The following is a 72,089-nucleotide window of genomic DNA, read 5'->3' on the forward strand; positions in this document are numbered from 1 at the left end:
AAGGTCCAAGCCCAAGCCTGCGACACCAGGAAAGCCTGGCTGGGAGTGCGTGCCCTCACGCCACGCCAGAGCTGGGAAGCCTGAAGAAAAACCTGCTCTCAGTGGGGCACGGGAGAGCGGCGCCATTCTGGATCTTGGGAGGGCACTGGTGAGACCCGCTAAGTTCACCAAGAGGAGAGAAAGGCCACACTAATAGCCCCTCAGGCTGCTGCAGCTAGGGAGACCAGAAGAAAAGGTTTGACCAGATGGAAACCACCAAGAGGAGTAGGTGGAAGTAGAGAACACCAAGATACCTGCAGGAGACTGCACCACTGAATCAAACAGGCATCTTACCACAGAAGTTCACACCATAAACCCAGGAACCCAGATCACTTTAAGAAGCTGAAGCCAACAAGAAGAGCAACACAAACAATGGGAAGACAAAGAAACAATCCCCAAATGAAAGAAAAGGAGGAAGTCTCAGAAAGAACCTTAGATGAAATAGAGGCAAACCAACTATCAGATATTGAATTCAAAGCACTTGTTATCAGGAAATTCAAAGAGCTTAAAATGAGCTACCAGAAACTACAGGGGAGCTACAGTGAGCTCTCTGCAAACTACACCAACATGAAAAAGGAAATGGAAAACCTTAATAAAGGCCAAGAGGAAATGAAGAATACAATTTCTGAACTGAAGAACACAGTAGAAGGTATGAAGAATAGAATCGATACGGTGGAAGATCGCGTAAGTGAGATAGAAGACAGGATAGAAAGAATGTCCCAGACAGACCAAATAATGGAAAAGAGAATCAGAAAAAATGAGGAGAATTTAAGAGAAATGCAAGACAACATGAAACGTAATAATATCCGAATAATAGGAATACCAGAAGGAGAGGAAGAAGAACAAGGGATAGAAAACCTACTCGAAAGAGTAATAATGGAAAATTTTCCTAAGTTGAGGAGAGAGAAAGTCACACGGATTCAGGAATCTCAGAGAGTCCCAATCAGGTGGAACCCAAAGAGGCCTACTGCAAGACACATCATCATTAAAATGGCAAACCTTCAACACAAAGAGAAAACCCTGAAGGCAGCAAGGGAGAAAAAGGAAGTAACATACAAGGGGGTCCCAATAAGGTTGGCTACTGACTTCTCAATGGAAACATTCCAAGCAAGAAGAGAATGGCAAGAAATATTCCAACTAATGAGAAACAGAGGCCTACAACCAAGGCTATTGTACCCAGCAAAGCTCTCAATCAAGATAGAAGGCCAAATAAAGAGCTTCCAAGACAAAAGAAGTCTGAAAGAACCAAACCAGTTCTACAAGAATTACTAAAAGGGCTGCTTTAGGAAAGGAAGGAAAAGAGAGAGATAGAGAGGAACACAGGTACACAAATGGCAATGAATAAGTACCTTTCAATAATAACCTTAAATGTAAATAGATTAAATGCACCAATTAAAAGACATAGAATAGCTGAATGGATAAGAAACCACGACCCACACATATGCTGCCTAAGAGAGTCCCACCTCAGGTCAAAGGACCACCACAGACTAAAAGTGAAAGGATGGAACCAAATTTTCCAAGAAAATGGACAAGAAAAAAAAGCTGGGGTAGCAATTCTCATATCAGACAAAATAGACTTCAAAAGAAGGGCCATAAAGAGAGACCCAGAAGGTCACTTCATGATACTCAAGGGGAGAATCCACAAAGAAGACATTAACATCGTAAATATGTATGCAACCAACATAGGAGCACCCAAATATATAAAGAAAATTCTGGAGGACCTCAAGAAAGAAATTGACAGCAACACAATTATAGTAGGGGATTTTAACACCCCACTGTCTAAAATGGACAAATCTTCCAAACAAAATATCAACAAAGATATTGCAGCATTAAATGACACCCTAAACGAAATGGACCTAATTGATATATATAGAGCCCTCCATCCCAAAGAAGCTAAATACACTTTCTTTTCAAATGAACATGAAACATTTTCAAAGATAGATCACATGATAGGACACAATATGAGTCTCAATAAATTCAGGAAAATAGAAATCATACCAAGCATTTTCTCTGATCACAAGGGACTGAAATTGGAAACCAACCCCAATGAAAAAAACCCAAAACACCCCAAATCATGGAGACTGAATGGTAGGCTATTAAACAACGAATGGGTCAAGATTGAAATTAGGGAAGAAATCAAAAAGCTTCTGGAAACAAATGAAAATGAACTCACAACAACCCAAAACCTATGGGACACAGTGAAGGCAGTCCTGAGAGGGAAGTTCATAGCAATACAGGCCTACCTAAAGAAGATAGAAACATTTCAAACAAACAACCTAACCCGATGCCTCCAAGAACTCGAGGAAGAACAACAAAGACAGCCCAGAGCAAGTAAAAGGAAGAAAATAACCAAGATAAGAGCAGAATTAAATGACATAGACACTAAAAGCACAATTCTAAGGATCAATGAATCCAGGAGTTGCTTTTTTGAAAAGATAAACAAAATAGACAAACCTTTAAGTAGGCTCATCAAGAAAAGAAGAGAGAGGACCGAAATAAACACAATCAGAAATGAAAGAGGAGAGATTAAAACTGATACCACAGAAATAGAAAGGATTGTAAGAAATTACTATGCAGAACTGTATGCCAAGAAATTTGAAAACCTAGATGAAATGGACAAATTTCTAGAAAAATATAATCTTCCGAAACTCAATGAAAAAGAAGCAGAAAACCTGAACAGGCCAATAATAGCAAATGAAATTGAAGCAGTAATCAAAAAACTCCCATCACACAAAAGCCCTGGACCAGATGGTTTCACAGGAGAATTCTACAAAGCCTTTAAGGAAGAGCTAACCCCTATTCTTCACAGACTGTTCCAAAATCGCCAAAAAGAGGAAAAACTCCCCAACTCTTTTTATGAAGCCAGCATCACCCTAATTCCAAAGCCAGATAGAGACACAACAAAGAAAGAAAATTACAGACCAATATCGCTGATGAACATAGACGCCAAAATCCTCAATAAAATATTAGCAAATCGCATCCAACAATACATCAAAAAGATCATACACCACGACCAAGTGGGATTCATTCCAGGCATGTAAGGATGGTTCAATATATGCAAATCAATAAAGGTAATAAACCATATACACAAAAGCAAAGACAAATATCACATGGTCATATCAATAGATGCAGAAAAAGCTTTTGATAAGGTTCAACACCCATTTATGATAAAGGTACTCAGAAAAGTGGGAATAGAGGGAGCATTCCTCAACATAATAAAGGCCATATATGAAAGACCTACAGCCAACATCATACTCAATGGGCAAAAACTAAAAGCTTTTCCACTAAGATCAGGAACAACACAAGGTTGCCCACTATCACCACTTCTATTCAATATAGTATTAGAAGTTCTAGCCACAGCGATCAGGCAAGAAAAGGAAATAAAAGGCATTCAAATCGGAAAGGAGGAAACAAAACTGTCATTGTTTGCAGGTGACATGATAGTGTACATGGAAAATCCTATAGCCTCTACCAAAAAACTGCTCGAACTAATCAATGAATTTGGCAAAACAGCGGGATACAAAGTCAATATCCAGAAATCAAAGGCATTTTTGTATACCAACAATGAAGCAGCAGAAGCGAAATCAAGAAAAAAATTCCATTCGATACAGCAAAAACAAAAATAAAATATCTGGGAATAAACCTAACCAACGAGGTAAAAGACCTATATGCAGAAAACTACACAACACTGAAGAAAGAAATCAAGGAAGACACAAATAAATCAAAACATATACCATGTTCATGGATTGGAGGAATTAACATCATCAAAATGTCCATATTACCCAAAGCAATTACAGATTCAATGCAATACCTATTAAAGTACCAATGGCATATTTCACAGACATAGAACAAACACTTCAAAAATTTATATGGAACCATAAAAGACCCCCGAATAGCAGCTGCAATTTTGAGAAAGAAGAACAAAGTAGGAGGAATCACAATACCTGATATCAAACTGTATTACAAGGCCACTGTAGTCAAAACAGCCTGGTACTGGCACAAAAATAGGCACATAGACAAATGGATTTGAACAGAGAGCCCGGAAATAAACCCAAATCTCTATAGTCAATTAATATTTGACAAAGGGGGCAATAACATAAAATGGAGTAAAGACAGCCTTTTCAACAAATGGTGTTGGGAGAACTGGACAGCTACATGCAAAAAAAATGAAACTTGAGCACCAACTTACACCATAAACCAAAATAAATTCAAGATGGATAAAAGACTTAAATATAAGCCGTGAAACCATTAAAGCCCTAGAGGAGAGCATTGGCAATAAAATCTCAGATATTCCATGCAGCAATCTTTTTACTGATACGTCCCCTCAAGCAAGGGATATAAAGGAAAGAATAAACAAATGGGATCTCATCAAAATTAAAAGCTTCTGCATGGCTAAGGAAAACAGTATCAAGATACAAAGAGAAGCAACTGTTTGGGAAAATATATTTGCCAATGATACCTCAGACAAAGGTTTAATCTCCAAAATATACAAAGAACTCACTCGACTCCACTCAAATAAGACAAGCAACCCGATTAAAAAATGGGCAGCGGACTTGAACAGACATTTCTCCAAGGAGGACATACAGAGGATCCAGAGACACATGAAAAGATGCTCGATATCGAAACTATCAGAGAGATGCAAATTAAAACCACAGTGAGATACCACTTAACAATAGTCAGAATTGCTATCATAAACAAAGAAACAAACAACAAGTGCTGGAGAGGTTGTGGGGAAAGGGGACCCTAGTTCACTGTTGGTGGGATTGCAGACTGGTACAACCACTATGGAAAACAGTATGGAATTTTCTAAGAAAACTAAAAATGGATGTGCCTTTTGACCCAGCAATTCCACTCTTAGGAGTATATCCTAAGAATTCTGAAACACCAATCCAAAAGAACCTATGCACCCCAATGTTCATAGCAGCACAATTCACAATAGCCAAGAGTTGGAAGCAACTTAGATGCCCATCGGTCAATGACTGGATCAAAAAACTATGGTACATTTACACAATGGAATTCTATGCTGCAGAAAGGAAGAAAGAACTACTACCCTTTGCAACATCATGGATGGAACTGGAAAGCATTATGCTGAGTGAAATAAGGCAGGCAGTGAAAGACAAATACCATATGATATCACCGTTAACAGGGATCTAAACAAAACAAACAAGCAAGCAAAATATGACCAAAGACACTGAAATAGGGAACAGGCTGACAGGGTCCAGAGAGGAGAGGGGAGAGAATCATAGGGGAAAAGGGGATGGACTCACATGAACAAGTATAAAGGACACATGGACAATAACTAAGGGTGGGGGGTGGAAATAGGAGGGAGGTGGGGAGCATGGGGCAGGGGGCGGGCAGGATTGGGAATATAAGACAGAAAGCTGTACTTGAACAAGCATTAAATTTAAAAAATTATTTAAAAAAAATAAATAGGAAACCTATTTGAAAAAATGACAGAAATCTTCTCTAACTTGGTGAAGAAAATAGACATACAAGTCTAGGAAGTCCAGAGAATTCCAAACAAGGTGAACCCAAAGAGGCCCACATGAAGGCACAGCAGAATTAAAATGCAAAAGTTTAAAGACAAAGAGGGAATCTTAAAAGCAGCAATAGAAAAGCAGTTACCTACAAGGAGACTTCCATAAGACTGTCAGCTTATTTCTCCACAGAAACTTTGCAGACCAGAGGGACTGGCAAGAAATATTCAAAGAAAAGAAAATCAAAGACCAACAACCAAGATTATTTTACCCAGCAAAGATATAATTTAAAATCCAAGGACAGATAACGAGCTTCCCAGACAAGGAGTTCACTACCACCACCAAACTAATATTATATGTAATGTTGAAAGATCTTCTTTAAAAAGTAGAAAAAAATAAAAATATGAACAGTAAAATGCAATAGATACATATCTAATAACAAGTGAATCTAAAATAAAAACAAAATAAAACAAGCAGAACAGAAACAAACTCATAGATATAGAGAACATTTTGATGGTTGCCATATGGAAGGGTATTTGGGAAGATGGGTAAAAAATGTGAAGAGATTAAGAAGTACAAATTGGTTGTTACAGAATAGTCACGAGAATGTAAATTAAATATAACATGAAATATAGTCAATAATATTCTAATAAGTATGTATGATGTCAGATGGGCATGAGTTCTATTAAGATGATCACTTAGTAAGTTATGTAATGTCTAATCACTACAGTGTGCACCTGAAACATAAAAATGTATGTCAACTCCAACTAAAAAGTGATTTAAAATGGAAGAATAAATGAATGAAATAAAATGGAATAAATAAAATCTCATTACTTGCATCAATTATTTTTCCTATCTTCTCTCTCCTTCATGAATAAGATACCACCAACTGTGAGTCTGATCCACATAACACAATTATCCAGCTTTCTGGGAACAATTGCTCTAAATATGATTTTCAGTCATTTATGCAGTTTTTCATAATCTGCAATTAGTGTTGTTAAAGGCAGTGGGAAAGTGAAATATTAACACAATTTTACTTTAAATCAATACTTCTCACACTTTAATGTTTGTATGGAGCATCGAGGGATCTTGTTATAATGCAGGTACCAATTCAGTGGGTGTTCTGGTTATCTGTTGCCTCACAGCAGACCACCCCAAACTTAGTGGCCTAAGACAATAATTAAATAATTAATCATCTATTTTGCTCACAAACCTGCAGTTTTGGCAGGGCTTGGTTGGATGCTTAGGTGAGAAAGTTGGATACAGTGGGTGACTTAATGACTGGGAGCAGAAGTCATCTAAAGCCTCACTCACAGTCCGCTGACTGTGGACTGAAACCCCAGGTGGGACTCTTGACCACAACCCCACATGTATGTTTTCCTTGAGGATGTTGAGTTTCATTATATCATGGCATCAGGTTTTTACCAGGTGTCCCAACAAAGCAAGTTGGAAGCACATAGCATTTCTATGACCTAGGTTCTGATGTTACATACCATCACTTCTGCCATACTCTATCAGTCAAGACAGTCATAAAGAACTTCCTAGGATTACAGGGAAGAGACATGGCCCCCATCCCTTCATGGGAGGAGGCTACTTCACAGCATGTGAGATGGAACATATTGTAGTGGCTGTATTTGGAAAATATCACCTGCACAGTAAGGCTGAATCTATTTTTAATTTCCAGGCAATACCTAAGCTGCTGATGCTAAGGTCTACACCACTTAATTAATCCAAATTTCATAGATTGTTTAGAAGCAGGCAGAAAGTACATACATGTATATATGAATATTATGGATATTCTTGAAAGATGTCATGTACTTTTTATTTTGCAGTTTCATTTTTTTCTACACCATCCCTTTAGCCTAGTTTCAATTACTCTTCTTTATTCATAATAACCCAAAGAAAGAAGACTTACTTCATAAAGCTTTAGTTAGATAGATCTGTTCCTCAGCTATTGAATTTTATACCACATATCTTCATAAGGAGTACTTGAATTTTATTATAGTACATTTCATTCAATGTTTAGGGAAATATATTTATCACTGAAAGTCACAATCTGTGAAATACACTAAGACACATCATACTTAAGTTATCCAAGATTAAAGATAAGGAGAGAATCTTAAAAGTAGCAAGAGGAAAGGAGACAGTTACCTACAAAGGAGTTCCTGTCAGACTGTCAAGTGATTTCTCGAAAACAAACCTTGCAGGCAAGAAGGGGCTGGAAAGTAGTATTTGAGGTCATGAAAGGCAAGGACCTACATCTGAGATTACTCTGTCCAGCAAAGCTATCATTTAGAATGGAAGGGCAGATAAATGCTCCCAGATAAGGTCGAGTTAAAGGAGTTCATCATCACCCAACCCTTATTATATGAAATGTTAGAGATTTATCTAAGAAAGATTAAAAAATATAAACAGCAAAAAACTATCACCTGAACCTTAAAAAAAAAAAAGCAAAAACAAAAACCAAGCAAACAAGTAAGACAGGAACAGAATCACAGAAATGGAGATCACATGGAGGGTTATTGGTGAGGAGGGGAAGGAGAAGAATGGGGGGAAAAGGTACAGGGAATAAGCGTAATTGGTAGGCACAAAATAGACAGGAGGAGGTTAATAGTATAGGAAATGGAGAAGTCAAAGAATTTATATGTACAGCCTGTGGACATGAACTAAAGGGGGTGTGGAATGCTGGAGGAGTGGAGGGGCGCAGGGCAGGGGGGGAATAAAGGGTAGACACAATGGGACAACTGTAATAATCAAGCATAATCAATAAAATATACTTAAAAAAACCCCGAGGATATTAGCAGTTCTTGGAGACATTTTTTACCTCCACAGTCCCACTTTCTTCATTTTTTCCTTTTTTCCTGTGTTTGTTTTGATCCTTTTCACTTTGAAGAATTTCTCTAATGCCTGTTTGTACATATGGAGACACAAAGAAGCTGACTGGTAGCAATTGGTTCCTGTGAGGATTTGTTCATGGTGGCATTTCCCAAGTTGTACTGCTTCCTTGGGGAACCCTGTGTCACCTAGCAGTCTTCACAGAAGAATCTTCTAACCTCCTGGCTGGTTGCCACCACTCAGGTAGCCAAGTGAGGGGACAGGACAGATTCTGATTATAAACTTTCATGTTACCCTCTGTATCAGTCAAGCTTCAGGGAATAAGTATACATGGATATAGAGACTTTTAAAAAATACTCCAAGGCTAAGGAAGAGTACTAAAGGGAGACACAAACTTCTAAGAGGATCTCCCAGCCCATGTCTGGGACTCAGATCTTGTTGGCAAAGGTATGGCTGCAGCCATTGCATAAATTTGCTAAGTTGACTAAATTACAGCTGAACCAGTCCCCAGGTAAGCAGGAGGTGTCTCTCTGGGGTGACTTCAGCCTGAGCCTGGCCACAGAAAACCATGACTGGGACTGGGAAGACACTGCACTGTGATACAAGTGGGCCAAGGCTGGCAAATCCCCCCAGAAGACAGATGAGCAGAAAGCACCTCTTCCTAAGGCTGGAGGGCAGGCCTGTTCCGGGAAAGGACTTTGGGAGCCTACCTGCCAGCCAGGAAGATAGTCACAGGGCCTTGGTTGTGAGCTCAGTATGGGACTATGTACATTGGGGTTGTGTGTCACTGGATGTCCCCTGTCCCAACCACACACTATTGATAACTGGATGGTAATACTGAGAAGCAAAATGAAGCATACCAGAGGTAAGAAAGGAGAAAAGAAATGCTTAAAATCTAGCTCATTATAATAGTGTACACGCAATTTTATTAGTTTGCTAAGGCTGCCATAATGAAGTACTACAGCCTGGATGACATAATAGGAATTTATGGGCTCACAGTTTTGGAGGCTGGAAGTCCAAAATCAGGGTGTTGTCAGGGTTGGTTCCTTCCGAGGGCTGTGAGGATTGGGCCTCATGACCATCTGCCTCTTCACATCCTCGCTCTGTGTCTCTGTGCTTGAATCTTATTTTTGAGGATCAGTTATACTGGTTTAGGCCCACCTTGATGACCTTCAACTTGATTCTCTCTGAAAAGATCCTATCTCCACACATCGTTCTTGGGTTAGGACTTTAACATATAAAGTTTGGAGGGGCACAACTCAATCCATTATAGCAATGAAGAGTGGATTTGGAGCTGAGGCAATGAATTGGTAACTGGCACACTCATTGTTTTCAATATTGTCCCACCCTCACTGTTCTCGTGTTTTCTAGCCTACGGACCCTCTATCTTACCCATTCTAGATAAAAAGACATACGTTTATGCTGAGATGTTTGAGAAGCAACTGCTAGGCTGTAGTATTGAAGAGGTTGCCTGGGGGTTAAAGTGAGCATCCTAAATAGATTGTCAAATAATCCTCTTTTCAGCCCCTTTCACTCAAACTTTGAAGGTATCTGACATCACATTCATGAACACTAGGGAATTCTAAGGAGGCATTTTGGGTTGCTTCTTGACACTCCCTGCTGTTGACCTTAGGAATCAGATTTCTGGGGTCTGATGTTTTGCTCTCATTTCTCCAAGATGTTATTACTGTTGACTTTATGCTTTATATATTATTAAATAAACCCTTTATTAAATTGTAAAGGTAATTCAGAGACTACCCCTTATGCTTTTTACCATTTCTCCTAATGTTAACATATCACCACTGGCCCTTTGTCAAAACCAAGAAATTCACTGGTATATTACTATTAACAGACTTCACTACTTTCCCACTGTCTTAGTGTTGCAGGATTCCACATTGCATTTACCTCTAGTTTGTGACTGTATTTGCTCATTTTTCACAACCTAACACTGAGAGATTACTGGTCAGGCACTTGTACAATGTTCCTCTATTTGGTTTGCCTGTTTTCTTCATGCTTAGTCTAGGATTATGGGTTATGGGGAAGAATACAGTGGTGAAATGTCCTCATCACATATTTGAGGAACAAGATATCCATAAGTATCACTGGTGATGTTAACCTTGATCACTTGGTTAGATACGAAGTTTGGTGCTGGCTCTCTTCTGTAAGGAAAGGCCGACAATCGATAAGGCTGTTATAGATTTGCTGATGGCAACGCAGGTAAAATTATACCCCACACTATTATCTTAATGGCTAACAGAACACAATATTTCAGAGAAACATAGCTAGGCAGCCAACAATGGTATTATTGAGCATTTATCACATCAATGATGGAAGACAAAGATCATCAGTTGCCCTAATTTTTCAAAAAGTTTTATTTTTAGACAGGGGAAGAAACATCAATGTGAGAAACATTGATGAGTTGCCTCTCTTATGCACCCTGCAGCCCAGGCAGGCATGTGCCCTTACCAAGAATCGAACTGGCCACCTCTTGCTTTGCATGACTATGCCCAACTGAGCCACACTGGTCAGGGCCAGCTGCCCTAATTTAAAGTCATGACTCCTTGCCCAGTAAGCCAAACCAGTTTTCTAGCCCAGAACAGTGAAGAGGCTGGGTCCCCAGGAGGAAGTTCTTTGCAACACAGAAAATAGACTATAACATCCCTTCAGTTCTGCCCCCAAAGTAATCATGGACTTTTACTCAGGTAACCAAACATTTAAGGGAAATACCCAGATACTTGAGGGCCACTGGATGGCGAGGGGGTCAAAGTCGACATCAATATCTAGAGATCTGGAGTGTCATCATGGTAGCAATGGGGGGGGGGGGTACAATAAAAAAAGAAGTGCTGACCAAGTTATACATGTATATGCTTACATGAGAAGTGTGGACTCACCTGGTGGTCATTTGTCTCCTTATGTATAACTAGACTGACACACTTAGTAACTGCCATGACTTCTCATATGAATCTTTAGCCTGTGGGACACAGGCTGTCAAGAGGCGATAGAGAAGCCTCTGCAGCTGCTGTGTGGCCCCCTTCTCATGCTGCCAGCCAAGAGTAAATGTGCTTATCAGACTACAAGAGAGCCAAATGCAGGTCAAAGTCAAAGATAGCAGTCAACACATATGTACAATAGTGCAGACATCTGGTCATCCCACAGAACGTCACACTGACACCGTTAAATGTACAGCTGGATGAGCCGCAAGTGGCTGGCACACCAGAGGCCCTAGTAATGTAGAGGGTGGGGGATAAGCCTGGAGACTCTGAACTCCAGAAAAGAAAATTACTTGCGGGACCACAGAGCACACCTAAAACCAAATTAACAAAAACCAAGCAAACAAACAAGGGACAAAATGCATAGCTAACTGGTCACCGTTGGAAGATAGTGAAGCAATTCATTTTGAAATTCACAAATGGAAAAAAATCAAGCATCTATCTTATCTATAAGATAAGCTATAAGCTATACCACTAAGCTATAAGATAAGCTATAAACTATACCACTAAGTAGCCAAATAGTGAATGAGGGCAAGTTTCTCTACTGCAGCTAACAATGAAAGAATGATAGAATTGGAATACTGCCATTCTTTAACCTTTCATAAACTGATGAATTAGGCTTTCTACAACCATGTTGGCTAAATCCAATGAGACAATTAGACATTATGTGCCACATAACAGAAGACCACCACCACCTGTAAGACAATACTAGCGTGCCCCACCCAAATGAAATCAAACAAAAATATGAATCTGATTAAATCTGTGAATCCAGAAACAAAAAGTCACAGGAAACACCGTAAGGGCAAAGTATGTTGAATGGTATCAAATGAATGCAATCAGGAAAAGCTGGGAAACTGTAGGACAACTAACCTTATTCTCTCTTCAGATTAATTGCAGGGAAAAAAGTAAAAAATAGAGAGAACTCTACTGTAATATATAGATTTTAAGTGGATCATGATTCAAACAAATTGTTTGCGAATAAAAGCATATGGTATCTAAAATCACTTCAAAATAATATGGAGGTGTGTGCACAAGAATGGGTTATAAGGGAAACAAGATTAGTCATGACCTGACAATTGTTGAAACTGAATGACAGGTACTTGGAACTTCATTATTTATTGTAGGCTTTCATGTATGATTAAATTTTTCCATAATAATTTTCAAATATAAAAAATAAAAAAAAACAATTATCACTAGATTTAGGAATTCATTCTTTAAGCTTTCTCCACCTAGACCTGAATGATCATTGAGAAAGTAATGAAAAACAAACTTTAACACTTAAGTTAATTAATCAGGCTTAGATGAAAAAAAAAGGTATATTACACAAAAGTGAAGTAACGTAGGAAGACTGATAATTCATTTCTAGTTCTCAACCCTTCGGCCTACATATTTAAATACCAAATGTCCAAAGAATATGCAATACATTAGGGAAAAAATATATACATGGATGACGTATTAGTCATTATTTTGTCAAAACAAAAGGCCACTGAGTATAAAAGTCAACCTAATATTTATCAATTAAGTTTTTAAAGTCATTACATTTCAAAAAAATTCCTCTTTATTGAACATAAAATACATTTACAGCATGCAGGTTACAGTAAAAATTAAAATTATATGTTGTCTCCCCAAACCAATGTATTTCCAAGAACTGAAAATAAATCAACATAATCCACAGGTAGACTCATACTCTACTATCACCTCATGTCAAACTAAGTTACGCACACTAGTTTTCTTAAGTTAGGCAAATAATTTAATTGATCACCATGAATAAATATTACTTTTATTTTACTGAGTTTATCTTCTGACCTGTTTATCAATACCATTCAGAGAAACATTAATATATTCAGTCAAAAAAAGGATACTGCAAATTGAAATGTGTCGATGTTCTAGATGATCAGAAATTTTGATTTGTAAGAGTTAATGCTATGTTTAATAACCCATAGCAAAAAGAGTTCACTGAAAACAAATTTATGAAATTCTCTGTACACTTTATGAAAGTTTGAAATTATAAATAGAAAAAAACACTGAGATATTTTTTAAAAGCTAACATTGTATATACCCTGAACTACATGCTAGTTACAATTCATTGTTACACAGCACCAATACCAATACCCATGAACATCTAAGAAACAACCATACTCAAGACATGAGGGGAAAAAAAATTCTGCTTCATTTATAGATATTGCCAAAGAAGCAAGTTTTCATTTGAAAACAAAATATAAATGTCTATGTGAATGCAGCCAAACATTTCTCATTTTAGAAAAGTACCATCATAAATAATAAGCTGTAGTACTTTTAAAAAATTAAGTTAACTGCATTACTTCAATCTTGCTGTACACGAAGGTTTCATCTAAATTTTTGCAGTACTTATTTTGATCAATCCTAAAGGCAACACAATCATTTTAAAGGTTGTAGACTACAACAGTAAAGATTTTTGACTGTTAAAAAAATAAAGTAATTCATCTTTTAAATCAAAAATTATATAAAAGTGGAAATTACAATAGTTAAGGACATAGAAAAATAAGCCAATGATAATCTGAGTCTTCTGACAATGGCTCCAAATTTATTACAAATATCTGTATATAAAACTTCTTTAAAAAGTTAATTCTGCCAGTCAGATCCTAACACAGATCTTCTGAAATTTTTCTACTAACTGAATACCCTTATATCCCCACATTCTCTGCAAATTTATGACATGGTTGCAGTCATCACCCCATTAACAAAGCATATTGAAATCACTTCCCCTATTACTTTTATAGCTTTGTAAAGCAAACTGTTGACTTAGTTCAATCATCTGAAGAAAGAAGAGGCAAAAACAGGTACACTTAGTACTAACTATAAAATTAAAGGTTATAACCAACAAAATAACTTATTTGTAGATTATTAGTAACTTGCAAACAATTAACTATTTCTAGGCAAAACAATAAATTATAGTGTATGACTTAGTGTTGCAGGTTAAAAATACCTCAAGAATTTTATACCAAATTTTACCTAACATATATATAAATTCATCATATACTAGTCCAGTTCTTCCACATTTTTTTGTTTCCATGGGCTATAAATTTAAATCAACCAATACAGTACTAACAATATAAAATTATGTTTAATCCTATATTTTAATTCATTATATTAAATAGACAAATTATATGTGTTCGGTTCTTATAATAATTAGCAGGCAGACCAGAATGAAGCAGGGTATTTTCATTCCACCAAGCTATGTTGATTATAGAAGTGAGAAAAAGGGAAGTCCAATTCTTTTCCAACTGTTAATCTGAGATTTGTTTTTGATACTGTAAAATACATCTATTCAAGAAAATCAAGCAATAGGCATTTCGTAAGATAACAATTAAGTAGCCATGCTCAATCTCAAGTGCCTACTTAGGCAGTTTTAAGATTTCAGTGCTCAAATTGTAGTTTTTCAGAAGCAAACAATAAAGATATAAATAATTTTGACTCTGAAATCATTTCAAGGGATGTTATAGCACTGACCTGATATACTTTATGAGCATGTAGTGTGTAAGTGGTAAAATTTAAGACACATAACCTAAATGTTTCATTTCCTCTAAAATAAGGTAGCTACTTTAAGAAAAATAAGCAGTAGCAGCTAGGTAATTTAAGATTAAAAAATAAACACATACAAACGAACAAGTACAAAAAATACAATCCTATATTGTACAGTTAGCTTGGCACAATGAAGACTAAATTAAGACACAAAAGACAAACTGTGTAATAAATAGGACCACAGTTGTAAACTCATTTTCCTCTCCTATGACGCCAAAATTGCACTCTAGTTGTGTTGGGAAGCAGCAGAATTTACAAGAAAGTGGGCAGGAAACAGCTGAACAGGCCAGATATAATTTATAGATTTTAAAAAGTTGTAGATCTACAATTCCCAGGAGTAAAGGTTAGTCACTGAATGACTCTGCTTGATATTATACACTCTTCATACTTCAATTATTGTCAGCATCTGAAAATGGGAGAAGGCATAGAGAAAATATTTTTTATTTGCATAAAACCTGTATTTGAGATAATCATGAAAGGAATAAAGTAAATAAATACACCAATATTTTTAAAACATTTTGGCCAACAGCTTTGACCTCTTCTGCTAAAATTAATTAAATGTAAACATTAAATTATTTTATTTTTCCTCCTTTAATTTACCTCCTAAATAGAGCTATTAATGAGCAGTACAATGTTCAAAAAGAGGTCAGTCCTTCATTTGTTTCTATTCTTCCTTAGAGAGCCTATGAGTAAGCTGATGTATGAATTATATATTTTTTAAAAGATTTTATTTATTTATTTTTAGAGAGGGAAAGGGAGGGAGAGAGGTAAACATCAATGTGTGGTTGCCTCTCGAGCACCCCCAACTGGGGACGCGACTCACAACCCAGGCATGTGCCCTGACTGGGAGTCAAACCTGAGACACTTTGGTTAGCAGGCTAGCACTCAACTTGCTAAGCCACACCAGCCAAGGCCAATGTACAAATTATATATTTTTTAAAAAGAAGATTGAAAGCAGTAGACAGTGTCAGTAACATTCTTAAAGCCTTAGCTTTAAGGTCCTTAAAGGACCTTAATGGTCCTTAGACCATTAACTAGCAGTGTTATATACATGTTAGCTATAAAAAAAGGAGGAAAAGGAGGGGGAGGGATAAAGATACATAAGAGATATATATGGTAAGAAACTGACAGGAAAATAAACTACTAATAAACAATTTTAGTAGTTGTTACCTGGCAGATTCCTTGTATTAAACTACTTACCTATGTGTTTAGAAAAACTCAAATTTCAAAGCACCATGTTGCCATGTACAATGTGCACTTTTTTTGCCCACATTTTTGAGGAAAAAATCAGTATGTACATTATACAGGGGTAGTACCTGAAATACTTTATATCTGTTCTTGTGTTTTGTCATTATTTGTTACAAATCATGTATTTGTTATACAATATAACATCTTATACCACAGTATCTTCAAAGATAAATTCTAAAAGTCCTTTATAACACAGCCCCCCCCCAAGTATCTATGTAAATAAATAGAAAGCTGAATTAAAAAATTAAAATAAAGGATTTTTTTCCTGTAAGTTTGGGCCAAAAAACGTGGGCATGCATTATACACTGGAGTACATTTCCCATGGCAAAACACAGTATTACGTAAGCTAGAAGACCGGCATGTACAGCTGGGTACTAAAGGTATCAGTATTATTAATATATTTCCATTGTTCCCAAGAATAAACCCAGTGTTTTGTAATGTTTTTCTTGATAAATAAAAGATGAATTTCAAAATTTCTCTACAAGGCTTTAAAATTTTCATTAATATATCACTTAAGTAGATCATATGCTCCTCAATGATGGTTTAAGACTGACTGACAGATAGATGTAAGAGTTAAAAAAATAGTAACTACTATCTCTGGACCAGCAATGAGACAAATCTGTAAATCTGTAAGTCAGGGACACTGACCTCTTTGCCCTTAGATGGTCAAACAAAAAATGACAACAGCCAACACAATAATAGTTGTCTGCTGTGAGTGAATCAAAATTATACCTATTTTTTGTGTGTGAGATTGGCAAAAAGTAGTTTTTTGTGTGTTGCAGAATTTTAGTGATTAGTTTATGTGTGCCATGAGATTTAAAAAGTTGAAAATTGCTGCTTTACACAATCCAGTGCTATAGAACTTTAAAAACAGAGAAATTCAAATATAGGTTGGTATTAGATAATTAAAAATATTTTCAGTAGTTAGTTGTTTAACAATATTTTGCTGATCTTATTGTGACTATAAAGAAAAATGTTATGTTTTAGAGACATTCAACAAGTTATGAATGCATAATTTATTTTTACACTAAAGAATTTTTTAAAAGTCAAAATAAGAAAAAAATTAAAAAGGTAACCTGCTAAAATTCATGAAAGCCAGGATTCCAACTCAGAACTTCAAAGTCTGTGTGCTCTTTTTACTTTATCACTATCTTTGAAATCCTATGCTATATATATAGACAAAAAATACTAAATTGTTTGTAATGTAAATTGCCCAGAATATTGCTTAATTCTCCACCCCAATTGGGAGGCAATACTATGCAAAATGTCAAAGTAAAAACAAAGATTAAAATAAAGTGATTTTAGTATTTGCCAGAAACAAGTTAAGCATCATAATTACCTAACATTTTCAGTTTCCAAAACACCTATACATTTGGGACTTCCTAAAGAATTAAAATCTGAGTTCCTATCATATGATATTAGGCAGCTATTTAATTAATGAATCAGGCTGTAGAAATATTCAGAATCTACTATTATGATAAAGAAGCAGGCTACAAAGTAGCATATAGAGAAAAAGGGTAGTATGTGACTAGGTATTTATCAATAGTTTAAATGTTTTAACTTAAAAGTTATGCAAATAAAGCTCCTCTTCTTCTTTTAAAAAAATATTTTATTTATTTATTTTTAGAGAGGGGATAGGATGAAGAAAGAGAAACATCAATGTGTGGTTGCCTCTTGAGTACCCCTCGCTGGGGACCTGGCCGCAACCCAGGCATGTGCCCTGACTAGGAATTGAACTGGCGACCTTTTAGTTTGCAGGCCAGCACTCATTCCACTGAGACAGAACAGCCAGGGCTAAATAAAACTCTTCTAAATACATAAACTATCGGGTGGTTTTTCTAGATGATATTTACCTTCTAGATAAATATCTTCTATTTGTAATAGCTTTTAATTCTCTATAAGGAACAGATATTACTTATATTAATTAAAGACAAATACATTAAAGAACTCATACATCTATTAGAAAAAATTCACTCCCAATAGGTAATTTGAAAAGAACACAGAAATAACTCATAAAAAATAAAATATAAGTGGGCCAATAAACACATGAAAAAAACCCAACTTCATCAATAAAGCAATGAAATGCTTATGTTGGCCTATTACAACAGAAGCTTAAAAACTATTAATACTCAATGTTGGCAAAGATTCAACAAAATGGATAGTATTCTAGGCTAACAGGCAGTTTGGTGCAATCTTTCAAGAGCCTTAAAATGTTCACATTTTAATTTCACTTTGGGAATCTTCAAAAATAATCTAAAAAGGCGTAAAAAAGATTTTCCATACTTTAAATTTCATATAAGAAATTTCAATTTTGGAAAATTCCAAGTATGAAAAAAATTAACATTTCTATACATGTCCAGTAAAAGGGTTATAAACTATGGTATTATCTACTAGACAGAACAGAAGTATCTTTTTTTAAATGACCCAATGTTAGCTTTAGCTGGTATGGCTCAGCAGATTGAGTGCTGGCCTGTGAACTGAAAGGTCCCAGGTTCGATTCCTGGTCAGGGCACATGCCTGGATTTTGGGCCCGGCAGGTGATCAATGTTTCTCTCACACATCAATGATCCTGTCCTTCTCTTTCACCCTGCCCTCCCCTCTCTCTAAAAATAAATAAATAAAAATCTAAAAATAAAAAAATGACCCTATGTTAAGAAAACAAATTTAAATATACAGTATTGCATGTATCGATGCGAATTATGAAAAGACTAGAAAAAATGTGCCAAGTTACTTTTAAAATTACATACATTAAAAATATCAAGACAGTAACATAAGAATCAAAAAAAGTGTTGTAACAACCAATGGTTGAACATTTCCATTTATAGCTGCAATTCTAAAGCCAGATATAAACTACAAACCTGTAGTTAACATGTTACTGCTTACACCTGTTTGCCTCCTCCACCTCGTACTGCCACTGGCTGGCTGTTCTGAATAAATGCACCACCTCCTCCACGAACTGCACTTGGATGAGTTGGAGAAGCTGCTGGATGTTGCCCAGGACGAATAGGTTTAGCTAATACAAAAAACAAAAACTGGCTTTAGAATAAATCTTAACACATGACGGTAACAACTTTTTAGGTCTTCTCTCTTTATTTACGACAAATTAAGTGTTTTTTTCCCCTGTGCCTTTTTGTTGTTCATTAGATTCCTCTCTCTTTTCTGTTACATACTTTTCTTTCTAGCCTCTTAGACACTTTATTCCTACCTCAATCATTATTCTGGAGCATGAAATATTGCTGATAACTTACTGTTAGCAAATTCTTTTTGTTTTAATAACACTGCTCGGTACAGTTTATCTCCTACTCCTGATCATTCTTGCTTGTCTAGTTCTCATCTTCTTGTCCTGTTAATGTGGTTATTCCTGAAACTTTGGGCTGCTCTCCCAACAATGCCACTCTTTGGCAAGTTAGAAAATAAAAACAGACACATACCACCATTACAATACATAATTAATGCATCAGATATGTTTTCAAGTAAATAAAAACATTCTAACCAAATGAGGTTTCAAGGTTTTCGTGTGGTCTACTAACCAATTTGTGCAGAATGTCCCCTTCTGGCCATATTCTTTGACCTGACTGCTTCCTTTATACGATCTACTTCTTGCTGATAGCGTTTGCGATCACGAGATGCATTTTCTTTGGCTTCTTTCAGTGCTGACTCCAGAGCTTTCACTCTCTCGGCTGTAGCTCTCAGCCGCTTTTCCAACTTAGGAAGTTCACAGCGAAGATCTGCATTATCACGTACCAACTAAAATTACATAAAGAAAATTAGGATTCTAGTTTTAACAAGATGATTTGAGAACGTATGCACAGTTCATTTCTCTTAAGAAAAGTAAAACTACATTTTACACTAAGGTTTGCCAATTAGCTCATTTAAATTAGGCAAGGTCAAGCAAGACATACATATATAGCTATATACATATAGTTCTCACAGATACAATTTCATTTAGGTTTTTTTTGGGGGGGAGGACTGTTCTTTCCCCCTACTACGTAATGACAGTAAGTTAAAATACAGTACTAAGTCCCTCAGACCCACAAACACACATTAAGTTTGGCAGGGTCCTTAATAACAGTGTTGAAAGCAAAAAGGACTAAAATTTCTTTAACCTTACTTTAGTGCAAACACCTAGTGTAAACATCAGGCAAAGATACACAATTTAGTGCACTAAAAATCTTTTTGTAATTAAATCATTTATCAAGCCATTAACTAAAAAACATGGTAAGCATTACTTTTTTAAAAATATGAACTGCCTCACGATATTATGTTTCATGCTAAGGGCATTAAATGTAAAAGAACAAAAAAATTGTATTTCCACTGCAAAGACTTATCTACCAGAGAATTTTAAATCACCATGAATCAATTAAGAAAGCTGACAGACCTAGAATCCCAGAAAGGTTTCCACTGGCCTCATTTGATAAAAGAGTTGTTAGAAATTGCTAGTGGTTTCTTTATATTCAGTACTTGAAAAATAATGAAATAGCTCAGGTTATATAAATTCAAAAAACTGCCACTCACTCCCCATTCTTTTAAAACTGTTACAATGTTAAGGGTATCACAAAATATATCCTTTATTACCTGTTTGTGCACTTTAGTGAGTTGTTCAAGGTTATTTTCAAGGAAGGAGATTTTTTGCTTCTGAGCAGCACTGCCTCCAGTGTCATCAGAATCGATTTCTGCACTCTAAAGAAAAAAAGGTTGATGAATACTGTAAACAAATTTAAAGATCAAAAATAACCTAATCTTAACTACACAAAAACTGGAACGACAATATAAAATTATTTCACTTATATGTGCAAATAATTATAAACATTGTAGGCAGCATTTATACAAATATCCATACTTCAGTATAGTTTTATTACCTTTTTAACTCTGGTGGCCAGGTCCTGAACAAAGAGCTTCCGCAGGTTGTGTAAAGTCTGAAGTTCTTTTGCCTTAAATTAAGAGCAGTATTTTTGGAATTCAGACTTGAAATTTAGTACAATCAAAGGGGAAAAACTCATTAAAACATTCCACATCTTAATTTATTTTCAAGTTTCTCTTACCACTGTCTCTTCCAAACCCTTCAAGTCTTGTCTTGCTTGTTCTCGTCTATCTTGCATAACCCTAAACAGAGGGAGACACATATATTCTCAACTATGAGTCCACAAAATTCTAGTTTTACTTAGCAAAGAAATTGAAGTATTTATCTAAGTCAATTGCTAAATTCAAATAAATAAAAGATACTTATTTTAAAAGTATACTCAATTATGTCTTTCAAAGGAATTTTTATGATGCCTTACAATTCCTTCTATATCCATTATTAGAAGTGATAAAATGTCTGCGGCCATACCACCCTGAACGCGCTCGATCTCGGAAAGAAGTGATAAAATGTTGCAGCATCTAAATAAAGAGTGGTTCTTATTTATATTTTAGAATATGTCACATATAGAATACTGCTTTTTCCTTTTATTTATTTATTTTATTGATTATACCATTATAGTTGTTCTATTCCCCCCTTCATTTCCCTCCACCCTGCACACCCCCTCCCCCACCATTCCCCCCCTTTAGTTTATGACCACCTGTCTCAAGTTTAGATTCTGTATTTCCCCTACTATTCTTGCCCTCCCCCCTATCTATTTTCTATCTACCATCTATGCTACTTATTCTCTGTACCTTCTCCCCCCTTTTCCTCCTCCCACTCCCCTGTTGCTAACCCTCCATGTGTTCTTCATTTCTATGGTTCCACTCCTGATCTAGCTGTCCTCTTGGTTTGCTTTTGTTTTAGGTGTGGTTGTTAATAACTGTGAGTTTGCTGTCCTTTCACTGTTCCTATTTTTTATCTTCTTTTTCTTAGGTAAGTCCCTTTAACATTTCATTTAATAATGGCTTGGAGATGCTGAACTCCTTGAATTTGATCTTATCTGAGAAGCACTTTATCTGTCCTTCCATTCAAAATGAAAAGCTTTGCTGGATAAAGCAATGTTGGATGTAGGTCTTTGGATTTCATGACTTGGAATACTTCTTTCCAGCCCCTTCTTGCCTGTAAGGTCTCTTGAGAAATCCACTGACAGTCTGATGGGAACTCCTTTGTAGGTGACTGTCCCCTTATCTCTTACTGCTTCTAGAATTCTCTCCTTCATTTTAATCTTGGCTAATGTAATTATGATGTGCCTTGGTGTGTTCCTTCTTGGTCCAACTTCTTTGGGACTCTCTGAGCTTCCTCGACTTCCTGAAAGTCTATTTCCTTTGTCAGACTGGGGAAGTTCTCCTTTATTATTTGTTTAAATAAGTTTTCCACTCATGGCTGTTCCTCTTCCCCTTCTGGTACCCCTATAATTTGGATGTTGGAATGTTTAGAGATGTCCTGGAGGTTCCTAAGCCTCTCCTCATTTTTTTGAATTCTTGTTTCTTTATTCTTTTCTGATTGGATGTTTTTTTCTTCCTTCTGGTCCACTCCATTGATTTGAGTCCCAGTTTCCTTTCCATCACTATTGGTTTCCTGTGCATTTCCCTTCATTTCAATTAGTTTAGCCTTTATATGTTCCTCTAATTTGTGACTAAAATCAACCAGTTCTGTGAGCATCCTAATCACCAGTGTTTTGAACTATGCATCTGAAAGGTTGGCTATTTCCTGGCTGCTTAGAATTATAGGCTCTGGGGCTTTGAGTTCTTCTTGAGCCATGTTTTGGTCTGTTCACACCTGTTACATATGAGGAGCTAAGCCCTAGGTGTTCACCAAGGTGGGGCAACTCAGTCACTGGGTTATGACGCTGTATGTGGGGGCGGGTCAAAGGAAAGAAATGGTGGCCACCTCCCACCACTGGCCGAGCAGTCCGTCCCACTGCATGCAAATGTGCGACTGCAGTCAGCCAGCCACCTTGTGCTCTGACTGTTCACTGGGGCCCGCGACGTCCAATTCACTGCTCACTCCTCTGCTGGTTTATCTGCACATGAATGTGTGACTGCAGTCAGCCTGCCCCACACCCTCACTGGGTCCACGCTGCTACCCTGGCTGCCTGCATGCCTGGGGTCAGGGGATCTTTCCTGCCCGACCCTGGTCCGCTGCTGGCTCCGGCCCTCTTACCGGTCCCGGTTGAATGGTTCGTTGTTGTCGGATTTCCATATAGTTCAATTTTCTGTTCTTTGGCTACGCCTTTGTTTACTAAACCTTTGTTGTATTCAAACTTGGTTGTGGGAGAAGGCACAGTGTTTCCACCTACGCCTCCATCTTGGCAGAAGTCCTATAGCATACTGCTTTTATCCAAAATCTGATTAACTGCCTCTTACAGAGAATATAAATTACTGAAAATTAAAAGTCTACATATTTTACTTAAAGTTATTCTACATAAATGATGGCAGATACCAAACCAATGAAGAAGGTTTAAGAAAAACATTCTTTACCCTAAATAATGTATTCACTGGATATATCTTCTAAGTAATGCCCGTAATTCTCTAATTTAGTTTTTAATTTTATACTTGAATTAAAACATTCACTCACGTAAGTTCATGTAGTTTTCTACTCTTTTCCTGATCGGTAGCTTTCAACTTCTCATGTTCCACTCTTAGACGTTCCTGCTCTAACATCATTTTCTGGTTTTGACTGATAAAAGAAAGAAACAAACAAACCCCATAACATCAACACCACCATTTTCTGATTGTTGTCATTAATACTTTTCAAACTCTGAAATTCTACAACCTCACCATTCAAACAACCAGGGCTTCCTGTGATCCAGCCCACTGCAGGGGGCGTAAGAGGACTTGGCTATGTTCAATTATTTCTTCTATTTTGGTTTGAAATCATTTTAGTCTTTTATGTCTTTCATCTCCCCATGTCCCTGTCCCTAAATCCATTAAGATCCACACCTCAAACTTTGTCTTAATTTTTTTTCTTATGCGCCTAATTTCCTACTCAAATCATGATTTAGGTACAGACCTCCAATTTCTATCAATTCAATGCTATTTATGCATATGGTTATGAAAGTGGGAAAATTCTTGATAAATGATGAAGACAACTTTTTTATACTAACGTTTTTATCTCTGAAATAATTGCCTATTAAACCCCTATTATGGGTGTTTTACAAACTGTTTTTCTTGTTCATTTCTTTTTAAAGATTTTATTTGTTTATTTTTAGAGAGAGGGAAAGGCAGAAAGAGAGGGAGAGAAGCATTAATGTGTGGTTGCCTTTTGCACACCCCCTACAGGAGACCTGGCCTGCCACCCAGGCACGTGCCCTGACTAGGAATTGAACTGGTGACCCTTTGGTTCACAGGCCTGTGCTCAATCCACTGAACACACAAGCCAAGGCTGTTTTTCTTGTTCTTCTATTAACTTCTCACATGAACCCTACAAGTTAGATAATTTTATTCATAGTTTACATGTAGCCATGAGTCTCAAAGACCTTGCACACAGTTAACTGGTGGGTAAGTAGTCAAATCAGGATTTTATCTCAGGCCTGCTTATATCCACAGCTTTATTTTCCTCTACATGATACCCTGACTCTCACTGAAACCAAAATATTTTTCTAGGAGTGGTATTTTATGCAACTGATGGGTAATGTTCTCCTATGTTACCATCACTCTGCTTTATCCAGTCACTACCTAGAGGTTCATGGACAGCCTGCCCTGTGCATGCTATATGGTCCACATTACATCCCAGTTCCAGGAGTGAATGTGGTTTTCAGAATGATTCAGGTAGAACTTGTTTTCATTTTCAGTCTAGGAAAATTGAGTGGTGGTATAAATGTATGAGTTATATATATGATTAGTGATCTTAAATTTGGTATTGTAGTTATCTTCAGAGAGAAATCTATTTCCATCAGTGCTGGTATACAAAGATCACTTCTGTTCCAAAAAAAATTTTAAGCCCCAATTTCCAATCAAGTTTGTCTCAGTTAAGAATATTTTTAAAAAGGAAGAAAATGATTTGTAGGAGACTATGGTTTCTATTTGCAATAATGACTAAAGTTGTTTTTTTTCCTTTTCCTGAATAGTTAGATCAAAAGACCCCAAAATATTTTCACCAGGGACTCAGAAGTTATACTTACAAATAAGTTATTTTTAAATTAAAAAATTATAATTTCAATGAAAAAATAAAAATATATCTAGTAAGACTATATTACTCTACCAGTAACCAATTATTTCATTTTGTCTAAACAGTCAATCTTTCTGAGTTAGTTTTTAATATTTAGAGGAAAGAACAGTATACTTACTCTTGAAGATCAGTAATAAGTTTTTCTTTTGCCTCAACTTCATCTCTCAAGCTACTAATTTGTTTTTGATGAGTTTCTCTGTGGCTTTGGATCTGTTGTTCAACAGCTTGCTAAAATTTGGGGGGGGGGGAAAGGATATTCAGACTAATAAGGATTAATAATGATGAGTTAGTCATTACAATCCAATTACATCGAACTTGCCTTAACTTCATTTGCAGTCTGAACCTTATTTAAGTGTTCCTTTTCCATTTCATGCACTTTCTCTGTTTGGATAGGGAGAGAAAACAAGAGAGGACATAGACTTAAAGTTCTTCATAAACCCAGGTTTTATGAGGGATGTGTTCCTTAGCAGTTCTTGATTTTAGACAATCCAAATGCCAAACTATAAATCTTGCTGTTTAAATTAATGACATTGACTAAGTACATGTACAGCCTTCTGTTGAAATATGGTTTCCTTTATTTTCTTTACCTAATCCCAGAACAAATGGTTTAAGGCGTGCTAGGGAAATAAGACAGCTTTCTAAGTTCCTATGCCAAAATTGCATGTGTGCATAAACTTCATACATATGCATAACTTCAGAAATTTGTGGGAAATTCACAAATTGGCTACTTCCATATTCAAACACAACTTTAAAGATGTTTGAAAGCCATACTAAAACATATTATTCATTTATTATTCCAAGTTATCCAAATTCCTACTATTCTCTATCAGTGTGAATGTAAGTTTAATACAATTATATGAAAGAACAAATTAATGTAGGCATAACTCATAAACAATTAGAAGTTAATACCTTGTGCTCGAAGCTGGACTAGTTCTTCACTGAGGGAATCGACAGATTCTTCCAGCTGCCTTTTCTTTTGTTCCACATTTTGAAGGTATTCAGTCAATGACTTAATTTTGGCTTCATGCTTTTGGGGAAAATGTACTGATATGAAATGGAAAAAACCTCACACCACATTTTATTGTTACAAATATTTAAAAATGACCAAGTTTTAGCAACGTATATAAACATATAATATTCTTCAGGATACTAAATGTTCAGGAGCCAAATTTATATGAAAAAGAATATAATCAATGAAATGGTCACTGCTTTTAACACTTGTAAATGAAGGCCAAAAAAAGAGAGATGTTCTTATTATTTTTTTCTTCCTATGACACTACCCTCTTCCTTCTATCTACAATTCCTATGTTGGTGAATGGCCTCTTCTATTCAGTTGCCAAAATCAGAAAACTGGCTGTGCAGTTTTATCCACCCTAGGATTCTTCTAGGTTCTTCAACAGTCACATCAGTCACATCTTTCTAGTTAATCTGTATACTTAACTAAGGTAATCATTCGTTGTACTATAACCCAGTTAAATCATTCATTTTACTCTAATGCCGCTAGACTAGAAAAACCGATCAAATTAACCTTTTCATTTTTGTTACTCAGAATAACCTATGGAAGTAAATTTTTCTTGTAGCTCATACAATAAATAAAACTTATGTGGCTACTCCAAAAATAATAAAGTTTGTTTTGTTAATACATACTTGAGAGATACGAAGTTGGCATGCTGCTAATTCCTTTTCATTTTCTTCCATTTTTTTGTTGCTCTCAGTTTGTGCGCTTTCTAACTGTTTGCAGCGTTTTACCATTGTTTTTACTTCTGACTTCATCTTGCTAATGTAGAGCCTTGCAACAGTGAATTCTTCATCTATCATGCCAGTTCCCTCAGGCTGCTATGAGAAGATAGTGAAATAAAATAAAGAGACAAAAATGTCCAGTGTGTGTTCACCCAATTAGATTATAAAATCTTAGAACTAAATTAAATATATTTTGATATTACTCAATATTGATAGAAAGTCTAAAGTTTTCCTTTTATTAAATATTGTTTTAATAAAAGGTAAATAGAATACTTTCATTTTTGGCCTTTGTTCCTTTCCTAAGTTAATGCTAATACATGCCTACAAGGAAAAAAGAATGCACAACTAAAAAACAAACAAATAAACCCTGATGAATCTGTCTCTTTCAATATTTGAATTTCTTTCTTCATAGGCCCTTTTCAGTAAATTTACTGTTAATCATGTGTAACTCCAGTTTAAAACTTAACAAATAAGGCCTTACTGGTGTAGCTCAGTGCATTGAGTGCTGGCCTGCAAACCAAAGGGTCACTGGTTCGATTCCCAGGCAGGGCACATGCCTGGCTGCAGGCCAGGTCTCCAGTGCAGGGGCATGTGAAAGGCAACCACACATTGATGTTTCTCTTCCTTTTTTTCACCCCCTCCTCTAAAAATAAATATACAAGATCTCAAAAAAACAAACAACAACTTAACAAGTAAGTCCTGTCTGGGTAGCTCAATTGGCTGGAGCATTGTCTTATTCACCGAAAGGTTGTGAGTTCAATTCCTGGCCAGGGTTCATACAGGAAGCAACTGATTGATATTTCGCTAAAAATCAGTGAACATATCCTCAGGTGAAGATTTAAAAAATAAAACCTAACAAGTAAGGATGTTTAGGTGGCACAAAAAGGATGACTTTTAAGCTCACCAAGGAGGAACTGTGGTCACTTTACATTCCATAAGTTCCATGGGTTTCCCTATAAAACTTCAGTATAATATTCAATATCAAAATTAAGTGGAGCTCGAGACAGAAAACATAAAACTGCCTTTTCTTTACAGATGACGTGATTATTAAAGAAACTCCAGGAACTAATAAGTCATTATTGTAACACTGCAGAATACAGGTTAACATACAAAAGTCAATCACTTTCCTATGTACCAGCTTATTTGAAATTGCCATTTACATTAGCACCAGGAAAAAAAGAGAGAGAAACACTTAGGCATAAATGTAACACTGTGTAAGATCCACGAGGAAACTATAAAGCTGATGAAATAAAAAACTAAATAGATGGAGGTATTCTGCATTCATGGATAGGAAAACAATACTGTTAAAATATCAGTTCTTCCCAACTTGATCTATGTATTTAATGTAACCTTAATCAAAATCCCAGCAAGTTATTTTGTGGGTATCAACAAACTGATTCTGAAGTTTATATAGAAAAGCAAAAGACTCTGAATAGCCAACACAATACTAAAGAGCAAAGTTGGAACATTAATGCTACCCGACTACAAGATTCACGATAAAGCTACGGTAATCAAAATGATGTGATATTGGCAAAAGAACAAATAAGTCACTGGAATACAACAGAGCCCAGGAACAGATACACACAAACACAGTACACTGATCTCCAATGAAGCAGTTAAGGCAATTCAATGGAGAATGAATCGTCTTTTCAGCAAATTTGCTGGAACAAGTGGACATCCCCATGTACAACAATAAACTCTAACAGACCTTATACTTCCCAGAAAAATTTATTCCAAATAGATCATAGAAGCATAAATGTAAATGCAAAAACAAAACACTTATAGAAGATCACACAAGAGAAAATCTAGGTGACCATGAGTTTGGAGATGCGGTTTTAAACACAACATCAAAAACATAATCTGCAAAAGAAGAAATTGGTAAGTTGTACTTTGTTAGAATTTCCACTTTGCAAAAGACACTGTTATGAGAATGAAAAGACAAGACATGGACCAGGGAAAGCATATGTAAAACACCGATCTGATGAAGAGCTTATCCAAAACATAACTCTTAAAAACCCAGTAATAAAACAACCTAATTGCAAATTAAAACCATGAGATAACACTACACATCTATCAGAATGGCTCAAAACCAAAAAAATAATGATAGTAAATACTGAGGAGAATGTGAAGTTACAGGAACTCTCACTCACTGCTGGTAAGAATGCAAACTGGTACAGCCACTTTATGAGTTTCTTACATAGCTAACATAGTCTTAACATACAAGCTAATAATCATACTCCTGGGTATTTTCACCCAATTGAATTGAAAACTTATGTTCCTAGAAAAAGGTGCACATGAATGTTTATAGCAGCTTTATTTAAATTTTAAGTGCCAAAAACTGAAAGTAACTAAGATGTTCCTCAATAGGTGAATGTATAAACAAAGTGGTACATCCATATCATAAACGATTAAAAATGAGCTATCAAGTCACAAAAAGACATGAAAGAAACTTAAATGCAAACTGCTAAGTACAAAGAAAGCCAGTATGAAAAGGCTACAAACTGTGTGATTCCAACTGTATGAAATTTTTGATAAGGCAACACTACAGAGATCTTTTTAGATCAGTGGTTGCTAAGGGTTCAGGGGAGAGGGATGACTAAAGCACAGGAGATGGTAGAAGATGTTAAAGTGGTAAAACTATTCTGATATTGTAATGGTAAATCTGTATTATGCATTTGTCAAAATCCACAGAATTGTACACATAAAGAGTGAACCATAATGTAAAAACACAGATCAAGTGTTCAGTGGAGTTCAGCAGGGTTTAACTGATGATGTTAACAGGAAAAGAATTATGTGCAAATGACAATAATACTGAGAATCCACAGATTTATTTCTAAGAACCTATTTGCAAAGCTGACCTTCTTTCAAAATGCAAGTGTAGGAGTCAGGGAACCTATATTCCAATCACTCTGCCACTAAACATAAGCCATTTCCACTTTTTATTTTCTGTCTTTACCACTTCTAAGAAGAAGCTGCAAATCTACAAGTTTTGAGTAATATCTTTCTAGTATTCAGTGATAGGAAATGAATATACTTCTCCATTTCCAAAGACTCCCATATAGGTTTAACACCTCCCATTACTTTGCCATGAAAAGGACAGAACAGAATGTTCAGACTGATGTGAAGAGAGATTAAGTCAAGCCACCCAGTATGTAATAACACTTTTTCTTTCTTTCAATGAAGTGAGCTGACATTAAGAAATGACACATGAGCCTGGCTGGTGTGACTCAGTAGACTGAATGCCAGCCTGCGAACCACAGGGTAGAGGTTCAATTTCCAGTCAGGGAGCAAGCATGCCTGGGTTGCAGGCCAGATCCCCAGTAAGGGGTGCACGAGAGGCAACCACAAACTGGTGTTCCTCACCCTCTTTTTCTTGCTCCGTTCTCCTCTGTCTAGAAATGGATAAATAAAATCTTAAAAAATTACACACAAGGAAAACATTACAATTCTTGTCTTCATCAACAGACTTTGAATAACAAATAACAGAAGAAATGTATGTTCCATACTGAAAACCTTTATTCATTTCCAATTCTTGTTCAACTTGGCTTCTTGGTATGCTATCACCATAAACCCAAGTATAAATTTGTTCTTGTTTGTAACCATAACTAAGCTTTAATCAAAAAGGAGTTCAAATGAACACCTACTGTGACATATAAATCTTTTATGTTACATACATGTTTTTGCAGTTAAGAGTCTTAGTTTATTTTTTTGGTCTAGTTCTACTAGGTCACCATTTTTTTTAACAACATGTCTAGTGATAATACAACCAGTATTATTATCCTTAGAAGAATAAAAAAGAAAAAAGGCATAAATAAGTGATAACTGATAATTTTGATAACTGATAACAGAGGTTCGTGGTATTTTTCTATGTCTCAAAATTTGCATAATAAAAATTATTTTATTTATTTTTAAAAGATTTTATTTATCTTTAGAGGGGAAAGGAAGGAGAGAAGCATCAATGCATGGTTCCCTTTTGTGTGTCCCCTGCTGGGAACTGGCCTGCAACCCAGGCATGTACCCTGACTGGGAATAGAACCACAATCCTTTGCTTCACAGGCCTATGCTCAATCCACTGAGCTACACCAGCCAGATGCATAATAAAATTTAAAGAAAATTAATCAGCAGTGCTTGTCTTTTTCTTTTTAAATAGTTAATGAATGCAACTATAGGCCAATTCATTCATAATTTTACTCCCTGAGCTAATCTTCACTGTTGCTCCAATTATATCCTGTCATGTATGGTAATCATTAACATAATTCTAAGTGCAAAATATTAGAAAAAACATGGAGTATGAAAAAATGCTTATGAATATTCATCTACTTGAATGCCCCATTCTCTTCCTGTTTTCTCATCTATTTAAAATAGAAATAATACTATCCATCTACCACACATAACTATTATAAGAAAAGAACTTTGTAAAAATGACTAGTAAAGAAAAGTATGAGCTGCATACAGAAGATAACTCTTAATATTGGTTATTACATTTACCTTTACGTCATTATTTCCTACAGCAATTCCTATTTCTGCAAGGTCTTTCAGTAAAGATGCCATCATCTCAGCTGCTCGTTTTTTCTGGTGGTTAGTCATCTCCTTAAGTTTTTGAAGTTCCGCATCTATACTTGCTAAAATTGCCTAGTAGATTCAAAAATAAAGAGTACAGTTAAATCTATTAAATGAAAATATTAATGCAAATACTGACTGGTATTTCAACTTTTCACTTAATACTCATAAAATTATTACTTTTTGCTTTCATTTTCTTGAATATCTTGTTCTAGAATAGCTTCCAGTTCGAACTTAAAAAATATCTCTGACCTAATAAACAATGTAAAGTTGTCACATTGTGCTCCATGAAGAGTGGTGATCAGTTTTACCTCTAGGAAGAGCAATAATTAGTATTATTTCACTAATTATGGAGGCTAGGTAATGTTTTCAGACTTGAAATGGGAAACTTCCAAGTTAATTAGATTCAATTTTCATTTACTGCCATTAAGTCTGAGCAGATTAATGTTAGAATGGAATTGACAAATTTCTAGATGGTTGGTATATTTTCTTTACTGTCTATATACCTACTTGGGTAATTTATCATTAAGAAAATGTGTACTAAAGTATTAAGAAGGAAAATAAAATATCTTACTGATTTTTGATTCAGTTCATCACTAAGTAATTCATATTCCTTAGTTTTATCTTCAACTTCCTGAGACTTCTGATCATAATTAACAGCAAGTTCCTCTAAGGCTTGTAAAACTTCTTTTACTTCTTCTTTAGAGGCATCATTTTCTGCTTGAAGGCGATTCAGCTCAGCTTGCATATTATCCTGATCCCTTCTGGTAGATGCCAGAAGCTATGTGGAAGACCAAAGTCACGAAACACATACAGGTTATTTTAAAAAATCTATTTGCTAAGCAAAAAGGGGAAGAAACAAGGATGCGATTCAGTGTGCTAATAATTCATTCAACATATTTACTGAATATCTACTACATGCAGGCACTGTGGCTAGACATTTTGGGAGACAGGAAGAAAATCAAATAAAAATAAAGACTCTGTCACAGAGGAATCTGAGTGAGAAGACAAGAGCACAAATAAACAGAATACAAGATGAAATATAACAGCCATAAAGGACGGACAGAGCATAACAAATAAAGTGTTTGGTAGAATAAAAGGAGAGTGGGGGGGGGGAATATTTCTGCAGGAAAAGCAGAGGGTATGGAGAAAGTGCCTAGGATAGGCAGATTTTAGTCAAGCACAAATTAATGTAATAGACAAAGACATTCTAGGATCATGAACACTGTGCACAGAGAAAGAAAACTGAATGCATGTTTAGAAAATTTTCCTTAAAGTTTAGATTTGGGGGGGCAGTAAGGAGTGCCCCCTCTTGTTGGGGGGCTAAGCCTCAGGAAAACTTAGTATCAGCATATAAAGTCTTTACTGGAAAGATGCAAGGAGACTAGTAATTAGAAGAATACTGTGTGGGAATATTAATAATGGGGCAGAATGCTAATGGCACATAGAAGCAGGATCCAGGGATGCTAAATATACTATGATGAACAAGACAAAATAATATAATGAATTATGAAAACATTACTAGTGCCCCACTGAGAAAGAATGTTGCAGTTGAAATAAACAGAAAGATGATCTGATAATGGTCAGTATCTTTTCTTATCAAAACTGTATAGTCTTTGCCACCCTTCCACAAAACAAACCTAAAATGAAGGACCATTTTAAAATTATCCCCCTGCTTTGCAGGTCAGATAAAATGAGGGTTCAAGCTAGGTGAAAAACTGTGGAGAAGAAACTCTGAAGGAGGCAGAAATAAACAACAGGTTAGATGAGAGTAGGAATGTGAAGAAGGAATATAAATTGATTTTATTGACATTCTCATTCTTCTAACTTATACATCATTAAAAACAAAGTCAGGGACTCAGAAACCAGTATTTTCTTTCCTTTAACAATCCCTTTAGACCTGACCTGTATCTCTGTTTTGAAGTGAATGAGTGAAAATAAAACACAAGAACACAATTTGTGTTCTTTCTATATTCCTTCCCTCATTTCCTTATATAAACACTGTACTTTTCATCAAGGAAGGATGAGACTAAGGTTATTCCAGCCCACTATAATATGTCTTTCCCAAGAATCAATAAGAAATGTTTGGGGTAGACAAAACTGCACTAGAATTCAAACAAGTGTAAGACAGGGTTTTTTAAAAATCCAGTAACTGTATGTTAAATAGTATTTAATTTTAAAAAGTTATCCTTTCCCTTCTAGTTAGATAGAACTCAACCTTAAATCTTTTTTAAAATAAATACTCAGATCTCTTTAGTTCCTATTACTTCAAAAAATTTTAAAGATTTTTAGTTTATTTTTAGACAGAGGGGAAGGAAGGGAGAAAGAGGGGAAAGAAGCATCAATGTGTGGTTACCTCTCATGCACCCCCTACTGGGGACCTAGCCCACAACCCAGGCATGTACCCCAACTGGGAATCGAATCTTAAATCTTACAGAAGTCAATCTGTGCTTCAACCCATATGATGTATCAATTTCATAATGTATCTATAATGAAGCATACACATATTTTAAAAATTCTGAATGTACTCTAGTATATTCTGAGCTCTGTAGGTTCCTTCAACTTTTATGTTTCTCTGGAAATAATATGAAAAGTATACAACTACCTTTTCCTGATCCAACATTCTTGTCATCAATTTCAATGACAAACTATAAAGCATGGCTGGGAATAATATGAATGCTATTCAACTTACCTCTTCTTGATCCAACATTTGTGTCTTCAATTTCTCTACCAGCTGGCTCTGTTGATTAATTTCCTCATCCTAGAATTTTAATATAACAAGTAGCTCACATAACACGGTATGTAAGATAACTATCCTCCCCAAAATACTTCAAAACTATCTCTCCAAATTTAACATAATTTATTCTAATCTCTTACAAAAATGTTGAAACAAATGTAATCTCTTTCAATGATCAGTAATTGTAACTTATCATGCAATAAGAAAAAAAGCTACTCATTAAGTATTTTAAATGCAAAAAAATAATTAACATTCAAAGCTATTATTGAAAATATCCATACAACCACATGAAAACTGCCACCTCTGCTTAAATACATAAAAATACCACCTAAAAACAAAAACAGAACAATTTTCTTCTAATCTCTTTACTGATTTTGTTTTTCCCTTCCTCTCTATGTGGGTTCATAATTTGTTATTTTTCACACTACTGACTGATATAATCAATGCAAGAAGATATTTTCACTCTATTCTACTCCACTGTCTAATCATCTTCTATTAGTCTTCAGATCTCTGATTCTAAGTGGCCATTTCAAGAACTCTCTCCATTGACCCAATGCCAAATCATTTTAGAAAGCTTTTTTTTTTTTTTTACTTAAAAACGAGGGGGGGGGAGACATGCCTCACACAGTTTCCTCAAAGATATGGAAATTGTGATTTTCTATTTTTTTGTAAATACAATTTTTCAAAAGGCGAACAAAAATCTAGAAAGATGTATATAGGTCATGAGGACCAATAATGAAATTTGAAAACAAAAATATCTTATTAGTAATATTCTAGAACAAAACAGAACACGAAAAATACCCACCTTGTCATCAAGTTGTTTGTACAATTTAGCAATTTCTTCTTCACACTTTCTTCTTTCAGCATCAGTAAATTTTCCAGTAACTCCAATTGTGGCTGCTGGTTTATCATTAGTAACAGTTGTATCTTTATCCACTGCAAAAGCTTCCAAGTTGGCTTTCTCTTTGTCAAATTGTTCATCAACAGGCACCGTCTCTCCTAAAATGTGACAGCAGAATGGTCAATAAAAATTCACCTGTCTAAAACTAATCTTAATTTTATTCAATTTCAGCAGCTCCTACCAACTTTCTCATCTGCTTAGTCCCTGAGATCTGAAAAGTTGTAATTATTTTTGACTCTCCTCCATCTTCTAAACCCAGTCACCAAATCTTTATTTCCACTCTAATCTAAGCACCTTGTCATCTTGTGACTTTTATAGCTTTCAAATTGGCTTTTGTGCCTCGTTTATTATTTTAGGTAAAACCAGAATTTAATGTAAAAGACTTTATTCATTTTTATTTGATGATTCCTAATGCCTAATGTGAAAATGGATGTGTTATTTACATTCATACATGAATCTCAAATTTATAAAATAGCTCTAAATCTGTATTCAACAACTAAAAATGACAAATTCTTAAGTTATTACCATTACGCCATCGGTTGAGTTCATTCTCAAGCCACTGAATGGTGTTCCGCAGGGTCTTATTTTTCTCTTTTTCTCTTTCATACTTCTTTTTCCACTGTTCTGCAGTTAATTCTACATTGACACAAACTGTGTTCTTAATTGTTTTGGCCCTAAGAGAAGTGATTGGGGAAAAAAAAATGTGACTGAAATTACTTTCAATTGTTATCTAATCATTCCAGGGGGTGGATATGGATATATATATATCCATATCCATATATCCATATATATGTGTGTGTGTGTAACTTAAGTATTCCTGACTAGTTAAGTCTGACTAAATAGTGAGAGTTTTAAATATTATAGCTCTTTTTCACATCCCAACTAAATTTGGGTCAGCCCCAACATCTGTGAATTAGCTTAAAACAAACAAACAAACAACCCATCAACCCGATGAAGATAAAACGCGAGACTATATTTTCCACTTCCTTTGCAAGGTTGAATTAAGAAATTACTGTTGAAAAGTCAAAAATAAAGCTATCATTTTTTCCAGGCTAACAATGTCATATAAATTATTTGAACCCTGTCAACTGTGACAACAGGTTAAACATAGGATTATGTGTATCGGACTTGTCCTATACTACCTGACTCAAATGCTTATTTCCTTAATGCTGAGTTAAAGTTTCTCACATAAATTTGACTAAAGTTAACATTTGACTTTAATGTTTACTAAAACTTCATTCAAATCCAAGCAATCTAAAACTATTGACCTTACTTGTACTGTCTAAATTTAAAAGTGGTGTCCAGCAGCACACTGACAATATGAACTAATTTAAATACTGTCTACCTGATATTTCCCTAGATTCCATGAGCAAAAGGTCAATCTGTATTCAAACTTTGTACTTTATTAACAACAAACCTTTGGCCAAAAAGGAGAGTAGATTTTGTTTCGGATTCATTGTATGATGATGGAGAACAGCAAATTACAATAGTGGTTCTACAGTTCCCACCTAATGAATCTTGAAGGATTCTTGTCATTTTACTATCTCGATATGGAACATAGGTCTATAAAGAAAGAAAACAAAAACACAGAAAACCAATGGGCTTCTTCTACATAATAAAATGTTATATAAATAGCATAAACATACTATTTTAAAAAATTACAAAGTGATCCAGTTATTTTGTTTAATATTATGATGAGAACTAGGACATACATACTGGTACTAAAAATAAATTTCTAAGAGACAACAGATTCAAATATATTGATTCAAATACAGTGAAATCTCTCACTCACTCATATATCCATACACACTCATGTGTATGGATGTACCTACATACACACTCATTTAAGTAATTCCTGATAGAATAAGACAGGGAAACAGAAGGCATGTATACTTACACTACCCTCAGCCAAAGCAGAAATAACATTTCCAAGAGCAGAAAGTGACTTGTTGATGTTCTTAGCTTCATCCAGCACAGCACCTTCAGCTCCTGTCTTACTAACCTATAAGATTTCAAAAAAATTTAAGTTTAAGATGATTTTATTTGAATTTTCTAGAAAGTCCACAAGTCACCAATAACCAGTAAAAAAGAAAGAAAATTAAAAGCTTCATGACATTATTTGCCAAGTGTTAACTCTCAGGTACCACTATTTCTCAAGTATTATTACTTTGAGAACTTGAGTCAGTAGCCATCTGCATAAGAATGTAATTAAGGAAACTCCAAATTTTATTTTTAGTTTGTGCTCATCAACATGACCAATTCATTCACACACATAGTCATAGTTTACTAATGTTTAAAAGATTTATTTTTTGAGAAAGAGAAAGGGAGGGAGAAAAATGGAGAGAGTAATCAATGTGTGAGAGCTAGATCAACTGGTTGCCTCTCACATACCCCGAACTGGGGACCTGGCCTGCAACCCAGGTACATGCCCTAGCTGGGAACTGAATTAGCAAACCTTTGGTTCTCAGGCTGACACTCAGTTCACGGAGCCACACCAGCCAGGGATACAGTTTACTAGTTTTTAAGTCCCTTTTGCTAAATTAGAGAAGAATCTCTCAAAATTTGCTAGACCATGCCCTGCCCTGGCTGGTGTGGCTCAGTGCACTGAGTGCTGGCCTGGGAAACAAAGGGTCACTGGTTCAATTCCTAGTCCAGGACACATACCTGGGTTGTGGGCCACATCCCTAATAGGGGGTGCATGAGAGGCAACCGCATATTGATGTTTCTCACTTTCTCTTCCTCCCTCCCTCCCCCTTTAAAAACAAATAAATAAAATCTTAAAAACAATAAATAAAATTTGCTAGAGCACAAAGTTGACGGAACCATTAGAAAACAGAAACTAAAAATACATAAGCAAACTTGCTTATTTTAAAAAACGTGAAATATAGATATTCATAAATATGTTTCAATGTTGGTGGAAGAACTGGCATCTCACAATCTGCAAAATAGAGACAGGCTTTAAAGGTTGTATATAAGACTTTTGAATAGAAGGAAATAGGTATGTTATTCTAAATCGGAAGGAACAAACTAGTAAAACAGCAAAAAATGGTCACAGAGGTATTAAAACATTTAAATTTATTTTGACAGAAACTAGAGTCAGACTATATAGGACTGTAATAATGAAATAATCATCGAAAGGAAATAAATAAGTATAGCCGAAGTAGAAAGGACTAATGGATAGTTACCAATCTTCATAGGGAGCCCTTTGCCAGTATGGATTAAAAGATGCCAAAATTAGAAGGATACCTACAGAATCTATAATGATATAAGCTGAAAAGGTTCTCAATAAAAACATACCTAAGTCAAAGGTAACACCTATTGGTTGAACTGGACTATGGTTCAAATAACAGAGATCTGAACTGACTATTGAGTTTACATAATCATAAAGCATTGATACCAATGCTTGCAACTCACAAAAAATGCTTTCGATATATGTAAGATTTTACCTTTTCACTACCAGCTAAATCAACCAGATAAAGTTTTCCACTCAGCTTTTGCTCCGTTTGTGTGTTCTCTTGTTTCACGTTAATAAGAAATATACTGTGACTCCTAGAGCTATGTTCATTCATATCTGCAATGAAATTACACAGACAACTATAAACAAACATGGCTTTTCTTTACTAAGAATTTCTAAGGCATTATTTAACATAAAAACCTCACAATCACCTTGATAAAGATGATTTAAGGCAATTTTATACCTTAACTAGTATTAATAAATAATCAACTTACTTGTAACTGCTACATGTCTGTTGGATTTTCCTTCATCTATGGTGTCCATAACTTCATCTGGACTACATACAAAACGCTCTGTGCATCCCTGTAAAATAATTTTGTTTAGTATGTCGATATCCTTATATTTTTTATTTCAGGGCTTTTCTAAATAATCACTCTATATTATTTAATTAGTACCTTTACATAGGGGACTCGGTTTTTATCTTCATGAACTGAAAGGTTGGTCTTTGAAACTGAAAAGAAAAAGAAATAATGTTAGCGACACTTCCTAAACTCTAACACAGGGTGTGAAATTCAACTGTTTTCTTCCCAAAGCAGCCTGATGGCAATAGGTGAACTTTAAAAATACGAGAACGTCACTATTAAAATAAGACCCTGTAGAAATAGTAGATTTACATAGAAACCAATGTAGCAATATAGAATTTTAGATCCAGTCCAACCTCTACCATCCACATTTTGGAAATAAAAACATTAAACCAGTGTGGTTCAATGGTCTGTCCCCAGTGTATCTAATTGACAGCTGACAGAAGACCAGAACTCAGGACTCAGGTTCTCTAACTACAGTTCAATGTTCTAATTAGTGTTTACAAAACATTGATTAATATCTGCTTTAAGTAAGTTATTCCATGTGTCAAAAGGCATTCAATTATAACTTTAAAAGAAAAAATTTTAATGTCTGTTTCCTAGATCAAAAGGCAAGAATTTAACTTACCATCTAATAGGTCCCTTATCTTATCCAAATAAATTTCAAAATATGAAACCTAAAAGGCAAAGAAATAAAGGAAAAAGATCAACCAATTACAAATATAAAGTTATTTATTTACTTACTCATTAAATAGTTATTGGAGTCTGAGAGCCAGATACCATCTAGACTAGGGGAACAGAGTTATTAACAACTCAGCCCTAGTCATATTCTAACCAACAGACCTAAATTCACCAAACTGCTTATATAACTAAACACCAATTTCCATCATGTACCTTTATCTAAAATGAAGTCAACAAGTTAAGAGTAGTAAGAACCTTAAGTTCCATAGTAAAACAAACAGCTTTATTTTACAAAGAAGGCAGAACAGGCAAAAGAGACTTGGCTAACTTGTTTCAGGTCATCTAATGGCAGATGAAGAATCCACGTTTACTAACTCGAATGATCTTTATATCAGTCCATAAAATAATTCTTAAAATACTTTAAAATATTTTAAAAAGGAAATTAGCATTGATTACACTTGTAACAGAATTATTCTAAGTATAAAATAAAATATAACATTTCCCCAAGGATTTCACCTTGATATGGAATTCCAAATTTTCATCCATGGAATAAATATAATTAAAAATATCTTGCACTATTCTTGGAATAATTCCCATGCCTTCTGGATCATGAAGTTTTCCCTAAACAGAAAACAAAATGAGACTTCTTAAATCAACTATAAAGTATGAATTAAAATTCAAAACTTTCAATGTATAATTTACAGCCAATAGAGAATTGGAATTGTTGCCACTTTTGGTGAAAATGGCTCTACAAGTATCTAAAAAAACCAATTCAACTATTACACATTTTGAGAAGTTACATGTAAATACTGTGTGTGTATGTATGTATATATATATACATACATATATAATATATATATACATACATAAATATATGTATGTATATATATACATATATATATAAAAACAAACTCTGGTAAGTTACATATAAGTACTATATAACCAAATGGGTTACCAACTAATCCTGGCCTTTCATTTAATATTAGTTTCATTATCCATGTTTGTAAATGAACATATTCTAGAAGAAGGTTTTAGCTTTTTTCCATATAAATCTGCATTGTTCCTTCCTACTTCAAGTCAAATTTATGCAAATGCTATGTATGTCCTTGTTCCCAGACTTTATGAAAATTAGTTAACAGATTTAAATACGCTGTCATTTACTTTATATAGAAAGCTCAGCTATATGATAAAAGCAGATGCTTGGCAGCAGTGGTAAAAGTTTTCTAGAAGCAAAGCTCAAACAGGTCTACATCTATTATTAATTCTTACCAGAGAAGAATGGCAGTTTAGGGAGTAGGGAAGGACCAAAGAGAGGAGTGAGAAATTAATTGATCTTAATAGAACTGAAAACACATATTCAAATTTTTCCAATTGTAAGGCGATAGAAAATTCCTGTTTAAAATGTTCATATTTGTGGTTATGCTAATTGATAACACTAGGTATGATTTAAAATATATAATTTCACTATTCAAACTCAAAAACTGATTAGATTCTGACAATGAAGTTCCTTGCATATTATTCGCATGAGAGAAAGCAGAGGGTAAATAAAGATGTTTAAACATGGTAAAATAATTTAACAAATGATTGAATGTACTGTTTGTACAGCAAACTACATTCAAGTTCAGATTACAAAAATTTACCTCCATTGTGTGTGTCTTCCCAGAGGATGTCTGTCCATATGCAAATATTGTTCCATTGTATCCCTCAAGTACATCTATAAGAAAATAGGATATTTAAAAAAAAAAGAAAAGGAAAATAGGATATTTTATACTTGAGATTCTTTCCCATAATCAAGATTCTTAAGAAATTAAGAATGTTAGAAAACACTAATATTTCATATATACAGAACCCTTTTCCTTATCCATATATATAACCATAAATTATTTATAGCAAGAATGGTGAGAAAGATTCAGACTGTCTTTACACTAATATGAAAGAGTCTATCAGAGTCAAAATTTAGTATATGAAAGATTTATGATGACAGTAAAGAAAATAAATAATATATTTAATAGTAATTTTCTTAGTGATTATCTGATGATCAATCTAAGCAACTACTATCTCTCACCCCAGATTATTTTCTGTGGTCAGCAAGAAACAAATGTTAAATTCTGTTACTTATAATTATCAGTTATGTCAGTACACATCTCAAATGTCATTACACCTATATTCTAAAGCTTCATATGACCTAAAAGAAATGTTCCACCAATTTACATACAGATATGAATGAGCTTTAGAAATAGGAGAACTGAAAACACATATTCAAACACCAATACTGATTGGGGGAGAGAAAACTATCCCAATATTGGGCACAACTAGGTAATAGATTTTCTACAGAAATATTTATTAGTGAGAAAAAGAAGACACCTGTACTTATTTCCCTGATAAAAATTTAATAGGCCTCAAACATTTAGAACTTTCTGTCAAAATCATTTCAGTTTTAAGAAGGAAAGCAAAATAAGCTCAACAATCACATTTAAAATAGATGGAATTGCATTGCGTTTGTCAGAAACTCTGAAGCAATCATCTGGGGGCAGGGAAATACCAGACACTTCAACTCATTTCCTTCATATACAGTCTTTCTTGGCATGGCTATGTTACACCCTCTGCCTAAGATCTTTTAATCAATCACATAACATGTAACCATAAGTTCCAAAATGTTTTAGATCTATACAAGGTCCATTCATGATATGATCCAATTACACAGCAACTACAACACGTAGTTAATATTTGTAGGTGAATGAATAAGTGACTTTCCCAAGAGCGCATTAGTAGCCTTTGTCTATATATAGTATAGTACATATGTATTATGTGAAACTATATAATACAAAGGCTCCTAGGACAAGGGGGTATGCAGCACATTCATATTTGGGACTTCAAGCACAACTTCAAGAATTTTGTATCATTACAGAGATTAGGAAATACTCAACATTCAAACACTTACTGAGCACCTGCTATGACCTAGGCTGTTCTTTGGGTGCAGGGGATATAGCAGTGACTGATTAGGTGATTTCTCACCCAAAGTAATAAATTTTATATTAAATAGGAAAATAATCACTTTTTTTAAACCTAATTTAATACCCATTTCCGACTTTGCTTTCTATAGTGATTTAACTAATATTTTATCTTTAAAAAATTTAGACATTGAATGAACTTTACAGTGAGCATGCCTATATAACTGTAACCAAGATTCTAGCATTAACATTTTATTTTACTCTTTGTTTTAATCATGTACTCAGCCTTCCATCTTATTTTTTAATGTATTTCAAAGTAAAATGCAGACTTCAATACATTTCCACCTAAATACTTTGCCTTGCATAATACACAAACTAGAATTCAATATTTTAGAGTTTTATATCTGAGGTAAAATTTACAATGAAACATGTATTATCTTAAGTATGGATCTTTAAAACAATAAAATAATACTTGTCTATTTGATAATACTAGAGGGTGCACACCTGTATTCAGATAAAATTAGGTACTTTTTGACCTGGCTCTTGTTTTTCAGCTCCATCTCTCACCATTCTTCCCTTCACATTGCTGTTTGACCATTGCTGTAAAAATGGTCAAATCTGACAATTTCATACAGTCGTACCATAATGGGTGTTATTCCCCACACATGTACTCTTTTCATATGGACAGGTATTGGCTTGTGTCCTCTCTCTGCCTGGAAGGCAAACCTCCTTCTCCCTACTCTTTGTGTATCCCTTTAGACTTAGCTCAGGCTTTTTACTCCTTCCTCCAACCTAACTCTACACCCACCCCAAATAAGTGTGGTTAAGAATCCTACCCTACGTGTTTTTACAGCATCTAACTTAATCATAATACTCATTGCTGTATATTGCAACTGTCAATTTACTTGTCTGCCTTCCTCACCAGGTTATGAACTCCTTGAGGCCTGCCTGTGTTTAACTCCTAGCATAGCACCTGGTACTTAGTAGGAACTCAAATGCTTGCTGAGTAATTATCATCATCATAACTAACACATAGCACCTTTCTAAAGCCTCCCTCACCTTTTAAAATACACTTTTGCTGTTCTTGTGAGAAACATAAGTAGATAACTACTGACAAATATTACTTCTGTCATACTTTGTCAACAAGAAAAACAGTGCGACAACAGCACATCACTTTCTAAAAGTAGCCTTATCTCTCTGAATTTTAGCTTCCTCATTAGCAAAATGTTTGCTTAGGGGAAAACTCTAAGAATTAGAAGTCACTGTACAAAATTATTAATGTTAATATTTAAAGTGTATAATATGTCAGACTAATAATTTTTCATATAGTAATGTACTTAATCCTTTTAATACCCTGTACTTTTTTTAGTTAGTCTCATTTTATGGAAGCACAGAGAGACTAAATAACTTGCCTACAACTAGTAAGAACTGGGGTACAAATCCAGGCAGTCTCTTAATCACTCGAGATATGCTCTGAATCACCACACTATATTATCAAGTAACTCAAGAACTTTTATGAATATTTGGCAGGCTACATCTGAACAATTGAATGTGGATTCATGGGTAGACAATTCAGGTCAGGACACTGTGGTAGGTAACTAGGGAATCTATGAATGCCTGGAATACAGCAAGTACTGAATATAGGGGAAACAAACTTGCAGACAACACTCAGATTCTGAATTCAAGAGAATACAAGTTGGTAAACCTTGTTCAAAAGAAAAAATCTATCTAATGAATTCACAATTATATACGCATACAGAAATTGATGGAACAATGCAGCCTCAGTGGAGTGTCAAAGACCCAGAGATTACTAGCAGCTTTCATGTCATTCCTGGTAACTTGTTCACCAAATCTACATTTTAGATGACATACTAGATGGCCCATCATTTTGCTGATCCTTACCTACCAATAGTTACTAACCATGGCCTTCCACCTAATCTGTTCACCAATGATGGTCCCAAGTTCAACTCTGTATTTAATCGGTTTACTGTCCTCACACCTCACCAAACAGCCACCATCTACCCCTACTCCACCTCTCTCCTCATATCTATGTATTTAATTGGTAACTGTGCCATATTCATATCTTTGTCTAGGACAAGATACATTAGGTACTACATCTAGGCTTCTCCAAAATAACAGAGAACATTTGGGTGAAGATGAGATGAAAATGTCATAGTCAGGTGATATTTTTCTAATATGAATTACAAAGCAGGCATACAAGCAGGAAAGAAGTGAAAGTTTCTATTGTAACAAATGCTTGAAGTCTAATTTTGTAAAGTGAAAACATACTAGGCTATGAGCTGTCCAAAGTACAATTATGGTTGATTAAATTAAGAAAAATAATTTTCCTTCTCAGAAGATAGAGGAAGGAAATAAGTAGCAATTGCTATCTATTGTGTATTTACTCTGGCCCTCGGTGAAGTACTTTTCAAGAATCATCTTTTAAAATACTCACAGTACCCTTATTTTGCAGAGGAGGAAATGGAACCTTAGAAAGGTTAGGTAACTGGCCCAAAGTCCCATAGCTCCAATCTAGGTTTATCTGATTCCAAAGCCTATTCTCTTAACCATACTGCAAAGAAGTGAATGGCTATTTAGAACTTAATTCTAAACAGTAAAGCAGGAACTTGCTGGTGAAGTAAGAGCCCAAACTTTTGAGAAAATAAGGAAAAATTTTAGGAGAAGAATGATGTCTTTATGGACAATGGCCAACAAGTCAGGTACGCCGTGGTCACTATAGACAAGGTAACAGAAGCCCAAAACCTTGTGGTGGGAACCTCAGAAGGGTGAACTGATAGCCCTCATGACAGCCTTAGTGCTGTCCCAGGAAAAGAAAGATAATACCTATACAGACCCCAAATGCGTCTTCATGGTAGCCCATGCCCATGAAGCAATATGGAAGGAGAGAGGACTCTTAATCTCAGAGAACAAGGATGTTAAACATGCAGAAATTTTACAACTGCTAGAGGCAGTGAACCTATCAGCCAGCGCTAGATTTCAAAGAGTTCTCAGAAAGGTAGGCATGAAATTGTTCTTAAAAGACTATATAACTGAGGATATGCAATAGAGGTAAAAATCACTAGAATAATATGACCAAGGTAAAAACCCACTATGAAGGGATCTTACAAAAACAAAACAAAAACTCAGGCCCCTAAAAAGAGCTTTCAAAATACACAGGGAAAAAAATAAATGAAACCTGCATTACCTAGAATACATGATAAAATGTTAACAGATGGTATGAGACAGAGGCATTACTATTTTATCATCATCTTCTACAACACTGTCTCAAAGTGGAACAGAATGAACACTGTCATGTGACTCTCAGGTTGAGGTGGGTAGGACGGCCAAAGAATAGTTTTAAATGAGTCCAGTTATCAGAGAACTGGTTATCAGAGAACATTCATCAATAAAAATTTCACAGCTATCATATGCAAGTTTTAAAAGCCACAGACAACAAAGGTATCACAACCAGTAAATGGTATGCTTCTTTTCAAGCAGTGGAACAATGACAGACTCTAGGCACTGCAGACAAGATATCAAAATTCCACTAAGGAAAATCTACGGGTGAACTAACCTCATTTCCTGTTTGGATAGGGTCACTCAACTGGTACTTTTAAGAAATGAACCATGTACTGTAATTTCATAAAATACAAATTTTTCATCATATTCTTGTGGACGTGTTAATAACCTAAATACTAGATGACTATACAGGTCAGAGAATCTGAAGCTGGTTAAATATAAAGTGTAAATTAATTAATTGCCGACAACCTTAATTCAATTTTTAGAAGATTAGGCTAAGGACCACAGCCCATTAAGCATCTTATACATGACTTAGAGTAATATTTTTGGAACATCAATGCCCTTAAATAAGGACCTTAAAAAAACCTTCAGTGTCCTTGACAATATAGACTTATCAAGTGTGCTGATAGCCAACTTAGATCCTTAGTAAGATAATTAAAAAAAACAATACTCGAAAATATCATCAAGAGCTCAAATAAACAAAATCAAACTTGTGCTTTAAAGGTTGCAACTGCACTCAGATTTAAAAATGTCAATACTTAAGTGCAGATTGGGATTTCACACTGGCTGCAACAGATATGAACATTTTTCACAAAAGATCTGAACATTTAAATTGTCCATGAGTTCATGAATCATAAACTTTGTAGTATTAAGAAAGATAATATAACCTTAGGTTGTACTGATGACTAATGTTATATGGCAACCAAACAATGTAATATAATTGTGTTCCATCAGGACAGATCCACTTGGAAAACTATTTGATGCTTATAACAGATGATGATACTACTGGCTCCTATTTGTCGCAATCATTTACAGAATCACTAGTTAATTCTCCCTCATTGTATGAAGACTTCAGCATACTGTCTTCCATCAATAACACTCCTATTTTAATTCTTGGTGGTTTCAATGTCCATGTAGTAGATGATTCCACTAAATACTCTGGCCTCTAAGATCCTTGACCCATTTTTTCTCCATGATCTTATTCTTTACTCCTTCTGATACTGGGAACCCTCATAGCTAAGGCTGAATAAAAAGACCTTAGCCTTATGAGTCCCAAGGGGACCATAAGCCACTAGGAGACAAAGCTTATCTTCCAGGCAGGGGTGCCACCTCTGCCCCCTTTACTTCATCCTGCTTGGCCCCAGGCCAATGACTGCTTAGCCAATGACAGATAAGATTCCACAAGGGAGGGACAACCTAAGACAGGCAAAGTCCTAAAGGGGCCCTCAGGGAAAGACTTGCGGGGACTACAGAAAGAGGGGGTGATGGACCCTCACTCCACAGCTTTGACATAGCCTGAGTCATCATTCTGTCTGTAAGAAGTCTCCCAATCTCTTGGCTGCCTTACACCGCCCCCCCCCCCCCCACCAACTTAAGCCTGAAACAATGATGGAGGTGGGTGCGGCCCTGTGCTGGAAAGGGCAGGTTCCCAGGGCAATCAGGCCTAAGACAGAATGCATAAAATCCTGTGAAACCTCTTTGCTAATACCCTCAATTTAAGAGATAAGAGTCCAAGCACAGAATGAGTGTTTCCCCAAAGTTTTATGGTCCTTTAGCTCCCTGACCCCGACTCAGAATAAGCCCTCATAGTTCTTTGAATGTTATCTATTGTTTGATCCTTACTCTCTGACAATGATTGAGCTTTACGTATATGTCCTGTATTCCTACGCAAATTAAACACAATAAAAACCCATTGAGGAACAGGCTCAAGGCCATTCTTCTTTGAGAGAACAGCCACCTTTCCTCCCCAAACAGATCATGTCTTGGTAGACTTATTCTCATCCATTGGGGGGAGGGGCATGCAGGCAGAACACCCTCACATTCAGGTACCAATTCTAGGGTCATACTCTCTAGACCTTTTCATTACTGACTGCACTGCCTCTCTCTTCTCAATTTCAAGTATCCACCTCCCATTACTCCTTAATTTCAACAAATCTTTGGCTCAACTGACTTTAATACACTAATCATACCACCTTTTTTCACTGTCCCTATCATGTCCTCCTTCCTCTCACCCACCTTAGATTTCATAGTTTACCAGTATCATCACTCTCTTGGCAACACCCTCAATTTTCCTACCCTTCTCTTCCTCTTTTGTCCTCACCTGGCAAAAGCCCAACTGGGAGTAAATCCAACTCTTCTGGCAGCTAACCTGAACTGGGCCCTTAATGCTGCCTGGCAATATTGCCACATTTCCCTAATGCATTCACTTCTATTTGATAGATGGCTGACTTCATAACTTTTCCTAGAACCTCCTCACCCTACCTTTTTTCTAGAACCCCTTTCTCCATCTTTACTCTCTGTGATGACCCTGCTATATACATCATAAACAAAATTAGTATCATAAAAATATCTACTATTTTCTATCACATCTATAAATATACTATCAATAAACTCTATCTTCTCTTCTGTTACTGGATGAACTATTTGTGTTCTTATTCAATCCTACCTCTGAATCACTGGTGAGTGCCACAAGATAGCTTTTACCTAAATCTAAGCGGCATTTTTTAAAAATTAGAGCTGCAAAAAATAAATACATAAATAAGTAAATAATAAAGTAAAGACCAGTTGAGTACAAGATTTCTTTGAGAAAAGAGATTTCTGTAACTTGGAGTCCATATAATCACTTAACACCTCTGAGCTCCAAGATTCTACGGTTTAGAAAATATAAAATTGAAAAATATCCTACCATAGGTTAACAGTATTAACTGGACTACACCTATTCTTCTTACCCTAGTAACTCACATTAAATTCCCCAGGAGTTTCTCTGCTGACTACAAGGTTAAGTCTTTGGGGAAGGAATAACAATGGAATAGAAGAATGATAAACTGCCATTATCTACTACTATTTAGAAACCTGCCTAACCATCATATTTTCATTCTCACGCTGATGTATTTCTAAAATTGCTACCTCAGAAACTCTTCTGGGAATATCTAATAGAAATGAGTCTTCCGATAACAGTATTATATAATACTATAATTCTTGTACCAACACTATTCAGTATGTACTTACTATATATAAATTAGAGCATAGAATTCAAGAAAATACTAGTTGTAGTAAACTTTTTTGTTAGCTAATTGCTGAAGAAAGTTGTTTAAATAAGAAAAAAACATTAAAATGAAGAAAGTATGTTGGGTAAATGGGAAAGATCACAAAGAAAAGTTTACTTATAGCTGGGACGAATTAGCAAGTTATATTTACCTTTAACAATCTTCTTTGCACAGTCATTATAAACTTGCTCTTGAGATGTGTTTGATTGGAACACCCGGTCAAAAGCGTAAGGCTTGGTCTGAAAAACAGAAACAAAGCTTTAAACAACACAAATTAAGGGTGAATGGATTTCTAAGCTCCTTCAAAGATATCATTGTATATATTACCTTCACAATAGGATAGCTAAAATATAACAGAATCATGACTCCAGAAAAAGTCCCTAACATACAGAATGTTAAGGATACCTATTCCTTAGGTCTTACTGAAAGAGAGAAGGGGAAGGGGAAGGGGAAGGGGATGGGGATGGGGATGGGGATGGGGATGGGGAAGGGGGATGGGGAAGGGGGATGGGGAAGGGGGATGGGGATGGGGAAGGGGGATGGGGATGGGGAAGGGGGAAGGGAAGAAAAAAAGAACACACCAAAACTAAAACTTATTTTTTAATGCACAATTCTCCTCTTCAAAGCTTAGGATAACAGTAAGAATGAAGCAGACATTCCTAAAGGCTACACAAAGTCATTCCCAATCACTCTTGCCTTTGCCACCTCCCATTAGATAGGCTAGAAAGCCAACTCCCTGTTAGTCTAGTCTCCTTGTAACTACTGGCCACATGACTCAGTTCTGGATACTGTGAAGTAAGTGATGGTCTGCTGGGAGGACTTAAGAGAAGGGTTTTGTTTTCCTGATATAAAGAACCATCTCAGCTGAGGCTGCCCTTTCTCTTTTCTGGAACAAATGTTTGGAGTTGTAAAATCCATCTTGTTTGATAAAGATGATGATGAAAAGTCAGTAACTAAGGAAGACAAAGGATAACAGAGTCAATAAATAGTAGCAGTTAAGAGCTATTATCTAGAATTTTTATAAGGAAAATAACAGCTCATTTATTTAAAGCACTAGTTGTTGTTTGTTTTCACCATGCAGCTGAAAGCATTCCTGATATATTAAGAGGACCAACTTTGGTGAAAACTGAAAGTAGACATGTCAATGTCTATTCTTTGGCTAAGGTATATATATAAGTGTCCTTTTATTAAAATGCCACTGTCACATTAACATGTAAACCTATAGGTGTGGCTAAAAAAGAGCAAATTTATTACTTTACTGATTATATAAGATGTATTCATGATTAACAATTCTGGAAACAAACACAAGTACATTCAAAATAGCAATCACTATTTTTTTTCTCAAGATGGCAACAGAGTAGGTAGAGGCTATACTTATCTCCTCCCAGGACCAAACTAGAATCACAGCCAAATTATAGGACAATCATACAGAATAGTCAACTGAAGAACAGCTGAGGAGTCTTATAGCCAAGGATTTATAGAGGCTATATAGAGACTGGAACGGTGGAGACATGAAACAGGTTGGCACCGCTCCCACAGGCAACGGCTTAGGTTCTGGAGTGATGTCTTAGATGCAGATAGTGCCCCCTGAGAATTGTGGGGTCTAAACCCCAGGCTGGGCTCCCCAGTCCAGAGCACTAGATCTGGGAAAAGGTACCCACATAACATCTTACTATGTAAAGAAGTAGTGTTTCTTCTGTCTGCCAGGGGAGTCTGCTGGAGACACAGGCACATAAAAACTCAACACACACAATTTCATTCGTGGCCAAGCAGACTAGAGTCACCTGGGTTTGTGGCTCTGGGGAGAGAGCTGGCAGGACAGCTGCCAGGATCCCTGTGCTGAGTCATTCTTTCATACTGAAAATGCCATCTTTCTTGGGTGGAGCAATCCCCTCAGTGTGACATCAGCCTAGGCAAATGTAATTGGCCCATCCTCTAGATTCCTTCTCATACCAGCCTGTAGACCTTATGCCCCACAGAGGCATCAGCAGCCTTGGCTAGGGTGTAGAGGTCTGGGCAGACTCAGGGAGTGTCAGTGAATGAGTTGTCTGGCTTTGAGGTAGGGTTCATGCCCCCCACTTCCCTGTGAACCTGACTGGTGCTTCCCCCACATGGGATATCCAACAGAACCACCCTCCCACCCTTCCAGCTTCTAGGAGGCTCAACCTCCAGGCCCCACCCTGCTGAGGACAAAGTCCAAGACAGACAGTCTGCCTGGCTCTGAAGAGGGGACCACACCCACCACCTTCCAGAGGCCTGACTGGCACCACCTCTTCATGGGAGATCATCTAGCACCATCCTCCCAACTACACCAGAGGCTCTTTCAGTGAACGAGTCTACAAGGCAACTAACAGGTGGAGGCAGATCTTGGGGTGCCTTGAAACTTTTGCTGACCTGCCTCCAGGCCAGGTGCTAAAAAAAAGCTGGCCTTCATTTGCAGCTTGGTCTTTCCTGCATCAAAGCTCAGCACAGACTGACACAAATGGTGGATTGCTTGTAGCTCCAAACAGGTTGCTGGGGGCCAGTCACAAAAGCATCTGACATTGGTCACCCTAGAAAGAATGGGAGTCACAGCATATCTAATACACAGAAACAATACAGAGAGGCAGCTAAATGGGGATACAAAGAAACAGGCCCCAAACAAAAGAGAACTCTTTAGAACAAGAGTTAAGTGAAACAAAGTCATACAATTTATCAGATATACAATTCAAAGTTATGGTTATAAGGATGCTCAATAGCATGAAGGACACAGAAACCATAAAAACAAGTCAGAAATGAAGAACACAGTATATGACATCAAGGCAAGGTAAAAACAAAATGCCCAATCAGAGCAGCAAAAAGGTAAAAAGAATGAAAAAGAATGAGGACCCTTAAACAGGCCAGGGTCCCCAACCCCCGGGATGGGTACTAGTCTGTGGCCTGTTAGGAACTGGGCCAGGAAAGCAGCTCACCTGAGCTCCACCTCCTGCGCATCACGCCCCCCCGCACCCCCCCCCACCTCTTGCCTGCTTCTACAAAACTGGTGGTCCCTAGTGCCTGCCAGTTTAAGGGACACGTGGGACAACATGGAGCATATTAATATCCACAAAAATAAGGGCACCAGAAGAGAGAGCGAGCCGGGGATTGAAAAACTGTCTGAAGCTACAATGACGGAAAGCTTCCCTAACATAGGGGGAAAAAAAAACCCCAGACATACAAGTTCCAGGAAACACAAGAACCCCAAACAAGATGAAACCAAAGAGGTCCACACCAATACACAATCTAATTAAAACAGCAAAAGTTAAAGATGAAGACAGAATCTTAAAAGCAGCGAGACAATAAATACATACCTTTCAACAGTCACTTGAAATGCAAATGGCTTAAATGCTCCAATTAAAAGACATGGGGTATAGTCCTGACCAGTGTGGCTCAGTCAGTTGGGTGTTGTCCCACAAGGCAGAGGGTCACTCGTTCAATTTCAGGTAAAGGTATGTGCCTGGGTTGAGGGTTCAGCCCTGGTCAAAGCATGTAGGAGAAGCTAGCAATTGATGTTTGTCTCTCACCTTGATGTTTAATAATTTTTGCATGGCAAGGTAAACCAGCAACAAACCCACCCACCAAATGAGAGAACATACTCACAGATAAATCTGATAAAGGCTTAATATCTAAAATTTATACGGAAGGTATAAAACAAACATACACAAAAAACAGTCCAAATAAGAAACTAGCAAGGACCTGAATAGACACGTCTCCAATAGACACATAAAGAGATGTTCAAAGTCACTAGTCACCAGAGAAATGCAAATTAAAACCACAATGAGATACTACCTTACCCCAGTCAGAATGGCTATCATCAATAAATCAACAAACAACAATCACTGGCAAGGATGTAGAGAAAAGAGAACCCTTGTGTACTGTTGGGTGGGAATGCAGACTGGTGCAGATAGTGTGAAAAGCAGTATGGAGGTACCTCAGAAAATTAAAGCTGGAACTGCCTTATGACCCAGCAATTTCACTTCTGGGAAATAAACCAAAGAAACTCAAAATACTAATTTGAAAGTACATATGCACCGCTACTTACAATAGCCAAGATGAGTGGATGAAAAGCTGTGGTACATTTATTTCCATGATGCAATACTATTCAGCCATAAAAATGAAGGAAACCTTACCTTTGGAACAGCATGAACAGATCTTGGAGAGTATTGTGTTAAAAGAAATAAGCCAGTCAGAAAAAGACAAGTAGCATATGATCTCCCCTGTATGTAGAATCTAATGAACAAAATAAAGAAATTGGAGACTTATGAATACAGAGAACAAGGTGACAGCTGTCAGAGTTGGGGGCCTGGTAAGAAGCATGAAGGAATTAAGCAAATAAAAAAGCAAGACTGGTGTATACAGACAACGGTATGGTGATTACCAGAGAGCAGGGGGAATGAGGATAGGTAGAAGAGGATAAAAGGGGGATAACTGGTGATGGAAGGAGACTTCAGTTGAGATGGTAAAACAAACAATACAATATACAGATGATGTACTGTAGAATTGTATACCTGAAGCCTATATAATATTATATCACCCCAGTAAATTATAAAAAGTAGTAATTACCTCTCAGAGAGAAACCATGCTATTTTTTTTCTATAAAAAAAAAAAACCTCTTCCTCTTCACTCATCCAGCAAATGTTTGTTTAGTACCTACAAGGTATCAGATACAATAGGTAACAATTTTAGAAATGAGATTTAATTAGTACAGGCTTTCGTATTCAAAGAATAACAGAGAATAATAATAGAGTCTTGAATACTAAGGTATGAAGCTTTATACTAGGACCTAATTAATATAGCTGATCAATGTTAACTGAATTGAAATGGAGACAGTCTCTAGCCTTAACTCACAACCTGGTAGAATCAAAAATAGATTTCAACTATCTAAAATATACATTTAATAACAGATGTGTTAGAAAACAGCATGAAAGCAAAATTTAAACGATTATTTCTAATTTTGCTTACAAGAAACAAGTTAATCAATAGAAAACAAAAGTATGAAGATAACTGCATCTCTCCAAAATAAATCAAAAATATTATTAAAATAAACATTTAACAAACAGGAAGAACAATCAGAAAACTTAATTTTTAAGTTACCTTCATTTTTACATCAAGAAAACAGTGCTTTTATTACATTTAGAAAGATGTATGCTAAAAATAACTAATAATAAGCCCTACCTCAAAAATACATTATGCAGCCATTACTCTAGCAGCACCACATAGTAAATATGCATACTACCTCTACAACCTAATTAAGGTACAACTATAAACCTGAAAACATAAAAATAATCAAGCTGGGATAGAGTAATTTGTTTAGAAGTTATGTCATTGCTAAATAAAAAATTAAGTGCTTACTGTTAAGTTGATAAAATAGCCTCATTTTGATTCCAAAACTAAATTATAATGTTATTAAGGCAAATTTTTTATTAGATATCTAGCCATAAAGTTACTAACTGACCTTGACTTCCTGGGATGAAAAACAACACTCATGAAACATGAAAACTATTTCTAATGGTCTATAATTAAGGCACATCTCTGCACTAATACTCTTTTAAGTAAATTAAACAAAGGAAAGTTCAGTATTTCTTTTTTCTTTTTCTTGGCATCTACATGTGAAAGCCTGGTTTTTGGCTTTGAAATGTATATTATGCACTCTATGTGATCCTTCAAAGACATTCCAAGTCACAAGATTCACTGACATACAACTTGGCTTCGACAGGACAAAACCAAATAGGAATGTTATTTGAACTGCAACCATACCTTAGATTTCTTAAGTGAGGTGATTCGTGTCTGTCTGCAGAGATCAGGCTGAACACCAAATTAGGTAACACAAATTAGGGATTTGTGTTATCTGGCAGGGATAACACTCTCTCTAGAATTCTGAATAGTAATCATCAATCACATGGAATTATAGGATATTAGATTTTCCTTAGTTTGCCATTGATTATGGACTAAAGATTCCATAATTGTAAAGGTATGTAATGATGGCTAATAATTTCACTGTTAAAGTAAACATGATCAAACACCAAATCATCATTCACTTAGAAAGGGAAAGGGAAATCCTGCTGCACTGAAGGCAAGGAACTGGGCAAGATAATCAGGTTCTTTCTTGTTTTCAGCAGGCTCATATGAAGTACATAAGAAGTTTCCCTTGGCTTCCCTTTTTTGGTGGATATCAAATTCTCTTATTTCAAGCAAATAGATTCTGCTTGTATCATTTACGGGTTTTCATAAAATAAGCTTATTTCATTCAATACGTGATATTTACAGCACTTCACCAAGCTCTTAAATTACACACACACACACACACACACACACAAATCTATGAAAAATTTTTCTTACAGAAAAATATAGTAAGATTACAAGATTTGTCTGTCATGTGGTCAAATATCAAAAATAGCTGATTACATGAGTGCAAGGAAAAAATCTGAAAATATTGGAAACCAAATTTAGATGAAAATAAGAATCCTTAAAAATTATTTTCTACATTAGCACTGATTAAAATTCCAATTCAGTCACATAAACTAATATACATACTCTCTAAATTTTGATATAACTAGAAGACTATAAATAAACTTTTTAAATCATGTTTAAATTCTTCATTACAGCAATTCCTTCTTAAACTCTTTATTTTGAGTCAGGTTCAAGATTCAATAAAACAAACAAAACAAACCAAGAGGTTTTATCTAGAGACTTTCCCCCCAGCAGCCCTTAGAAATTCCCAAACAACCTTTAAAAAATAAAAATATTCATTAAAAAAACCTGAACAATAAAGAGACCTCAGACTAATGAGATTACTATATGCAGAAGACTAGTTCCTGAAAATAATAAACTAAACCTATTACCCTACATTTCTAAAGGCTTTGTCACTCAGTTGTAATGTATTCCTGCTTACATTTCTAAAAAAACAGACTAAAATGCTTTCCAGTTTACCTAAAGACCAACAGAATTAGTTATCACTGATTCACACAGCTCAATCATCTATCCATTATTTCTATTATCATTTAAGCTTATTTATATTACTAATAAATAAGAAACTTATAATAACTTTATCCAAAAGAAGAAAAACAGTATAAATGTGTGCTTCCTGTGGTAATTACTTGTTGTAACATTTTGTGAATCCTAAATTCTAACATCCCCCCAAAATAAATTTTGGTATTATTTACATATTTGTGTAATCACACAAAAAAGTCTGAAGACGTTTTTAATACAAGTTGAAAAGGAAAACGGTTTTGATGTGTCGAACACTGTTGAGGCTCAGTAATCACAAAAACCCTATGAGAAACAGGAGCCTCATATTTGCCTTGTAAGCTGCCCGATTCCATGTAAAATATACCCCTCTTTAAAAAAAAAAAAAAAAGGATGACTACTTCTGTGCTTCACTTCTTGACCTCACTATGATCTCATTAATAGCAAGAGTTTTTCTTGTGGACCTACCTGTTAACAAAGCTTGACTATCTCTTCACACAGAAATAGCTGACAGTTGCAATCTAGTGACTTGTTTGCCAAAAGCCTAACAAGCAATGGACCAACATTCATTCTCTAGACCTAAACCTTGGAAACTTTCACATACAAACCCTAACGAACTTCAATCCTGTCTTATATATCACTGCTTTTAATTATCACTGTCCCAGTCCTATGAGCCCTTTGTCTTATTTCCAAATTAAACTGTCCAAACAAGATACTAAATATGGAATGTCACTGGAAAAATTAACATTAATTTGTTCCATGATAACAATGTAGAAAAAAGTTGTCACATGGTGTTACCAAGAAAGATTTCATTTAATTTTTAGTTACACTGTTCTTTATGCAGTATCTTACTATCCATTTTAGTCTCCTTGAACTGGGAGTGCTATCTGAAACCTAATACCAGAGATCAAACCTCAAAAAAATCCAAAATACAACAGAAAAAAAACCAGTACATTTTGGTCTCCCTGACAATGATTCTGCCAACTCTGGCTATGTTATATTTTATACTACAAAAGAACAGTACCTCACCATCCTTGGAATCATAAAAATCAACTTTATTAAAGCTAGATACCCACAACATTAATAACAGAAGTAGGAATCTAATACTAACATGAAATCTAGTTTACGGGTCAATTTTTTTCTTTTTAAAAATCTTCCTTTTGTAATACTCTGATATTCACACAAAAAAATTAACACTCTTACCTAGCCTGTTACCTGCTAAAACATAGTAAGAGTGAGATTATGGGTGTTTCTGGGTACTTGTTTGATCCAATCTGAAGTGGACACACTCACTATAATTTTAAGCAAAACTGATTCCTCCGATTTTAAAAGAGAACTTAGTACTTTTTATATAGTTCTTAGTCTTTTTCGATTAACAAAAGGTGGGTGGGTAAACATTTGAACTACAGGTACATTTGTATTTTTTGGTAGTTTTTTCCTCCTCCCGTGGGGAAGATACGGCTCCTCACGTAGTAATGTTTCTATAAAATTAAGTGTTTACTATTTAACACTTAATTAAATAGTAGACTGCCCTAGCTAAGTAGCTCAGTGGATTGCGCGCGGGCCTGCGAATCAAAGGGCACACGCCTGTGTTGCGGGCCAGGCCCCCAGTAGGGGTCGCGCAAGAGGCAACCACACATTGACGTTTCTATCCCTCTTCCTCCTTCCCTTTCCCGGCTCTCTTAAAAAAAAAAAAAACAAATAAAATATTTTTTAAAATACTGTAAGATTGGTTTCACAACTCAACGTTCTTAGCTTAACCTTCGATTTTTAACGAATAGTAAATGGGGAGTAGTCCAAAACCCAAACGGCCATCAGCAACAGTAATCGCATACACACAAACACAGGCAAACATACACTAAACTCGCTCCGCGGAGAGTTCCTCCAGCGCCCCAGGTTGAGGAGTGTCCCAGAGATTGAGACTTGGCGACTCCCGTCTCCCGGCACTGGAGTCCCGGTGGTGCCGATCCAGGAGCACCCGTTGAGCTGCGCAGTCTCCCTATCCTGGGTTATCTGACTCCGCAATCTCCTCCAGAGAATGTCGGGGACATCACTGCTCCCTCTACATTCTGCACCCCGCCACTTCTCTGGACTCCGGGCCAGCCAGGCCTGAAGCAGCGGGACGGGGTATGGGTGAGGGGGTAACTCACCGCGATCACGACCGTGTCTTCTCCCTGAAACTTGGCGATGTACTTATCGCCGCGGTTCACTTCTGACTCATTAAGAGGTCTGAAGCGACACATCACTTTAATGTTGCACTCCGCTGGATCCGCCATCTTCCTCGCTGCCGGGACTAGAGGCCGGGAGCCACTCCTCGCCGCTCAGTTTTGGAAAAAGCAGGCCCAAGGTAAAAGTCTAGGGTTGCGCGGGCAAGACAATCTGCAGTGCGCAGAGCCGCGCTTTCTGGCGCGGGCAGCCTGGAGACTGGGACTCAAAGTGCCGGCAGCTGTCGCGCTGAGGCTCACTTCCGCTCCATCATGGCAGCCATGGCGGCGGCGGCAAGGAGTGGAGCGGCCGAGGTTGCTCGGTTTCTTTCTCGCTGGCCTGAGGAGACTTGGAGGTTTGGGGAGACTCTGGAGACCAGGAAAGTGACCCACTCCTTCCTCCTCGGAGAAAGCAGATGATGCCCACCGTCTCCCCACACGGCAGCCTGCTTGTCTCCCTGCCGGATTGCCCACGACCTGCTGACCACTCCTAAAGCCACAAACCCGCGACCAAGCGAAGAGACGGGCGGTGCGCGGGAGCACTGCGCAGGCGCCCATGCTTGCGCTCCCTCGGCGACCAATCGCTGCTCACGCCAGCACCGATTGGCGCCGTGCCAAGCCACTGCCCCTAAGTCCAATTCTCGGTTTGGAAGTAGTAAATTCAAGTATTACTGAATACTCACTCCCCAAAGTTTGGCGACGCGGCCGCTGCTGTCACTTCTATCTGACCGCAGAATTCCGCACAACTAAAGCAAAAAACCAGTAGCTTCCTTTAGAGAACAATGGATTTTTAAGAACTATGTTGTTTGTTTAAATATAATACCATATTCCGGTAAGGTATGTTTGCTTTCTATTTAGTCGAGATAAAATTGATCCCTAGTCGCCTTTTTAGAGCTTTTTGACAGAAAAGGGTAGATTTGAATCAAAGAAGGGACATGTTCTCTGGTTTAAGCGGTTGCTGTTTCTGAGAGAGGGGGTTGGGGAGACAGGAAAAAAGGAAATTTCTTCTAAGAAATGAAGGTTGCTGAAGAAATGTGGAAAAATAGGGTGAGGTGGGAGAAGGCCCTGGGGGTTCCCTCTTCTCCAGGAATAAACGAATGGAACTCATCAGTCTCAAAACTGGAGGAATGCCATTCTCCTGGATTTCAAAGGTCTTGGATAAATTTGTGGGTTAAATAGGAGAACCATTCTACAGTTGTTTTTTAGAAGAATATTTGTAGAAGAATACCATAATAGCTCCTCTCATGAAAGTGCATTCAAAGTGCTGTGGTAGGAGAGCTGCAAAGATAATTAGGAACCCTTCCTCTGGTTCCCAGTTTTGGTTTGTAAAGTAAAGGACTGCACTATGAAAAACCTTCAATGCCCTCTGCCCTTGCCCAAACTTCATACCTCCAAAAATAAATCCATTGTTCAACAGGTTGATTGATCTACTCCAATGAGGGGAAGATCCCACCAGAGGATATGTGGGGCATCTCCCCAAACAAAAGTGTCAACTGATGGTCCATGGTCTTTGTTGCCAATTCAATGTCAACAGGAGACCCCAGTTTGGGGTGAGGTGAAGGAAACTGTTGTTAGTGCTTACAGCTCAACAGGAATATAATATGGCTTTAAAAACAGCAGTGGTGTGGAACAGTTCAGTAGAGGGTGGGGGAAAAGTAGGTTTACAGTTGTTCATGTGGGAAATAATATAGTAATTAATATGTAATAATAAAGAATAAACTTATTTTTATATTTTATTGATTATACCATTATAGTTGTTCTATTCCCCCCCTTCATTCCCCTCCACCCCCACACTCCCTCCCCCACCATTCTCCCCCCCCCTTAGTTTCTAACCAGGTGTCTCAAGTTCTTTAGATTCTATATTTCCCCTACTATTCTTGCCCTCCCCCCTATCTATTTTCTACCTACTGTCTATGCTATTTTCTGTACCTTCTCCCCACTTCTCCTCCTTCCACTCCCCTGTTGCTAACCCTCCATGTGTTCTTCATTTCCATGATTCCACTCCTGATCTAGCTGTCCTCTTGTTTTGCTTTTGTTTTAGGTGTGGTTGTTAATAACTGTGAGTTTGCTCTCCTTTCACTGTTCATAGTTTTCATCTTCTCTTTCTTATGTAAGTCCCTTTAGCATTTCATATAATAAGGTCTTGGTGATGATGAACTCCTTGAACTTGACCTTATCTGAGAAGCACTTTATCTGTCCTTCCATTCTAAACGAAAGCTTTGCTGGATAAAGCAATCTTGGCTGTAGGTCTTTGGATTTCATGACTTGGAATACTTCTTTCCAGCCCCTTCTTGCCTGTAAGGTCTCTTTTGAGAAATCCGCTGACAGTCTGATGGGTACTCCTTTGTAGGTGACTGTCCCCTTATCCCTTGCTGCTTCTAGGATTCTCTCCTTCATTTTAGTCTTGGCTAATGTAATTATGATGTGCCTTGGTGTGTTCCTTCTTGGGTCCAACTTCTTTGGCACTCTCTGAGCTTCCTGGATTTCCTGGAAGTCTATTTCCTTTGCCAGACTGGGGAAGTTCTCCTTTATTATTTGTTCAAATAAGTTTTCCACTCGTGGCTGTTTCTTTCCCCCTTCTGGTACCCCTATAATCCGGATGTTGGAACGTTTAAAGATGTCCTGGAGGTTCCTAAGCCTCTCCTCATTTTTTTGAATTCTCATTTCTTCATTCCTTTTTGGTGGATGTTTCTTTCTTCCTTCTGGTCCACTCCATTGATTTGAGTCCCAGTTTCCTTTCCATTGCTATTGGTTTCCTGTGCATCTCCCTTCATTTCAATTAATTTAGCCTTCCTATGTTTCAATAATTTGTGACTATAATCAACCAGGTCTGTGAGCATCCTGATAAACAGTGTCTTGAACTGTGCATCTGAGAGGCTGGCAATCTCTTGGTCACTTAGAGTTATTGGCTCTGGGACTTTGAGTTCTTCTTGAGCCATCTTTTGGCCTGTTCGTGCCTGTTACGTAGCAGGATCAGAGCCCTAGGTGTTCACCAGAGCAGGGCAACTCAGTTGCTGGGTTGTGACGCTGTATGTGGGGGCGGGGTCAAAAAGGAGCAATGGCGTCCTGTCTGCTGTCTCCTGCCACCACAGGTGCCGCAGCTGCCACCATCACCGGGGCCCGCGTGTTTCGTCCCACTGCACACGAGTGTGCCACCGCCCTCAGTCCTCCACCACTGGGTTCGCCCCCTGGGACCTGCGTGGTCCGTCTCACTGTGCGCGAATGTGCAACTGTGGTCAGTCTGCCCCGCACCCTGACTGGGTCCGGTCTACCTGCGTGCCTAGGCTGGGGGACCTTTCCTGCCCGACCCTGTTCTGCTGCTGGCTCCGCCCCTCTTACCATCCCAGTTGAACTGTTCGTTGTTGTCGGACTTCCGTATAATTCAATTTTCTGTTCTTTGGCTGTGTCTTTGTTCTCCAAACTTTTGTTGTATTCAAACTTGGTTGTGGGAGAAGGCACAGTGTTTCCACCTATGCTTCCATCTTGGCGGAAGTCGAATAAACTTTCATATAAAACTGTAAACCTACTTTGACCCCACTGCTATACCACAGGCCAAATGACCCAAATGACCCTTCTCCAGCTAGGATGCTTTCCTCCCAGATGGTTTACTCCACCCTGCTCTACTCTACCCCATTCTACCTTCTGCTCCAGTCTTTGGTGTCCATTCCTGGGCCCTATTCCCCCACAAGGTACACTTCCACAGCCACAGGGGACCTAGCTTATATAGACGGGAGTCTCCAACCATGGTCCCTGATAGGTCAGAATAGAGCTGCTCTGATTGGTCAGAACTATGCAACTACAATTAGATGGGGGAAATCTCAATCCTATTGGTTGAAATAGTACTACAGGAACTCCTTTATTTGGGCTGGCTTCGATGGCAGAAACACAGTGCAGGCAGGCAGTTCAGTGCAGAGGCAGGCAGCCTAGTGAAGAGGCTTCTCTGTGGAGTGTGATTTGTGTGAAGGGGTTCCTGTGCAAAAATGGCCGTTAGGCCCTGCTTTTTTATTTATTTATTTTTTCAAGTTAGCCACGAGGATCCCTTCTTAGCCCTCAGGGTTCACAAAAGAAAAGATGGAGTTGTTTCAGGGCTTTGAGGGAAGTGTGAAGTTCAGGTAAAATTTCAATGAAGGCAGGTTTTGATAGTGTTAAAGAAAAAACAAAACAAAACAAAACCAGGTGTAACTGTAGAACCAGCTCGAAATGGCCCTATTCTAGTCCTAACAAGGTACTGAGTTGTTTTTCAAACACAACAGAACAAAACTGCAAGTCATGCAGCCAAACATAAGTAGGGGAGAGAATTTTGACCTCCATAACACTGGGAACCAAAGTTTTGACTCCACCTGCCCCCCTCCCCTGCCCCCACAGAGCTAAAGGACCCATTTCAGAAACGAAGGGGAGAGTTCCAATACTGAAGCCCCTTACCATGTCTTACCATATATGGCTAAGTTTCAAATTTATTCAATTGAAATTTGCCTTGCCAGCATTTCTGCAAAACAGCTTGTTCTCTTCTTCCCCTTACATCTTGCTCTGAACTCTTGATAAGGAGAGTTGAGCTCTTCCTTTTGTCTCCCTGCTGGTTAATCTCACAGTAAAGCTCTTTTTAAAAAAATTTTCTCAAAAGCCTGTGCTACAGTATCAATTTCTATGCATGTAGATGAATGACCCCTTGCTCGATAACAGAGGCCCAAAATGTCATTATTGGTGCTAAAAACCCTGGATACCAAACCTAGGTTTAATACCAAATTTAATTGTAGTTTCAACCTCTTCAAGAAACATAATCTTAATCAAACAGTATGAAATTTTCTGGTCAAGGATCAGTAAGGTAATGTCACATAAGCCTTCTCCAACCCTCATAGGAAGAAGAGGCAGACAATCTACACCATAAAAACCCTCCCCTCTCTCTTCCCCCAAAGAAAAGATGTATTGGTTTAAGAATAATCCTTTCTTTTCTTTTGATAATAGTTCCCTTGCCCCACTATTTTTCCTTAAAAATCCTTCCATTTTGTACAACTCCTCAGATCCCCCTTCTAGTTGCTCAATAGATGTTCCATAATACACAAATCTCCCAATAAAACAAATTAGAGCTTCAAATTTACTCAGTTCAATTTTGTTTTTTAGCAATAGACTCCAAACAAAGCAGGCCTGTGACATCAGGTCTGGGCTACAAATGGCCCCTCATTCCTGTTTCCTTGAGAAATACAAAGTTAAGGTAGATGTGGAATGCTGTCTTCAGTAACCTCTGTCCCAAAGCTCTGTGCTTGGCTTAAAAAAAAATCAATCAAGTCTGCTTCTTATGACTTAGATCCTCCAGGCAACTATGGAATGTTTTATTTCTACTGATGTAATTTCAAACAGTTTCTTGATAAGCTTCATTTTAGAAAACAGTTTCCAGCGAGTAAGGAAGCAGTAATCACTCTAAGAAGAGGTTGTGGCTGCTATGCGACCAATTTTTAACCTTGGCAGCAAGATCTCATGAATGCTCTGCTCTCAGCCCTCTGCTCTTTTCTCTCTGAACTCATTTCTTTCACAATTCTTGGAACCCCTTATCTAAATTTAGAACTTTTCACCTGTGTGGTATTTCCACCTCTTCAGCTGCTTATAGGCCACCTTGTTTATGATGCTCTATCTGCAGACAGAAAAAAAGGGGTTCTACAGCAAGTAATATTGTCACAGGGTGCAGCCAGGGGGGGGCCCAAATAGGGATTTGTAATGGGGTCCAGGACCCAAGATGTCCAGGTAATATTAGAAAAAAATATATAGGATGTCCTCACTCCCACGTCTGAGCTGGGGGTGAGGGACACATGGAGGAGGGTCATTCAGAGATGTTTTGTATAGCAACGGCTTTGCAGCTAACCTCTGGCATGGTCATTTAACACATCTGTAGCCTTTAACTGGTTTCATAGATATGTTAGATAGCTGTGGCTATTCTTTGAGCCAGGGGTATGGGAGTGACCTCAACCCAGGATGCAACTGGGAAGCAAATCCTCCTGATTACAGCACCTGAGAGCTTGGAGATGATTGGCTCCATGCCATGGAGCCATGCCTGCCCAGTCTTACTATGATAGGCCATTAAAGCTGGAAGAATACAGAAATACTGGCAGGTGTAACTGATTGTGGGAGGAGTCAGAAATGGGGCTGCAGAAGAAGATTGGCTTGGGGATTTAAACCCAGGCATGGCAGCCATACCAGTAATCAGGATCACACAGCTTTGGAGGAGTCGGGAATCATCACACGGCTTGGGCAGAGGTTGGACCACGCATCTTTGGGGTTCTCCTTTTTGCCATGTGGCTTAGACAGGAGGAGAGACTTTTCCTGTAAGAAAGGGGGTAAAAGGACTCTTGCTGGGGGGCCACAGAAGGTGCCGCATGCCTTTGAATTAACTGGAGATTGTGGCGGTAACACAGCTGATGGTTCCAGAACTAAGGGGCTGCCTGAACCACAGACTTCTACTTCTTTTCCTGAGATATGGTATCCCTGGACTGGGCAAAGTGGAGAAGGAAGGACTGTGTGCATTTGTGGCTATTGTAAAGAACTTTAGTGTTTTAATGAAGATATTAAGTCATTACTATAAGTCTGTATAACTTTTAAATAAATAATTCCTTTCCTTTTCACCAATCTCTGGCATTGAGAGATGTCTTTCCTCTGGCAGTGGGCAAAGCGAACCTCGTATGGGGGAACCCCCAGAGAAAAAGAAGGGGTCCTTTATGTAATAATATATTGTTCACCCAGGGTCTGTTCTGTAACAATACCTGTGGACATACTACAGAACCCAGGGTCTGTTCTGTAATAATACCTGTGGACATACTACATTATATAGCAAATGGGACTTTGCAGGTATAATTAGTGTTATTAATCAGTTCTCCTTAAAATGAGATTGCCCTGGGTTATCTGGGTGAGCCCAACATATTCCCAGAAGCTGTGAGCATGAGAGAAAAGCAGAAATTCAGAGATGTACAGAAGAAGGAGAAGCTTGAAAAGGATTGGATGCCATGCTGCTATCTTTGAGAATGGAGATGGCAAGGAGCCAATGAAGTGAGTAGTCTCCAAAAGCTAGGAATGACTCCTGACTGACAGCCAGCAAATATACAGAACATCATCCTGTAAGTACATGAGAAGGAGTGAAATTCTGCCCACAATCTCAATGAGCCTGGCAGGAAATTCTCTGCCACAGCCTCCAGGGAAGCACCCAGACTGACCCCTTGATGTCAGACTCATCAGACCCTAATAAAAGCCCACCTGGGCAAGTGAAACACAGAAACTGTATGTTGTGTTAAACCACTAAATTTGTGGTAATTTGTTACAGCAATAATGGAAAACTAATACACAGGTTGAGAAGCACAGCATGAAGACCCATCCTGCCCATTTTTCCTTCTCAACCCACCACTGCTACTTTCAGATCTGGTAACTATTCCTTTAGTCAATTAGTCCTTTTTGGTTCTCTGTGGATAATGCTGTTGCTAACCCCAATCCAGATGTTTATAATTCAAAGTTCATTTTAAACTCGTGAGTTAAAAGTCATTGGACTATTTCTCTGATATCAGGATACTCAGCAATGGTATCTTTATCCCTTCTATCTGTGACATAGCAGTGGAAAGCTTTCAGGTCAAAGAACTAAGGTTGCCAGGTAAAATACAGATGTTTATAATTCAAAGTTCATTTTAAACTCGTGAGTTAAAAGTCATTGGACTATTTCTCTGATATCAGGATACTCAGCAATGGTATCTTTATCCCTTCTATCTGTGACATAGCAGTGGAAAGCTTTCAGGTCAAAGAACTAAGGTTGCCAGGTAAAATACCCTATAAACGTGAATTTAAGATTTCAAAATAGTTTTTTAATATGTCTTAAATATTTCATGGGATAATCTTATGCTAAAAAGATATATAGATATTTTAAAATATGCCAACACAACTTCCAGCCAAGATGGAGGCATAGGCAGAAACACTGTACCTCCTCACATGACCAAGTATATGAACAACAAAGATTTAGAAACCAGAATGCAACCAGATCAGAGAGAAAATTGAACTGTACAGAAGTCCAACATTGAACCATTCATCCAGACTGGTAAGAGGGGCAGAGTTGGCAGCTGGTGGAGAGGGGTCACAGCAGGAAAAAGCAGCTGGACCTGACCCAGGCATGCAGGCGGCAGTTGGCAGATCCCAGGTGTGGGGTGGCAACAGGCAGACCCAGTGGGGGTGCGAGGCGGCAGGCTGACCTTGGTCACACATTTGTGCTCAGATAAACCAGGCAAAGGAGGGAGCAGTGAGACAGACTATGCAACCCAGGGCCACAATTCTGGAAAATAAAGCCTAAAAGCACCAATTGGAAAAACTTTCGGGGGTCAAGGTGCCAGGAGAGGCTCCCAGGCTCACAGAGAGTTTGTTGGAGACATCCACAGGGTTCTGGAGGATGCACAAGCCCACACATCTGGGAACCAGCACCAGAAGGCCCCAATTGGCTTGCAGGAAGCAGTAGAGGGGACCAAAATCTGAAAGAGAGCAGAAAAAACACCATTCCCCTTCTCTGACCCTGCCCCCACAAACAGCATCACAACCCAGCGATGTGGGTTGCCCCACTCTGGTGAACACCTAAGGCTCAGCAATTCATACATAGCAGGCACAAACAGGCCAAAATACTATGGCTTAAGAAGAAGAACAGCTCAAAGCCCCAGAGCCAATACTTCTAAGCGACCAAGAAATAGCCAACCTATCAGATGCACAGTTTAAAATACTGGTGACAGGATGCTCACTGAAATGGTTGATTTTAGTCACAAATTAGATGAAAAAATGAAAGCTATACTAAGTGAAATGAAGCAAAATGCACAGGGAGCCGATAGTGATGAGAAGGAAACTGGGACTCAAATCAATGGAGTGGACCAGAAGGAAGAAAGAAACAACTAAACAGAAAAAAATGAAGAAACAAGAATTTTAAAAAATGAGGAGAGGCTTAGGAACCTCCAGGACATCTTTAAATGTTCCAACATCCGAATTATAGGGGTACCAGAAGGGGAAGAGGAACAGCTACAAGTGGAAAACTTATTTGAACAAATAATAAAGGAGAACTTCCCCAGTCTGACAAAGGAAATAGACTTCCAGGAAGTCCGGGAAGCTCAGAGAGTCCCAAAGAAGGTGGGCCCAAGGAGGAACACACCAAGGCACATCACAATTACATTAGCCAAGATTAAAATGAAGGAGAGAATCCTAGAAGCAGCAAGAGATAAGGGGACAGTCACCTACAAAGGAGGGCCCATCAGACTGTCAGTGGATTTCTCAAAAAAGACCTTACAGGCAAGAAGGGGCTGGAAAGAAGTATTCCAAGTCATGAAATCCAAAGACCTACATCCAAGATTGCTCTACCGAGTCAAGCTATCATTTAGAATGGAAGGACAGATAAAGTGCTTCTCAGATAAGGTCAAGTTTAAGGAGTTCATCATCACCAAGCCCTTATTATATGAAATGCTAAAGGGACTTATCTAAGAAAAAGAAGCTAAAAATATGAACAGTAAAAAACAACAAACTCACAACTATCAACAAATGAATCTTTAAAAAAAGGGAAAAAACAGACAAAAACTAAGCAAACAACTAGAAAAGGAACAGAATCAGAGAAATGGATATCACATGGAGGGTTTTGAGTGTGCAGGTGGGAGGAAGGAATGGGGGAAAAAGATACAGGAAAGAAGAAACATAATTGGTAGGCATAAAATACATGGAGAGAGGTCAAAATGGTATAGGAAACAGAGAACTCAAAGAACTTGAGTTCCACCCATGGACATGAAATAGGGGAGGGGAATCCTGGAGGGTTCGGGGGTGCAGGGAAGAGGGAGGTAGAGGAGGAAAATTGGGAAAACTGTAATAGCATAATCAATAAAACATACTTTTAAAAAATCTCAAAGAAGAAAAAGCCTATAAAAAAATTAAAAATGACAACCAAAAGACAATCTTATTCTGTACAGTCCAGTAACATTTTTTTGTGTATGTACTTCACTAAGTACATACACACTTACAGTACACACATACAGTACTTACATACACACTTATAGTACCACTTACTATAAGTAGTTGGTTTGTATAAGATGGTTAAAAAGGCCAAACATAAAAGGTTTCTTTTTTTCCTTAAAAAAAAAAGTCTGACTTGTCTGCAGATTCTGGTTTTGCTCTTCCTTACTTGTAACTTGGAGTAAGTTATTGCCCTTCAACACATTGATTCTTACCTACATTTACCTTCAAGTTCATTGTGAAGATCAAGTGAGTATGTACATGTAAAGTGTCTGTCACATACTAGATGCTCAATAAATATTTATCTTTCTCTTCCTGGGTACAAACACAGTAACCATATGCTTATTCTGTACACCAACAAACATTACCATGTCTATCAAAGGCAATCCATAGACATATAAACACTAGCCGGTAGGGCTAAGAAGGTAAAAAACTGCATATGGAATTATATTAAAGGGGTAGTTGTTCACTAATAATGCAGCAGCACAAACCATTTATTGGGTACTTCCTATAATAACGGTAAAACACACTTATAAAGGACATATTACACATTAAGGAGGGTTCTAGATGGTTTATACATACTCACTCATTGAACACCCAAAACAGCACTACGAGGAAACACTATTATCATTTCTATCCCCATTTCAGATAAGGAAATGGAGGCTCTGAAAGGTGAAATCGCTGACTCTGATAAGTGTTTGTAACAGCAGACTTTTGACTCATGGGGCCCAGAGTCCTTACCATAACCTATTTTACTCCACTGTTTTCTAGTCTCTGCTCTATGCCACTTATCTCATTCAGCCTTCACAACAATCCTAGAAGGTAGAGATCCCTAGAATCTTTCCCATTTTACAGTCTAACCAGAAACTAGTAAGTGGTGGCACTTATTTCTGAGAACAAACAAGATGGTATTTAGTTCTTCAAAACATTTTGAATGTTGAGCTTATTATATTTGATATAATTAGATCGGTTGCATTCTAGAGACAGTGAGTCTACGAGGACTGACACAGTTTGGCACTGTCATGTGTCAGGATGTCATCTGTTTAAGAAATAACCCATGGGGTCTCAGAGAAGTTCCCTCCAACCCTTGGGAGGAGCTGCATTTTGGGCTTTCTCTGAAGCCCTCTTTTCAGCCTACATGGTGATTATGCATGGAACAGGATCTCAGTAGAGAGGTTTTGTCCAACTCCTCTGATGTAGTTAGCACTCTTTGTATTTTTTTGGTGACAAGTGAATCATGTTTCCATTAAAAACAGTGATGCCAAAAGGAAGAAAAATAAATAAATAAAAGCTCTGGCATCACCTGTGGCAGGCAATTCTCTGTCTTCATTCTGCAGCCTAGAGAGGAAATTTGGCAGCTATGTGGCTAGGAGATAAAAAGCACAAAACAGAGAGCAACTTGCTTAACCTGACGTACATGTGTGTGTGTGTGTGTGTGTGTGTGTGTGGCAAGAGGCAATTACCAAGTTTGAATCCAGGTCTTGGTCTCCCAGGGTGGCAATCATGTTGCCTAATAATGACATCACTCAAGACATTCCCAAACCTTTGGCTCGCTTTTGAAATTACTTAACAATGGGTGCTGAAGCCAAATTTTAGATAAATTATTCTATGACTCAGACTATTAATCTCTTTTGATAACAGCGATCTATTGGAACTTTTGCTTATATTTGGGATGAAAATATTATAATAGATTGCAAGATATTCTTAATTTACCTTCTGCCTCAAAAAAGTTCCAGCTGTACACAGATTCTCTTGTATTGGGGGAAAATGGCTAGAATTCCTCGTCAGCAGAAGGCCTTAGGTAAAAAATTAAGAATGTGGCCTCTACAGTCAGATCCATGTTTGAACACTGGCTCAAAACTCCAATGTCCTTTTCTGTAAGGGATAATAATAATATTACCCATAGTAGGTAAACATGGCTCACCTCCTTGCACAACCACATCAAAATTACAACTAAACTACAGAATAACCATCACTCAGAACCATCAGAAATCGAGTTGAATGGAAGTCAGACAACTACAGATATAAGAAACCACATTCATTCAGACTGGTAGGAGCAGCAAAGATGCAGAATGGGCTGGTCCCACATCCACATGTGGTGGATAGAAATTTGGGAGGGATGTTGCAAGAATGAGGAGTCCCAACCTCACACCAGAGCTCCCAGCCTAGGGTTCCAGTGACAGGAAGATAAATCCCTATAACTTCTAGCTGCAAAAACCAGTGGGGATTGAGTCAGTGGAAGAAATTTTTGGAGTCCCAAGCAGTTCCTCTTAAAGAATCCACACAGACTTACTCAGACCCACTCCCTCTGAGCTCCAGCACTGGGGTAGCACTGGGGTTGTAATACACAGGAATACAGGGTGGGAAGGATCAAACAGTAGATAACATTTCAAAGATATCTGAGGGCTTCAGAGTCTGAGTCAGTCAGTGTCTGTCAAACTTTGGGAGACAGGCATTAGTAGCTTGAAAGGCACTAGTGGCCTTTGGGGAGGAACTGGAGTGTCTAGCATCAAGGCAAGAGCTGGGAGACAGCTTTCTCCCAGACAAAAAGGCAAGCAAAGGCCATTGTCCCTTTTCTGAAATCTTCCCGCACGGAGCCAGAGAACCAGCAGGCAGGAGCCATATCTGAGACACTATCAACCTGGCTGACACTGTTGGCCCCACCCTAGAGATCTGCTGAGGCTCTGTCTCACCCAACATATGGGCCCACCTTAGCTGTTAACAATGGTTTTCTATACTTCTTAACTTTTTAAATCCTCCCAAATGAGCAACAACTAGCCTCAGTAAGCCCCCAACCCCCACACTTCTTGCTAAATTGCCCCAGGTCCAGCACTAGGAGCAGCCAGCGGAGGCTAATAGCTTGGTTTCACCAGGGAGCCTCCAAGCCCAGTATAAGTAGTAGCCATTTCCATATTGCTTTATAGCCCATGCAGGGTGACCCTGGGCAGAACATAGGTGGGGGGGAAACCCAAGAGCCTGTGCACCCAATGGAGAGCTACAGACCAAGTTGAAGCTCCACTGCCCTGCCCCTGCACAGCTGGTCCTCCAAGGTGGACAGAGGTTGGTGGTCAGTGGTCACATCCAGTCCTTGCAGCTGACTGGCCTGGGTAAATTCCTCTCACTGACATGCTAACAGCAATGAAGGCTAAACTTCAAGAGGAGGGTGTATTCAGCCCACACAGAGGGCCTACCTTGAGTACCCAGCTTGTGTTATAGGGGAGGCTGTGACACAGGACCCTACACCTACTATATTAGGCCACACTACTAAAAGAGGGAGTCATAGCAACTCTACCTAATACAGAGAAACAAATACAAGGAGGCTGACAAAACAAAAAGTCAAAGAAACATGGCCCAGATGAAAGAACAGATTAAAACTCTAGAAAAAGAACTAAATGAAATGGAGATAAGCAATCTATCAGATGCAGAATTCAAAACAGTGCTTATAAGGATGCTCAATGTTAAAGACTAAGTAGTGAGGACTCAACAATATAAAAAAGATCCAGTCAGAAATGAAGGCTACACTAATGAAAACAATTCACAGAGAAACAACAGTAGAGTGGATGAAGCTCAGAATCAAATCAATGATTTGGAACATAAGGAAGCAAAAAACAACCAATCAGAATGTGGCAGACTCCAGCCAGCAGAATCCGCACATTGTGACTGAAGACAAAAACAAATGCACACAGGCTACAGAAGTCCTGTGGAGAAAAAGGGATGATACAAGTACTCTCTCAGA

At 37.3% G+C, this 72,089-nt stretch overlaps 1 protein-coding gene across 2 annotated transcripts; it reads right to left on the reverse strand.

Annotated features, from left to right (window-relative positions):
* Window positions 1-13,140: 13,140 nt before the first annotated feature.
* On the reverse strand, window positions 13,141-58,874 carry KIF5B (kinesin family member 5B). Of its 2 annotated transcripts, none has more exons than XM_037037811.1 (26): window positions 58,307-58,874; window positions 49,324-49,411; window positions 41,296-41,369; window positions 40,172-40,276; window positions 39,603-39,651; window positions 39,068-39,123; window positions 38,888-38,975; window positions 38,605-38,729; window positions 37,056-37,160; window positions 36,576-36,721; window positions 35,684-35,832; window positions 35,063-35,256; window positions 34,213-34,281; window positions 32,095-32,301; window positions 31,449-31,592; window positions 26,868-27,053; window positions 26,130-26,247; window positions 25,540-25,601; window positions 25,339-25,448; window positions 23,628-23,729; window positions 21,193-21,253; window positions 21,010-21,081; window positions 20,726-20,830; window positions 19,681-19,897; window positions 19,009-19,163; window positions 13,141-15,308 (listed from the first exon to the last, which is right to left on the reverse strand). In XM_037037811.1, the coding sequence occupies exons 1-25, from the start codon at window positions 58,430-58,432 to the stop codon at window positions 19,030-19,032; spliced, it is 2,892 nt and encodes a 963-aa protein (XP_036893706.1). In that variant the 5' UTR covers window positions 58,433-58,874; the 3' UTR covers window positions 13,141-15,308; window positions 19,009-19,029. The 2 variants fall into 2 exon arrangements, with proteins under 2 accessions (XP_036893706.1, XP_036893705.1); XM_037037810.1 differs by having other exon boundaries at window positions 26,868-27,056.
* Between the last annotated feature and the right edge of the window lie 13,215 nt (window positions 58,875-72,089).

This window comes from Sturnira hondurensis, unplaced genomic scaffold, assembly GCF_014824575.4.
Source record: "Sturnira hondurensis isolate 20B ecotype Veracruz unplaced genomic scaffold, ASM1482457v3 Scaffold0023456, whole genome shotgun sequence".
Lineage (NCBI taxonomy): Eukaryota > Metazoa > Chordata > Mammalia > Chiroptera > Phyllostomidae > Sturnira > Sturnira hondurensis.

What these genes read in the sequence shown, in the direction of transcription:
- KIF5B (XM_037037810.1), bottom strand. Translation starts at nt 58,432, where the DNA reads ATGGCGGATCCAGCGGAGTGCAACATTAAAGTGATGTGTCGCTTCAGA. An exon ending in TGCAAAGAAGATTGTTAAAG is followed by an intron (nt 41,370 to 49,323) that starts GTAAATATAACT and finishes ATTTTCTTATAG; the next exon opens with ATGTACTTGAGGGATACAAT. An exon ending in AGTCCAGCTTCGAGCACAAG is followed by an intron (nt 25,602 to 26,129) that starts GTATTAACTTCT and finishes CTATCCAAACAG; the next exon opens with AGAAAGTGCATGAAATGGAA.